Here is a 72,089-nt window from a genome sequence, read left to right on the forward strand (position 1 = left end):
AAACCAACCACTGATGAGAAGTTGAACATTGCTGGTGCACTCAAACAACCTGAATCTGAAGTGTTGACTGTACATATTGGTTTCAATCACATGTACTGTAAGATCTAACTTGATCTTCCCTTGATTTGTGAGTGTTTTATGGTTTGTAGGCCTACTGGGGAAACTCGCCATGTAAAATAATGAGTAACGCATCAAGCTTGGTACCTCTGTGGTGATGTGGAAACACAAGCATTAGTAATAAAGAAATTAATTCTGTGTTTGTCTGTTTCTTTTGTTTTTTATCTTGTTACCTATAGCTCCCAAATTTAATTGAAATACCCAGGTAATAATTTCAACATAAATTGTACTATATGCATAGCTGTTTCTCGTGGCTTTGCTTATTTTTCATGAGTAAAGTATGAATATTCACCAGTCCTCGAGTATTCATGTTTATTAGTCAGTTGTGGCAAAAGAAATCACTGACACAAAGCAAAATTTCGTTGGTTGACACAATTGCAAATTGCCTTTTCAGATGTAATTTTACTTTTTTTAGATTGTAGTAATTGCTGGCCATAATTTTCTATATTTAACATGTTGACTGTCTTGGTTAGTGAGAGATGTACTCTGCCAGGCTGGGCACACCAAGTCAGGTGTGTGGTTCTGTCATTGAGGGTGGCAGCAGGATGGCAGTCAGTGTGTTAACCAGGCCCCTGGTAATCTGGAGCATGAAGTATATGCATCTATAATACCATCAGAGGGATTGCCCTTTACACAGTCAGGTATCCTGTGTTGAAATATGTATCTAAAACTGAATTTGTGGACACCTTTCTAATCGTTTAATCATTTGATTTTGTAAGATATTGAAATAAAAATAATGCAGACCCAAAAGTCGTGTGGAATTGATAAGGAATTTCAGATACAAATATTTTTGTTCAATACAATTAAAGGGTAAAAATGCTGATAACTAATACTACCAGTAGCAGCAGAGCTATCCGCTGTGACCACCAGCACCTTGTGCCAGTCAACCAGTTATTACACAGAACTTGGTCTCTAGTTCTCTGTGGTTGAAGAAAATAAAATGTTAACACTGAAGTAGCATTGACAAGTGCATAATATATTTTGCAGCTGAGAATAGATACTTAAAAACTGATGTGGGAATACATTTTATGAAACCCTCCAGAATTAAACATGACAATTGTATTGATACACAAGCAAACCCATCCGAGTGGCACACTAGGTTATGCACTCATTGGCTGTAGGTACAGGTACAGAATATTCAGAGAATTCTTCATACAAATTTTATTGCAAAGCATACTATAGTTAAGGAAAAGATGCAGTGCATAGATGAGATAAACTTGGGCATGCGAGAATTGCTTTTGCTCAAATATTTAGAAAATGAACTGTGGAATTATATTTACACATTTGGTGCAGCTGCCTGTGTTCCCAACACATCTGTGGTGCGAATTTCTGGGAGAGGATAGCTGACATTTAACCTGTCATATGTATGGTGTACTTTTTGTTCCACTGCTGGAATGGTGACACAGTCCAGATTTTAAAATTAGGGGCCTAAGAATGAAACTCTTCTTAGTTTTGATATTTCAAAATGAACATAACTGAAAAGGAAGCTGAATTGGGACTTCCCAATAAATTGCAACTTTTTTGACCTCTCTCTCCACAGTTCACTGCAGGTGACACTTGAAAGCAGAGGGTTGGTGGTTCATGTTGACCACAGTGAACTTGGTGAAGATTTTAAAGTAACAAAGTAGTTGTTGACATTCTGCTATTAATGGATAATAGTATGAACCATAACAATGAAATAATGTAAATTACTTAAACCAGGAATTAAATCTACATAGCTTTGAACAGCCATTGGAGACACTTCCTAGCCACCGCGTATTTGTGTGCTATAACTAATACACCAACCTTTTCTTTTCCCCATCTGTGATGTAGAACGCATGCCACCTCTTACATGTTTTGCTAGATCAACTCTAGGTTTACAAGATCCACATTTCAGAATACTGGTAATCGGTAGTTCTACCTCCTGTGGAAAGTGCAGGTTGATAGCTGTCTCTTCAGATATGGTCTGATCAACTGCCATTATAGGGACTTTAAGTAAAAATGTGACTCAATTTTCTGTCAATCATGAATACATCACTAATGTATTTACTACAAAGATATTCATGATGGTATAGAACTGTGTGAGGCCACCTTCTGGAATACCTGCTGGTAGAGTAAATTGTGCACTTCACACCTAGTGCATTGATTTCTTCTTAGGTAATATCACAGTTCTGTCATCTCAGGCTTGCTTGTTGCTATGATCAACGAAGCAGCATTATGCCTTTAAGACACAAAACTAACAGCATTCTTAGATATTACTTAATATCTCCTACAACAAATAAGTTTTAAGTTCAGCTGTCAGGAACTGCTTTGAAATCTCATAATAATAAGGATGACAATAATAATAATTATTATTATTGTCGTCACCATTGTCTTTTTACATGTGTGGTCCCTCTGTGGCCTCTTACCAGTTCGTCAAGTACATCTGCTTTGCTTAATGAGGATACTCATGGCTTCAAACAAAGAAAAGAAAAAAGGTAGTGACAATGCAGCCTGTAAACTCAGTTAATACACAGTTCGGATTTAAATATGGAGATATGATCCAAAAATCCAAATACAGTTTCAAGATTATCAATCAAAATTTTACAATCCTTGAAGTAAGCACAATGATTAGGACATCATAACATATGTTAATAAATGAGATGTTTCATTTACTACTGAGCACTGGTATTCCAAAGAAGAACCTTATTATGCATCCATTAATAAATAATCTCTCCCCATCTTTCAGTAGGAAGCTCAGGCCTTATGATTATGTTTCAAAGTTTGCAAAAAGGTGGAAGAATAACTGCCCCATATTGTAAGTTCTTTACCGGTTGAATATGTCATTGGAATTTCTGTGATGAACTATAGATGGAAAAAGATACACATAATTGTATGTATGGACAGTCCTCCATCTGCAAGTATAGGTATTTTTCTAGTAAATCTGCATTATATGCTTGTAGAGACAGATGGTAAATACTATGAGAAAATGTCTGGATAAATAGGCTGATAATTGTTCATGGTCTTATACAATCTTATCTAACAGGAATCAATTTTTACTGTAAAAAATGGTGCGTGACACACACAGATCTAACATTACTGATATGTAATACAGGGTAGCCAGGGCTCTGTAATGGGATGCCTTCTTAACTTGTTATAGGTAAATGATGTAAAATACTGCTCCCCAAATTCCAAGATAGTTCTGTATACAAGTGCTACATCTATTGTGCACAAACATAGAGATCAGGAGCAGCTACAAATACTGTGAAACTGTATTACAAATGAAATAATTCATAACTTCAGCAAAAGAAGATAACAGCAGTCAAGGATTTTAACCGCACAAGACAGATTTTGAGATTCAGTTGTGCACTGGAACTGATATTGTCGTCAAGAAAAACTACCGGTTTGTTATAATTAAACTTTCTGTATTTAACATGCTATAACACCGAAACTAATTAATGTACAGGAACATAACTTGGCAGCATTCATGCCAAGGACATGGGGAAGCGAAATAATGCAGAATCAATTCAATTGAAACACTTTTAATGTGCTGGTACAGTACATCATACCATTACATACTGGTACCATTACTGGTGATGGTTATGAAGGCTGTTATGAAAATCTTGCTATTTTATAAAAAATTGATATGGCGAGTTAACAGACCTTTTTATCCATGTGAGTAAAATTATTGTGCAAAATCAATAGCTCACCCTCTTAGAGAAGTATCTTCAGGGTCCTTGGGAGTCTTTCACTTACATATCAACATATTTGCTCCCTAATAGTAGTTGTTGTTCATAATAGGGGTAATTTTACTCTGTGCAGTGAAATAAACTAACAAAATACTGGAAGTAAAGATAATGTCCATGTAGACTATGCATTCCTGCCTACAATTCAGAATAGAATTTTACATTCTGATACAAAAGTCTGTAACAGGCTGCTGATAGACATCAGGCAGAAAACTGGAAATCCTAAGATATTAAAAAAACACAAAGAAAAAAATTACTTTATTAGCCTCTCCTCCTATAATTAATTATAATTAAGCATAACGTTTCAACTCAAGGATGCATTTTCTGGTTAATTCTACGGTTCATATTAAACAGGATTGTAATGTTACTGTTATATGAAGGCCGACAGTACGCATTGTAAAATTACGAGATTCTTTGTATGAACTATGAGTAAAAAACAGCACTTGAAAAAAAAACTATTTCTAGCTTTCAGGATCATTAGTTCCTTCCTCTCTGAAGATGGATATGTTTTTCAAGATAGGTACTGAGTGGAAGATCGCTTGGACCACCATGTAGAACACTTGTGTGACCCATTCATGAGCACTGCTCCAGTGTTTGAGATACCCAGCAGGTCAGATTAAGCCAACACATTGAAGTGGCTCAGAGGCGGGCTGTTAGATAGGTTACCAGTAGGTTCAAACTATGGGTGAGTGTTATGAAGATGCTTGGCAAACTCTTGTGAGTATCTCTGGAGGGAAGACAATGTTCTATTTGTAGAACATTACTGAAAAAATTTAGAAGGTATGAGAAATCAGGGCTCGTATGGGGGCACATAGACAACCTTTCTGCCCTCTCTCTATTTGGAAGTGGGATGTCAAAGAAAATGATTTGTAGTGGTACAAGGTACCCTCCGAAATGCACCATTTGGTTGCTTATTTAGTATGTATATGTATTAAAATATGGAAGAAAATTGTTACTGCGTACTACATTCAAAAATATAGTTGAAACTAACCTAAAACACTTTGATTTATTTCAAATGTTTTGTTCCACGTTCAACTGTACCTGATACACACTGATAATTACTGACTTGCATCTATAGCAAGTGTTACAATTTGGAGATCCCAGTATTTCTTAGCTCATTCATCTCTTTTTATCAAAAGATCACATAAAAATAAACTGGATTTTGAGAAACTACATAGATGTCATGGGTGTATAGCTGTTTGTTTACAGAACAACAAGGATCAGAATTTAAGTATATCGGCAACACACATTGGGCAAGAGCGCATATCTAGGCTAGAGTACTATACTGGATTTCGCCCCCTCCGCCCTTTTCCCTAGAAATCTTGGCTGGAGTAACAAGTTTATTTGTAACAGTCTGAGGTCTACAATAGGTTGAAAAGTGATAATTTTGTTGACAGTTGTGGAACACAGCGAATGAGAAATAATGGTTGTCGTAACAGACAGACGTATGACTTTGCCTAATATTTTGTTTGCGGCATATTTAAATACACTTCTACATAATTAACGTATTTTTCGTAATACAAAACTACTAGGTCATCCCCAAAAACATATATTAGAAAATGAAGAAGTATCCGACGTGTTTCGATGCATATTACGTACAGATATCGTGCACAAACTGGAAAAATGCAATGAGCGTTCCATTATGTATCCTGTATCATATCTGATCCGTTTTTCCTCATTTGCTACTGCTCGTATAACCGCAAAGACAAATTCGTGCTGCAAACGTCTGAATGGTAGTTACATTAGTAAACTGCAGTTAATGCGTTAAAAACCATTTAGACACTTGTCCTGAATTCGTAATAGGTGTTATGCTATAAATCACTCTGCCCTTCAACTAGAAATTTGTAATCAGTTGGCTTCAATCAATCACGTAAGACTCCAGTCTGTAACTCTGACTACGCTGCGGATTATTATGTCACCTTAATCGAGATTATTCACATTCTAACGTTGTTTCTACATTTAATTCTCTTAACAGAAGCTTCATTCAAACAATTTGGATTGACGACGTCCTAAGCAACAGCTGAAGGCAACTCTGTATAATAGCTGTGGCCAACACGTGACGTCACATACGTCAACAGAGCTGCTTAGAGGTCTAGGCACCAGGCAGCGCAGTGACGCTTTCGGCCTTTCTGATGATGTCATGAAGCGATTCCTCGGGGCCCGCGAGACGCACTTGGCGTTATGAGTATGTTTAAGGTGGTCACTAAAGTCTACACAGTCCCTCGTTTCCTCATCCGTTAGTACTCCGTATTCGCGACAAAATGTCAAATGATTTTCTACGCTGGATACGCATGGAATTAAATTTTTCTATGTGAGAGAATCCGCCAAAGAACCGTCAATATTATCAGACATCCCACTCACTTCCGATATGACTCCTCTGGGTTTCCCTTGCAACTAACAAATAATTCGCAGAGGTATGTAATTTAGAGCACCTGTGAGAACGACGAAAAACAGATAAAAACGACGATCACAAATAATTGATCATAACACCTGCCACCAGAGTTGCATGATCGATTTAGGCTCGCATGTTCGATATGTATCGTTTGGATTCCGCGACTCCGATAAGCCGGGTGCACACACGCAACGAAAGTATGCCACAAGTCAAGTCCTTCTGGAGTGGCGCTGTGAGCTACCGTTCACACAGGACGCCACAAATTCTTCGTAATTGCGCAGTTTGCAAAATGGCGTCACCTGTCACAGCTGATTAAACGGCTGTACATATTACTAAAAAGATGTTTTGGAAACATAATAAATGTAAAATATTACTTACCAAAGTGTTTCTCGTCTCTCTTGTCTCGACTACATGCTCTAAGAACCGGTCTGCACTTTCAAACCAAGCAAGGCTGGGTTTATGAATACCATCTGTAGATGCACCACTCACAAGTGATTTCAGTTCTTTTTTATGTTCATTTATGAAAGCATTTCGAATGCTTCGAATTTTTAATTTTGTTGTTGCTTCATCAGTTCCAGGTACATATTCACGCTTTCTCTGTACTATTTCAATTAATGCAGCATCTCTCAAATTACTGTCTTTTTATGATTCGCTTTTGTGGTTCCAAAGGCATTCTCGTTCTTGATACACCTCCAAGAATCTCATAATTTTTCGACATATTAATAGCAAACGCACAAAGAAAAGCTCTATTTGCAAACAAATACGCACTAGAAAAGTTTGAATCCAGCGGCGAGGTAGTAATCGAATGACATTATTCGATTGTGGAAAATGCAAAATGGCGCAACAAAGTAGAACCAAGTTCAACTTTCTGTGGCGTGACAAAAGTTGCCTTTCTTAAATGGCGCCACCGAAAACTAGGAGTTCACACATGCAACTACAAAGCAACTGCAATTTGCCATTAGTAGTGGGGATACTTTTGTTGCCTGTGTGAAACCGACTATAGACAATCATTCTTGGACATTACCAACTTTTTCAACTTTTGTATTCACTTAACGGTTATTTCAAGGATCAAAGAGGAAGGAATAAGGAAAAGGGGCAACAAGAAATAACATTTACAGATAGCAAGAGAATTAGTAGTATCGCAGGGATAGCTATCGCTATATCGCTGGTTTGCAATAAAATTTGCAGTATGACTTTGGTTGCTACATTCGGAATTATCGTAATAAGAAATGGTTTATTAAATCTGACTGAACGAGGGCGTACGAAATTGAGATTTACGGTAAGTAAGTGAAACGTTAGTCACGGGAAATATTTATTACGCGTTTTTATGAGATTTTGTTTTACAGTCATGAGTGAAAGGTCTTTGCTCAGTAAACTATACCGATCGTTAGCATGAATAACGTAAATAACCAGGGATAGCTACAGTTATTTCGTGCTGTAAAGTTGTTTGATGTCAGTAAAAGACTTTAATCATTTAAATAATTACTAATAACGTCATGATAGGTGCAAGTTATGAATTACAACATACGCAATTTTACTGAGAATTGTTAAACTTGTTGACAATAGCAACTCACGTTACAGCTCATTGAACGAGCGTCTTTAAGTTTAAACTAATGTACAGTGTGCAAAAAATTTAATCAAATCTTAGTTATTGTAACAATAAGTACCGATATTAAAGTGTGTACACTCTTCCGCACTTTACTGCATTGCAATGCTACTGATGAGTGTAGTATTGACAAAGTGTGTACGATGTAATAGGGGCATGTAACCTGTGTATTTCTGTTCCATATGGATGTGTAGTTTGTACGCAGTTCCTATTATATTCATTCAATTAGACATCTTGGACTAAAAATTTAACAATTTATATTAGTACTAGGACGGGGGGGGGGGGGGGGGGGTCTAGTGAAGCAGGGGATACAACCTGTCGGCTTTGACCAATGACGTCAGAATTAACCAGAGAGCATTTATTGCATTTATTACACTGATGAAAGAGCTGACAAGACTGTTCAGAAGCAAAGGAATACGACAGACAACAAGTATAGTTGATATATATCAAGGCAAGTAGTATTTTCACGTCAAAGATATCGCGTGTTTGTATCGTATTATTTCCGTGGAAAATGAGGGGGAAAAATGGATGGAAATATTGGTCGCATAGAATACGCAACTCACAATACATATATATGGACTGTATCTCGAACCTCATTTGAAATGTATTGGTTAACTGCACTACAAGATACAAGTTAAGCGTACATCGATTTCTTAGTTTTCGTTAGCATTAATTATGTTGTTCAGTTGAACTATATAGGTCAACTGAAGCATGGGATACAAATTTGTGTTGTTTCTTTCGCCTCTAATACCACTAATAGTCTGTTCTTACGCAGATAGTAGTATTATCGATGACAGAAGGAGCTACATACATAAATTTGTACCCCATACTTCCGTTGACCTATATATATGTACACTGCTAACGAAAGCGTGGAAATGGACCTACGTTACATTGACAACCTGTACCTCAATTGAACTACACAAAGAGGCTATAAGACGACACATACACAATTTGTATCCCGTACTTCACTATGGGGTACAGTTTTTTTTCGCCTTTGATGCTAGTAGTATCGACTGAAAGTTATAGTTTTGATCACAGCAGTGTCAATAGTGTTCCATTCTTTAGCTGGGCTGTGTAGTTATAGCTGTATCCTGCTCTTACTGTTGACATCTATAGGTAAACCTCATCAATGTTACGTATGTCGTTCTTTTCGAGCAGGTAGTGTCAGTGTAAAGGTCAACTGAAGGACGGGATATAAATTTTAATTGCGTCGGGCGTTTCGCGTTTAATATTGCTAGTCTAGATCAAGAAAAATCGTACTGATACTAGTGCTGGTAAACGAAAGAAGAACGATAGCTGCGAAATTTCAGTTACGTATTGAAGTACACGAAAACATACATAATGGCGTAAAATAAAAATGAAATCTGTCGAAATAGTCAAATGCAGTAAAAGAAAAAAATTGGAAAACTGAACTTACCACATGGGAACTTCTTAAAAGAACCGAAGCTCAGCTCGCCTAGTAAGACGTCAACAAAAATCACATACCCACATACGCAACAAGCAAAATGTTACAAAGAAACACACACACACACACACACACATTCACTCCACCCCCATCCCAATGATGTGAAATTAGCTAACATATTTTGAGTAGTGCATTTGCCCATCAAGCTTAACAAAACATTTAAATGGGCAATATCTTTGGGGAATACTACACCTCCATGAATATTCGTCTAAGTGACTTTGAAGTGTGGAAATCCGGCGTTTCCCTTGCCTACAAAAGATTTCACAGCGGACCAATAACCCTCTATGCTATTTGTGCAAGTCCCTGTAGATAATGATCTGACCTCAATATTGTGATTAACTACGAGATGCGTTCCCCTAAATCCCTGTATGAAGAAAAACCATCTGAAATTACCGTGGGACCCTCTGCAACGTGATCTAAAATTAAGCTGACCAAAACTTCCTTCCTTCAATTGGGTGCTACTTTAAACACTGCATCGTCACAGTCTTGACCTGAAACTACAGTCCCCAAAAACCCATAATCCCACCAGAGGTTCCCCCCTGTTGTACTCCCTTTTGCCAAAATGCGACTCGTCGTTTTCCACCATAACACACGCCCCCCCCCCCCCCCCCCAACGGCCCCCTATACCTCGCGTATTCCCTGCAAAATTAGTATCTAACATTCTGCGTGGTGTCTGTTGTTCTATGTCTTGTCTCTCTACCACTTTCGCGCAACGATGCTCTGAGCTTGTTTTTTAGGGAATTGACTAGTTTGAAACTGGGACCTGTTGCTGGTAAGGAGACGCCAGACTACACATGCCATGTAGAGTTCAGAAGAGTTCAGTGAGACTAGCGATGATACTTAATGATTTCAGCGTGAGCTCCACTGCACTCCCTGTAAAAGATTCTTAATACTAACTAAATTTAGTGGAAGGGGTTCAAGGTTTTCCTATTTTCAGTTAGGTGGTAAAATAACGTCGAGAAAGCAGTTAAGTTTACCTTTGGAAATTTTATTCTACTCACAAAACATTTTTTATAAGTTGCACTATTGATAAAGGGAAATGTTTTAATACAGGATGATAAAAACCAACTGTGTTCTACAAAAATATGAACGAATATTCCCTGAATGGGTTTCCAAGTTCTACAATGGATCGAAGGATGACCTATGCCACATCCCATCTATAATCTAGCTTTAAATTAAGTTTCACAAAAGAGAAAACTGTCAAAATGGTCTACAGTGACCCTCAATTATCTTTAATTACTTATCTAACTCGTCGTAAATTACAGTGGCTGATAATTATATAACAGAAAAATCATCGCGTTTCAGATTTTAACTTATGTAGCAAATGTGAATACCATGAGCTTCAATTGATGATCGACACTAGTATTACGTAAAAAGGGGATGTAACAGATGTGACTTCTGCAGTTCTGAGTGAAGCCTTATGCGCTCAAAAATGTGGCATCGCGTGCGTTCATTACCTTGTCGGTATTCGTCAGGGGACGGCGGTCGGCGCAGCTCCATGCATCTCGCCGTCTCGGAAGCAACTCCTTTTCTAACTTCTCCTTACTACAATTTACTGAAGTTAGTTAAAAAAAAACTATCTGGTTGTGTTTTCTTCTGACCAATCGGGGTCTCAATGTTAACCTTAAGCTCCAGCTACAAAAATTCTGTCTATCGAATGAGAAACGTTATACTTTTCGTGGTGGGACAACGTTTTTAAAGTTTGCAACGTAACAGAGACGCGAGAAAGTCTCACGCTAAGACTTGCGGCTGGTTTGGCCCTTTTTGTGTTATCGTAAGATCTATACTGTTCTTCTGGAGGGCTCTAGCTTTGAACATGGGCTGGGGGGTGGTCCTAGCCGTTACTTTTGGTGGTGGGGCAATGTTTTTTAGGTTTGCAACATAACAGAGATGCGAAAAAGTATCACGCTAAAACTTGCGGCTGGTGTGGCCCTTTTAATGTTATTGTAAGATCTATACTGGGCTGGGGGTGGTCCTGGTGGTTATCTGGCGACGTGGGTGTCCGTCCATTATCGTAGGGCCTTCTAGCTTAACACGGTTCTGCTCTCGGCTTCTGTTCTCGTTTCTCCCCTCGGAACTGCGTCTGTCTCGCGGTGGGAAGGTATAACATGCATTTAGGCATTCTTGTGTTAGTCTGTGATATTCCATTTGCTCACTCGTTACTCGTATTACTTTGGTTAATTTAATGTCACAATTTATTCGGAGCTATGTGACATACTACTGGATTTGCTTATCATGTCAGGGTTTTCATGGAAGGTGCTGGATTTGCCTGACACCTTACAAGTAGCAATCCACAATTGTACACTTATTCACAGGACATTCATGGACACACAGCCACACAGGATAACTCAAACACCATCAGTACGTGATTTTCATAATGCCTGTCAAGGCAAGCTTAGATTTTTCTGACTGTGTCCCTCTTCTAATGGACCGCCACAACCGATCTTTCCTGTAGCGCCATACGAATAAGTCATGAGTACGGTGACGAGATACACTTGTGAGGCACATACGTTCGCCACACTCACGACATCGAACATACTCCATAACGAGACCACACATTTGTAAAAGACAAATAGTGGCCAACACGTCTATGCCTATAGCCTCTCTCAAATCATCTATGTTCATCGGAACAGATACATCAATACCTACAAACAAAAAAGGGTCCTAGAATAAGAAACTACTATTCCAAATTACCTCGATATCACAAAGAATGAAATTAAGTATGGAATGAATTGCAAACAGCAAATTATTTAAATAAATGCACACAAAGAATATTTTGAGCAATATGTAGCGATCTCTTTTAAAATCACATTCAATTATTTTAATGTACAGTGATAGCACTTATCCGGAACACAGAACTGTTTTATTATCTATGGCTGAAAGTGAAGACATTATTATCTATGAGTAATGTATGACGTAATTGGTCAAAGCAGACAGGTTGTATCCCCTGCTTTACCAGACCCGGATGAGGTGTGTCTAATCTTGAAGGCTGGGCTATTGACAATATTCAGATTATAGTCACATCTCGCCTCGTCACCCCACAAAGATAAAAGTGGCATAGCCCATTACAATATACCCGACCTAGAGACTGTAGCTGCGGAATGCGAGAACAAAATATTCACAGCGTCTCTCATTTCTCATAAACGGTCCGAATTATCGAAACGTGATTTTGGCAAATTATAGCATGGAAGAGTATTTTTCTACATGATAAGCATGGGGATTTTTCTTATCTACAGCGTTATATATGTAATGGAATGATGTAACTTTTTAAATCTTCTGTAGTTGCTGAAATTAGAATTAGTGTGGCTTTGCAGCAATATAAGTTAAGAAATTACACGTTTGTTTTTATACTGAAAATGTGATTTTTGATAAACTTTTAACCTAAACTGACCACATTTCCTCATTTAATAAATCATTGACCACATTTCCTTATTTAATAAATCACTGGCCACATTTCCTCATTTAATAAATCATTGTTTCATGATTGTGTCACAACTACAAGTGCATTAGGATGTTACGTAAGTGACATTGCGCAAATTCCTATTTTGTTTTGCCAAAGGACGTAAATATTAACAAGAAACAAGATAAATGTAGCTGTTACTCGAAATTCACCACTTCTGAGTGAGTTGTTTTCAAGAGACAGCAAGTTTTAGTTGCTACAAATATAGAGAAGGAGCTGAACCAATGACCATATCGAAAAGCATACAGTTGTACTGTGAAATACCGTGGTTACGAAAACTGATACACGAACATTACATATATGAATGCAGTCCAAAATATTTGTTCCAATTCCCATTGCACTGTGATGGTATACGCCACACCACTCACCCTCAGTGCAGGCTTACTAACCATCAAGTGAACCCACCACTTGTGCTCTGTCCTCCATAGTGAAGGGTTGATCATCACCACCAGTATAGGTGACAAAATTTTAGTCAGGTCTTTCACGTGTCTATGGAAGCCACCACGAACATTGGCTGCTTGTACTCATGGGCCAATACATGAAGCATGATAGGCAAAATCCCAAGCAGCTAATGTGTAAACTCTCTTACACTGTCATTCTGTAATCGAACTTTCTGCTATAGTTAGTTGTGAACCTATTGTAATATGAATTCATCATGGGGTCTAGTGTTTGAATCTATTGAATCTTCTATTACAAATGCTAGTGTGGTACTATACCAATTCAGCCAAAGCAATCCACATGTCTGTATGAACTATTATAGCACATTTTCCTCTACTAACACCCTTACAATTCATCAGAAATGCGAGGTGTGATATGTGGTTTCAGGTTTGTGCTGAGTGTGTTGTTAAATAGTTGATGGTTTCTTGCACCAACATGTTTTTGATGGATAGTAAGCCTGCATACAAAACATTGTGGAGAATATCTTATATCATTACTTGTTGGCCCCTTTTTTATTTCAATTGCATATGGAGCAATGGGAGACGGATATGTGACTCTGACAGATAACTTCAAGAGCTTAATTGTGGTGAACCTGTGGGACTTGTATTCTTCAATATAAATTGCTATGGAGAAACTGTCTGTGGTGGACATATCTCAGCTGCTCTTCAGTTCCGTTGTCATATGAACTATTGTAACACATTTTCCTGTACAGTGCCAGTATTCCAGAACCTAGATTCTGATGTCATAGAACTTGTTCCAGTATCTAAAGTTTGAGCCAGTTTGCCAGAATTCTACAATGTTATAAGTAGCTCGACAGGTCTGATGTGACATTATAAAGCTGGTGCCAAGGTCAGCATCCCAAGTCTTGGGTTATAGGTGCTACTCAGTCCCTTTAGCTATTCCATCTGCATACATAGCAAGTGGAGAACCATTATGTGCATCTGCCAAGTAACTTTAAGCGTTCAGCTGTGGTGAACCTGAGCAACGTGTACTCTGCAGTATGGATAACAACGAAGAGACATGTCTTAAAACGACTCTTCGATAATGTTGTCAAGTATTTGTTGGAACACAAAGTTAGCATTCCTAGCCTCTGGTAAGTGTTAAATACATGTTGTGCAGTGGTCTGTTTGTTGCATAGTAAAGCGCTTTGATCGTGCACTGGTTTTTGTTGAAATGTCATGGATAAGAAGATCACAGACTATTACTCTCATAATATGTCACCATTTGTCACATATGTTTAGCATAGCTGACGATCACACCACAATTATCGAACTGCAATCGAAAACGAATTTCTGAAGCAGCTGCTGTTAACACCTTCAGTAACCTACAAATTGGTTGTGTCAGAAAGAGTCAATGTATTTGGTGTCCAAGATCGCAATTTCACCTTCTTAAAGTTTATGACTGTAATATATGGAACTTTCTAGCTGTATGTTTTAAGGCCTGTTGAATGGCGTTAAATCAATATCATTATTCTCGAATTGTGTGCATTCCGTCCTCCCACCTTATGTACATACACCCGATTCTAAAGAATGACAAAAAAAAATGTTCTAATGATTAAGAAATTGCATTGGTTCCAGCATGTGGTGGTTTCAGGTTTGCAGTAAAAATGTAAATGCATTAACGTGGTAAGTCAATGTTTAGTACTATTAAATGTGAGAACTGCATCTGTCCTGTGAGTCTGAAACTATAGTGGAAATATAACATGTGCTGTGAAGTATCATCGAGTTGATTCATACAGCTAAAGGTCTATATCGCGAGCACTAGTCAGTTGTTCAGTTTTGAACGTCTTATGCTCTTTCTGGAGACAGTATACAGCAACATTTACTATCCAGTCCCTTTCAACCTATCATGAGCTTATTTAATCCATGTAATACAGAATTGTGACACTGAAAAGAGGTGGGCCAACACAGCAAAATTCAATGTTGAGTTCCAAGATGTGAGAAAAATATGCAATGTTTGTGCAGGAATTGTGAATGAATCGACGAGTTCCTAGCAAATACTATGTCGTTCTTAAAGGTGGGGCGAGAGGGCTCATTCCGTTCGTTCACAGCACTGGATAGCATAACTTTCTATACATTATTCGTTGTCTTCAGCGCAATGTAAGTTATTGCAGATGAGTAAGACAAACAAGTGGGGACCACATATGGAACGCTAGTGCACATATTTTTGAGTGCCCCTCGAGTATTTGGGACCCACACCAGGTCCATCGAAGCAATTCAGAGGCAGGCTGCTAGATTTTTTGACAGTGGGTTTGAACAGCAAGCAATTGTTATGGAGATGCTTTGGGAACTCAAATGGGAATTCCTTGAGTGAAGGCAATGTACTACTGAGAAAATGTAGAGAATTGACATCTGAAGCTGACTGAACATAAGTTAGGAGAAATTAGGGCTCACACGAAGACATATAGACGGTCGTTTTTCCCCTCACTCTGTTTGTAAGCGGAATAAGAAAGGAAAAGACTAGTAGTGATGCAGGGTACTCTTCACCACACACCATATGGTGGCATCCTGTCGGTTGTGGACCACAAACACGATGGATGGAGGCGACGCCCTTCCAGACATCATGGAGAAACTGTTATGAAGGATCTGGTATCTATTTGGTTCACTCGTTTTGAATGCCCCTTGTTCATCACCAGAGACTAAGGCATACAGTTTGAATCTTCCTTATTCCTCGAACTCTGCAACTTGTGTGGAATCACTCACTACACAACAACCGCATATCGTCCGCAAAGCAACAGGCTTGTTCCGAGTTGGCACCATACCCTAAAGGTGGCTCTAATTTTTCATGGAGGTGATTGGACTGACTCCCTCCCCAGGATGGTTTTTGGTGTGGGTAAGAGTGTTGAGTTATTCTGTTGAAAACACACACATACAAACAAACTTTATTAAACACAAAATAATACGTATGAGAATGCACAACCGTACTCGCTGATCAGTGACATTACTGTTCCCACTTACGTTTCACGTAATTTTCAAATGAGGTTTGTAATATTACGAAAAGATAACTGTTTCAGGAACACTTTAATGATTTGTGAAGCGAAATACCATAATATGTTTTCTAAAATCACCGAAGTCTTAAATGAAATTCTAGAAGTTTGATTGAAGTAGTGTTTAATGTAACTTTGCAATTGTTGATATCGATGCAAAAATCAATCGTAGTATCCGTGATATGCCAGTCGTACTTCACATTTTAGGAACAAAACCCATGTGAGTTTAATCTGTGCTGTGATGCAATATACTTATTTTAAACGTATTTTTACTGTTTTTCTACGTATTTATTTGATGAACTCGACAAAAATGGCCTAACGTGCGGAAATTGGATCCAGATGTTAATTCAGGCAGGTGCAGGAATCGCTACAAAGCTGAGATACACTTCCCAGTCAAGATCACCGATAATCAACAAGTTACGTAATTGAAATCTAGCCAAAAAAGCTAATAATGATTTAATGTGGTATTTGGAGCGAGGGTAGGCTACGTCTAAAACTAAATTAAAAGTTTTCGAAATGGTTTGCACTGACATTATTATTGACAAAAAATGAAACACACCGATCAACAAGTAATTAAATGAATGGAATTATTTACAAGGGGCACCATCGTCGAAAACATTGAAAAAGAAAAATACCTCGAAAATTTTTTCTCTTCCGTGTTGTACTGAAAGGCAGTGTTTTAGGTTGTGTGAAAAACGGGATTGTATTTAGGCAATAATTAGACATGGGAAATCAGGAACTGTTCCTAATCGCAATATAGTAATTATCTTACCGAAGCAGAGATAATTGTAAATAATAATGATGAGCTCAAAGTCATGACGAGGTAGCAGTATCCGGAAATGTTAGAAGCAAGTGCAGCCCATCCCACAAGTACAGATTTTCTCGACCAGAAATACATTCCGTTACAAAGCTGAATCTGGACAGTGTAGTCAACCAATGGGAACCAAGTCCTCATCAGTCAATGAAAACTTGCGGCTGGAATCGATTAGAAATTAACTTCAGACTTTTACAAAACATTTGTGTGTCGGTAAATGATTGGAGAAACGAAGGAAGTATTCGCCACGAAACGCCTGGGAGTTGGTTTGGGTGGTTGGTTGATTTGGGGGAGGGCACCAAATAGCGAGGTCGTCGGTTCAAACGAATTAGGGAAGAATGGGGATGGAAATCGGCCGTGCCCTCTGAAAGGAACCATCGCGGCATTTGCCTAAAGCGATGTAGGGAAATGACTGAAAACTAAATCAGGACGGCCAAATAAAGAAGTAGACAACCATACTTCTTATCAGTAGCAGGGCTCAGGTATACTAGGTGGTTGTTGTGGTTCTTTTATTAAAAACATTAGGAGGTATGATTGTTGCTAAACAGTGACTATGATGTTCCTATCGAGATACAGACTAAACAATTTAGGACTGCCAAATGGAATATTGTTGATGATGTCATATGGCTCTATTAGATATGAAACAAACAAAATAAAAGTGTTATAACCTGCACATTATATGTACCTACTTTACTTTAAATCCCATATCCCATGTGTATTTTTCACAGGACTGCATATTGCATAAAAGTTCCTTTTCTTGATACCAATAAAATTTTTCGTTCCACACATTCAGCCGTCACTCTGTTTGTCTCCTCTCAACACAAGTGTTATGGGCTATTACTTCAAAGAAAAAAATGCAGTTTTAATTAATTCACTGAACTGTTCTTCACTACTAGATGACTCAGCATACTTGCACCACTTCTTCTGGTGTGGTCAAGATTTTCCATCATAAGAAGGCATGATTTCTTTTTCAAATTTGAAAACTGATCAAAACACTTTTCATCCTAAATTCCAATATTTTTATCAAGGATTTGATGGAGTCCTCCACAATAGTCCATGATGATGTAATTCAGATTCTGAAGTAAAAAGAATATAAATTGTTGATGAGATCTGAGGAAAACCAAGATCAAAAGATCCTAATTCCCAAAACTAAAAAAATATGGACTTTTGCAAAAAACAGAAAAAATATATGTGAACACTACATTAAGTGTCAATAATGTGTAAATGTCCACATAAATGCAGACGAATGCCAACATCTGATTTAGCAACACATTTATATAGAAATGATGTAGCACTATGGACAACAATGGAATTACTTATGTAGTGCTGATTTCCTTGCCAAAGTTGTGGGACATTTCAGTGGCAGCAACTATCATTGGTATAACCAAGTGTTGCATTTCAGTTTTGTGTATTTTCCACACTATTTGCTAATTGTCCATACAAACTAACATACACACATAAAAGCCTAGAAGATTCATTTCATTTACAATTGATAAAAAAATACATACTGATTTAAATGTTATATAATGTGTTGGGAAGTTAATACCTCTACTTGAAGAAACATACACTTATATGAAATAACACTATCTTCAGAAGTCTTACCTAACAATTCACAAATATCAGTCGCAAACCTGATGTAGTTGACAGATGCTTGAGTGCATTACCCAGCACCTATGATCTCTTGTAAGCTGACTGATCCAGCAGGGTACAGCTACACAGCAGTGTGGGGAGTGGATCCACTCACATCTTTCTGTTTCCTCCTTAGCGTTCTCATCACATGCTCCAACAGATAAGTAACTTTCTGTTTAGTATTCACATCAAATCGTGAAACATTGTTATGTGTACTATATACACTGTTCAATATCTTCACATCACACAAGATATTCTCTCTATATTCATTCAGCAAAGTGAATCGTATGGGATTTATGTCAGCTGAATTTAAAAAGGGTACACATATGAAACATTAATAATCAAAGTTAAATGCAATGTTAAGAAAATGAACTAACTAGGCGATACACACAGATATATGATACTATTCCTAATTTTTACAGTATGAATTGTCAACATCGTCCCATTTCAAAATTGCAAAGCAATCTACTCATTATATCTCATGGCATATATGTATCAAATTCTAAAAGACATATCTATTACAGAACATAACTAGTGTATCACACATGTTAACTCAGTCAATAGATAAGATACAACTTCAGAAATTACATGATCTTTAATGCTACATTCGTGTCAATCAAATCACGATAACACAGTCTTATAAATCTATGGACCTAGTGTATAGTTTCCTCTAGACTAGTGATCATTATGCATTCATGTTCATAGCTCTAGTCCTCTTTACTAAAAGTTAACAGAACTTGACATTTTACATACTTTCTTTGCTTACCAGTAACTCCTCTTATCTTTACACATACAGCGGACATTTCTACAATATTCTTGTTGGATTTTGCCTCTAAATTGTTCAGATATGATACAAACTGGGCTACCTGTACCAATCAAACAGTTCCCTTCCCATTGGTCAATCTTAGTTTTAATGTAAGGGCATCCAAAATGTGAATCATCATCTATGTTATTAGATACTTCATGTAAAAGATCACTTTCTATTTCATCAAATGTTACATCCATACTGTCTTATCAACTTTACTGGTGTCATAGCATTACCTTGGCTGCTCATGTTGTCAGGTAAAGATTGAATACATTGAATAGATTCCATAGCACAACTGACATCACATGTTACAGAAGAAACACAAAATATATCATTGTCAAAATTACACTTTCTGCTTAGATCTTCTTTGACTTCAGTCCAACAATTTGGATTCAAATTTTGACTAACCACAGCTAACTTAATCTAGAATGCACATTTATCTATGTATTATCAATCTGGTCCCAAACAAACTTCAAAAAGTTTTCACCTTTATTCTCTAGACTTACAGATAATTCACCATTAATGTTTGGATTATCACTCTGCATGACATTAATGAAAAACTGCTTTGACTGAACTGTTATTCCATGACTCTCAGTTATATTATCACATCATATCTGTATTCGCAAACACCTGTTTAACTTCATTATTCTTAAACTCCACAAATACCTGATACTCATCATCATAGTCATTATCATTATCATCATTTTCTTCCAAAATTACCTCACCAACAACATCATTAATAACATAAGTCTCATCTCCACTAAAGTCACACACTTCACCTACATTCATTTGCAATAAGCTACCAGTCTCAGACTTACCAACCTCAGCCATTTCAAAGCTCTCTTTCATATTTATATCAATAATACCACCTAATTCAGATCCAATGCAGTCATCACCTGTTTTACATACATCAATAACACTGTTTTTTGACCAGGAGAAGAAATTATAAGGAGACACTACATCAAAATTCTCATTACTCTCACGTTATGGTTTGTGACTGGCACCTAAATTACTATAATTAAAAAATATTATCCCAAAACGTCTGATGAAAATGTAAATGAGAAATTGATATTCCTTCTGTTCAACTTCAGATACCTGTGCTACATTATTAAAACTGATATTATTCCAGAATGAGATATTATTGTCTAACTGCAAGTGTGAATTGGGGGTTCTTTACCTGTTGTGTTTCTTTGCCCCAAAACTGTGGACCTTCATTGAGGCAGACTGCCATTTCCCAAGAAGTTACCTCTATGATTGTTTCTCCTATTAAAGTGCCCATGGTTATCCCTATTATTTGTATTCTGATGATGTTCAAAATTTCTGTCTCTATTATCATTTTGACCCCGTAGAAATAACCATTATCTCAGTTTCTGTAGTTATTACCATTGTGATCTCTATCATTTTGATTATGATGGTACATACTTCTTTCTACTGCCCTATCCAGCCTGTCAACATATCGTAAAAATTGTGCAAGACAGCATCAGGTCTGTGTCCAAAATCATACTGCAACCTTTCTGGCAATCTCTTTTTAAGTGCATCAGTCAATGTCATTTCATCAAATGGTTTCACAAGATGTGTTAGTTTCTTAAGTTGATTCTTACAAAACTCTGTCAGAGTACTGTCCCTATTCCTATAATTGGGACTGTTAAAAATTCACTTTTAGTTCTCCCGTGTTCAGCTTCTGACCAAATTTATTTAAAAACATTTTTGTGACTTTGATATGTCTCCCATTGACTTAAATTTAGAATTACTCAAGACAGAGCATTTCCTTCAAGATATCTTTTAACAAATTTGATTTTTTAATCATCACTCACTTATGCCTGGATGTAAAATGTCTGATGGAAAACGTTTTGTTGGAATGTTGGACCATGCAGTACCATTGTTTGAGTAAAGATTATTGTGTATACAATTTTCCTGAACTGTATATACAGAGTAAATAGATATCAGTTGTATAAAATTAAATTCGTTTTATCCATTTTAACCTGATATATAATACGTTGTATACAAAATCTTTTGAAATTCATTTAGTGAAACAGCTGAGATAAAATAACCTATTCAAGATTGGAAAATATTCCTGGTATTAGCTGTTTCTATAAAGAAATGTTATATTAGAGGAGGGTGTTGCAGAACAGGAGGCAGGAGTCATTCCCACTACTTTAATCCCTCAAGTGTTGGACCTTCTCAGTTGCAAGCATTGCGGTATGTCATGGATGAACGCCCTTGCCAAGTGACATGTCTACTGGCCAGGACTGTACAAGGACATGGAGGATATGGTGTGCTGCTGTTCAGCATGGTATCACCATCAGGTTGCTCCACCTCAATCTTTCACCCCCAGGCCTACTCCCCATCACCCTTGGGTTTGCATTCAAGTCAACTTTCCTGCCCCCTTCATCAGCTCTTTGTGGGCAATTGTCATGGATGCTTATTCAAACTGCCTCTAATTGGTCAGGATGGTGTCCACCGCCACAGCTGTCACACTCAATGCCCTTGGGTTTGCATTCAAGTCAACTTTACTGGCCCCTTCCTCAGCTCTTTGTGGGCAATTGTCATGGATGCTTATTCAAACTGCCTCTAATTGGACAGGATGGTATCCACCACCACAGCTGCCACACTCAATGCCCTTCCTCAGATTCTCACCATGGAAGGGCTTCCTGCACCATCGTAACTGACATTGGGCCCCAATCCACAGCTATGGCCTCTGAACAGTTCACCAGTGGCACCAAATGTTATATTATATTTCACCCTTCTTCCAGTGGCAAAGCAGAGCAGATAACTTGCACATTTAAGCAATAAATATTGGCTTTGAGTGCATCCACCTTAAAAGCAGCATTGTCGATGTTTCTGAGCACCTACTGGCCCACCCCTGCCCATGATCACATCCCAGCAGAACTTCTCCAGGGGCAACAATTAAGTACCATTCTCCATCTCTTGGCACCCCAATCCAAGGAACCCCAGATCCAACATTCTGGATGATGCCTTCCATATTTGGCTTTTTGGACATGTTCCTATGTGACAAAACCCTCATGGGATGCTGGCTACAGTAGTAGCCACTCATGGTCGGCACCTTACAACAGTCGATACACTAACAGATATGAAGCATTGGCACACGAACCAATTCCATCCTTGCCTCCAGCGTACACCTCTTGTGGTGGATTCCTCTGAGTTCGAGTCCCCCACCCCGCACATGTCTGTCCGCCTCACAAGTGCCATTTTCTGCAGGACACCGTCGGCAGCTCCTGTGGGTACGGGTATGGAGGTTGAGATATCAACCCAGATTCTGTCTGTTCCACAGCCATCCTCCACATTGCTAGTCCCCATTGCAGTGCCCATCCCATCTACCATCTGGTGGCCTCCATCGAGAGGACACCACCTATTCACCTCTCAAAATGTCATCCAGAGCTCTTCGGACCCTATGGACCATTTCGAGAGGGGGGGGGGGGGGGTACTGGTATCTCGGTCCAACAATTTTGACAGCCCGCCAGAAGGGATGGACACAGATTACAGCCACTAGGCATTGCCCCTATGGAAGCACTACTGTCACCACCACAGTGCTACGTGCAGGCAGTGCACATTGCGCTAGCGTATCAGCACTAACGATGGTCCTATAAATATGGCATCTCAGGGGCTCAGACCGCAATCATGTTCTGAAAGCGTTCATGATTGTTCAATTTTTATCATGGCTCTGCTTGCTGATAGTTACTGTGTCGTGGCATCGGATATAGTTTCGTTCTCTGGTCTCAGTACTTCGCCGTGTGGACTGTGTTGTCGATCATCCTTGTTGTGTGTGCCTGCATTGTACTGGTGGTTCCCCATTGAATACTTTGGCCCGTACACTCTGGCCTCGCTCAATTTTGGTTACTAGAACTGGTGATGAGTTAAAAGGTTAACAGTGCATTATGGACATAAAGCTTGTACAGCTCCTGAAACAGCAACAGCAACAGCTGCTCTTGCAGCAGCAGTTGCACCAGCAGTACAGCAGCAAATGGACCTTTTGCATTCGGAAATTCAGCTTCTGTCAGAATGATTGCAGGTAGAAGGTTCACAACCCACCCAGACTGTTGTCATCTCCCAGACAGAATCCTGTCCACCTGAATTTTTGCTGTTTAACAATATCAAGGAGGATTGAGACACTTATTTGCAGTGGCCGAAATGGTACTTTCCCACTTTTTGGGTTTCTGATGATTCATCTAATGGTCGCTCTTCCTTTCTTAGGCTTCCCCATAAACATTTTTCTTACTTAAGAATTTGGTTCCCCTTTCAATTTCAGTTGCATTCCCTTTTGAGATGTGTTCGTTTTTGAATTATTATTCACAACATTTCCACGTGGTCACATTGCACGTTGAGTTCCACCAGGACGTTAAGCAATTGGGCCAATCTTACAGCTCCTGAGCGACGGGTTTGTAATGTTTAAGTCGTCGATGTGATTTCCTCTGTGCCAGCTCACCTTGCAACACTCCATATGCCGATTTCCTGATTTGTGATGTAGTGGTCAAATTGTTTCCCAATGCAGAAGTTCACACTGCAGCCTGCAAGCTAGGCAATACTTCCTTGAACAACATACCGGAAATTGTGCACTCCTTAGAAATCGCACAGGCAGCAAATGAACATCTTATGGCCTGCCTCTCAGTTACAGTGGTCCAACCACCGCCATGGGGATGGAATTCTCGCAAGCCTTTTTATTGACAGCACCGTCATGATTCATCACCTTCGGATATGTCAGAGACGTTTGAGCAGCCAGACCAGCTGCGTCAATGCAACATTGAGTTCACTCAAACCCCACCCCTAACTCGCATCACAGGACCATGCGTGAACTTTAGACCATCATTCCCCAGGGAAATCCTTGCATCCCCAAGTTGTTTATGACCTCACGATTGCTTGTCAGGATGTTATTTTCCAAGTCGATACAAGAGCAGCTGTTTCCCTGGTCAGTCTCTTGATATATACTTGTCTGGGTTACCTGGCATTGGGCCCACCCTCTTGCAAGTTGGTTGCATGTGGTGACCGTTCTATTCCCCTCAGAGGTCAGTTCACCACTACGGCAACATACAAGATGGTTATGCGGCCACCAGTGCTATATGTTGTCAACAGTTATTCAGCTGGCAACATTTTCACCCTAATGCTTTCTCGCTGTTTGGGTTCTCCATCATGGATGAAATTCAGGAACACACATTCCCCTTCCAGGGGAATTGCACACATTCCCCTTCCAGGAACTTGATGCCCTTTGTGCCTCTTTTGCATCTCTGTTGGAGCCTGGCTTTAGGTGTGCCACCGATTTTGAGGCACATATTTCTTTATGTCCAGATGTGATGCCCCATTTCTGTTGAGCACATCCTCTTCCAGTCTCTTTATGGACAGCCGTAAGCTTGAGCTCGATTGCCTTCACGAGGTTAGGCTCATAGGAACAGTGAAAATGAGTGCCTGGGCCACACCCCTGGGTGTGGTCCAGAATCGAAATGGCTCCCTCTGCCTTTGTGAAGATTTTAAGCCTACGATCAGTGCCCAAGTTCTGGTGGAAACCTACCCAATACCACATCAAGAGGACCTCCTCTTGAAGTGTGTTGGAGGTGAGTGCTTTTTTGAAGTAAACCTTGCTGATACTTATTCACATATTCCACTAGATGATGAATTGCAATGCATTGCTGTCATCAATATGCCTTTTGGGTTATGCAAATGCAAACATTTGCCTTTTGGGAACTCTTCTGGAGCAGCGATCTTCCAGAGGTACCCGAACAGTTAACCATGTCTATCTCAGCTTATACCAATTATCTTGATCATTTAATTGTTATGGGTACTAGGTACCAAGACCATTGTGTGATGAAGGACTCAAGTGTCTTCTACACAAAAATGCCAATTTTTTGAGGAACAAGTGGATTACCTTGGCCCCTTGCTCACCTCAGACAGGATTCAGCCCACTGACTGTATTGTTTCCACTACTGCCTCTTCCCACGTCCCCAAAAGCTCCAAGAGTTACAGGCTTTTTTCAGAAAAGTTGTAACGGGACACCCTCCTCTAGCATTGCTTTCTTTCTTTCTTTCTTTCTTTTTTTTTTAAGTATAAATGATCAGTACCAGGCATACTATCAATTCTTGTATAGGTGATTGTTATCTCAGCTGTTTAACTAAATGAATTTCATATGGTTTTGTATCATATTTCAGGCTAAAATGCATAAAAAGAAATTAATTTGTTTCAATTGATATATTTTAACAACAGCTAAAATTACTCTTCTTTCAGAAATATTTAAAGTTATGAAATACCTGGCACACTTAAAATTCCTATTTTTAATTGCACAGTCTGATGATATTTATTAAATTTATTTCTGGATTCATTCACAAAATAATGATATAACTTGGCGAAGATTCTTTTTTTGGTAAGAAAGCTTGTATACTCTTTTGTTTTGTAAACTCTTTGGAATATTGTTAGTATCATAGTATGACAGAATGAGTTGGCAGTGGTGTGCCTATAATGGTATCGAACGTGTTTTTTAGTTTTGGTAATAACAATGTGTTTTGTAGTGTTATAGAAAGGGAAGTTGTAAAGACAGTGTGATGTTGAAAAAATGTGACAAAAAATAAAATTTGAGAGAAAGACAGACAAATCTTCAAACAGTATTATGTCGGCTGGAACCCACAAAGTTAAAGAATTTCATCCTGAGAAATCTACCCCTAGACGTGACTGCAGCCAACAATGAGAAAATGATGATAAGTAAGAAAAATTATTGTATATCTTATGCCTCTTGAAGCTTTGGAAACTAATGAAGAGATGGAAAATTGTGGTCACCATCTGGGATCAGTTGACTGATAAAGAAGTCTTGTCTGTTGCAGAAGAAGAAAGGACAGTAATTTGTGTCATTTGCAGTTTTTTATATGTATACGGATTCCTGATCACGGGAAGAAAAAAGACCAACAGCTGCCCAGCAAAGTCATATCAACAGTGATGAAATACTATCAGCAATTACGGACTGGATGAATTGGAAGAGGAATTCACAACTACGACACGGGACATCAATAAGAAAAAATATAAGTATAAACTATTTGTGAATTATTTTTCTTTTTTTTGTGGACTCTTCTGATTGCTAGGAAAATCAATAGAGATGAGGGTAGTAATGATGAAGTGAAAGCTGTAGGACCCAGCCAAGACATGTGTGAACCAAGAGAAAGTGTAATTAATGGTTGTTAACTGAAATAAAATCAGATAATAATAGCAAATTTCATGCAGTTAATGATCAGTTTTCCGAAAAATTTGTTTCACTACAAGGCAATTAAATGACCTGAAAACTGAAAGCAATGACAAAATGGATGTCTTAGAAAATAAATTTACTGTTTTGGAAAATGAGCTAGTAAGTGAATCTGCACAACAGATGAAGAATGTTAATCATGTCAGGGATGAATAGAAGACCGTAGCAGAAAAAATGGAACAGAACTTCAGTAGTTTAGGTCAAAAAATTTCTAATGTTGAAAACAGTATGCTAACTGATGTAAATGTTTTGGATCAAAAAATTTCAGCAGTTCAGGAAAAATGTACCCACAAAAATCTTTATTCAAAGAATGGTATTGCGTGGTCCAACACTCCAATCAAAAGTTTTAAATCAGAAAATGTACATCCAGTGCATTTTCTGCACCACTATAGAGGTAGTGTTGAGACAGGCTTGAGCGATGACCAAAAACTAAAATTTGTTAAAAAATCTCTTGAAGGGGAAGCTCTGTCATGGGTAAATCTAAATTTAAGTCGGTGGGAAACATGTCAAAGTTTCGAAAAATAAAAAGCTGAACAAGGGAGAATAAAAAGTGAATTTCTGAATGGTCCTAATTATAGCAATAGGGACGGTACTCTGCCAAGGAGATTACCAGGAATGTTGCATGGGATTTAGTACACGGACCTGATGATTGTCTTGAACAATTTTTAGAATATGTTGACAGGCAGGATAGGGCAGTAGAAAGAAGTTTGTACCATAACAACCAAAATGATAGAGATCACAATGGTAACAACTACAGAAGCAGTGATAATGATAACTTCTATAAGGATCAAAATGGTAATAGGGACAGAAATTTTGGACATCACCACAATAGGAATAATCAGCATAACCCATTTATTAGAGAAACAATTGTAGAGGTAACTACTTGGGAAATGGCAGTTCGCCTCAATGAAGGTCCACAGTTTTTGGGCAAGGAAACACAGCAGGTAAACAACCCCCAATTTACACTTGCAATTAGACAATAATATAAGTGTTAATAATGTGGCACAGGTATCTGAGTTGAACAGAAGGAATATCAATTTCTCATTTACATTTTGATCAGACATTTTGGGATAATATGTTTAATTGTAGTGAGGTAGGTGCCAATCACAATCCAGAATGTGAGAGTAATTAGAATTTTGGTGTGGTGTGTACTAATGATTTATTCTCTTGGTAAGAAACCAGTGTTATTGATGTATGTAAAATAGGTGATGACTGTATTGGATCTGAATTAGGTGGTATTTCTAGTGCCTCCCGCCGCGGAAGTTGAACACGCACCAGAACAAATGGATGTGGCCAGCCCATAGAGGGCTCCGCGTCCTTGGTGGCTCTTCTGCGCAGCGGCTCTCGCGCAACAAGGGTGCCACCGCTACACCTTCCGCAGTCCAGTCAGTCTGGTACTCGCTCTGGATTGCGTCTCTATCTCGGCGGTACTGCATTCTGGTCGTTGCGCGTTGTTGACATTTGCCTGGCTCTGGTTCTGAGTGGATTTACTGATGGTGTTTGGTATTGTGGTTTCTACAAGCCTCCATTGTTTATCTCTTCCTTGTTGTGTCGGTCATAGTCAGTCATTGTCGGTTGTTGTCGTCGGTTGTCGTTGGTCTGTCATCCGACTCGTTCTTGTGTTTACCAGGTGGTGCTTGCTCCACCGCTGGTGGCTTCCCCACCTGGCGGCTCCGATCCCGCAGCCCAAGGCAGTTGGTTTTGGCTACTACAGTATTTTTGATGTAAATCTGAATGAGAGCTGTGAAATGGCTGAGGGTGGTAAGTCTGAGACTGGTAACTTATTTATGTAGGTGAAGTGTGTGACTTTAGTAAAGATGAGACTTGTGTTGTTAATGATGTTGTTGATGAGGTAATTCTAGAAGAAAATGATGATAATGATAATGACTATGATGATAATGAGTATCAGGTATTTGTGGAGTTTAAGAATAATGAAGTTAATGAGGTACTTGCAAACACAGATATGGTAAATGATGATTGTGATGATATATGTGAGAGTCATGGAATAACAATCGATTCAAAGCAGTTTTTCATTAATGTCGTGCAGAGTGATGATCAAACAGTAGTGGTGAGTTATCTGTGAGTCTAGAGAATAAAGGTGAAAACTTTTTGAAGTTTGTTTGGGACCAGATTGATGATAACGTAGATAAATGTTCATTCTGGAATAAGTTAGCTGTGGTTAGTCAAAATTTGTATCCAAATTGTTGGAATGTAGTCAAAGAAGATCTAAGCAGGAAGTGTAATTTTGACAGTGATATGTTTTATTTTTCTTCTGTAATATGCGATGTTAGTTGTGCTATGGAATCTATTCAGTATATTCAATCTTTACCTGACAACATGAGTAGCCAAGGTAATGCTATGATACCTGTAAAGTTGATGAGACATTATGGATGTAACATTTGATGAAATGGAAAGTGATCTTTCACATTAATTATCTAATAACAGAGATGATGATTCAGATTTAGGATGTCCTTACATTAAGACTAACATTGATCAGTGGGAAGGGAACTGTTTGACTGGTACAGGTAGCCCAGTTTGTATCATATCTGAACAATGTAGAGATAAGATCCAGGATAGTAACAATTTTGTGTAAATGTCCATTGTATGTGTAAAGATGAGGAGCTACTGGTAAGCAAAGCAATCATATCTTGTATGATGTGAAGATATTGAGCAGCGTATTTAGTACACATAACAATGTTTCAGGATTTTATGTGAATGCTTATCCATTGAAGTGTGTGATGAGAACTCTAGTGAGGAAACTGGGACACGTGGGTGGATCCAGTCCCCACACTGCTGTATGGCTGTACCCTGCTGGACCAGTCAACTCACAAGAAATCATAGGCACTGGGTAACATTCTCGAGCATCTGTCAACTACATCTGTATTATGACTGATATTTGTAAATTGTTAGCAAAGACTGCCAAAGACAGTGTTATTTCACATAAATGTATGTTATTTCAAGTAGGTAGATTGACTTTCCATTGCATTATGTAACTTTAAATCAGTGTGTATTTTATTTTTCATCAATTCTAAATGAATCTTCTAGGCTTTTGTGTATGTAGGTTAGTTGTATGGACAATCAGCAAATAATGTCGAAGACATTTACTAGTATAGACGGTATAATAAGATGTATACATGTCTGCTTCCGTACACCGATTTTGGACCTCAAGCTACTGAATTGTGTCATCATTTAATTAGATTAGATTAATACTTGTTCCATAGATCATGAATATGACACTTCGTAATGATGTGGAACGTGTCAGGTTAATAAAAAGATGTCTGTACAAGATATTACATTACACAAAATATTGCATGACACTAATGTTCAAGTTTTTTTTTCTTCTTCTTCTTCTTCCCCCCCCCCCCCCTCCCCTTCACAATGAGTAGAAATTCTTTTAATTTATTTTTATATGTTAGTTGGCTATCTGTCAGGCTTTTGATGCTGTTTGGTAGGTGACCAAAGACTTTTGTGGCAGCGTAATTTACCCCTTTCTGTGCCAAAGTCAGATTTAACCCTGCATAGTGAAGATCATCCTTTCTCCTGGTGTTATAGCTATGCACACTGCTATTACTTTGAACTGGGTGGGATTATTAACAACAAATTTCATTAGTTAATATATATACTGTGAGGATCCCTAGATCCTTAAATAGATGTCTGCAGGATGACCGTGGGTGGGCTCCAGCGATTATTCTGATTACACGTTTTTGAGTAATGAATACTTTTCTACTCAATGATGAATTAACCCAGAATATGATGTCATACAAAAGCAGTGAATGAAGGTAGGCATAGTAAGCTAATTCACTGAGATTCTTATCACCAAAATTTGCAATAACCCTAATAGCATACATAGCTGAACTCAGAAGTTTCAGCAGACCATAATGTATATAATGTATATCAAAGCTAATTATGACTCTCTTCACCTGTATTGATCCTGAATATTGCAATATTGCATCTGATTGGTACTTGAGTTGTGAGCGGATTCATACTTAACTCTGTTTTGGGTACCCCTGGTCATTGTGTGTGTGTGTGTGTGTGTGTGTGTGTGTGTGTGTGTGTGTGTGTGTGTGTGTGTGTGTCTGACTGTACTCAAGGAGAGTATTCAACTATTGAGTGAGGTTAGATGCTTTTTACAATTACACTTTGCAGATAACTGAACTTATTGATATGATTATGCACTTTATTCATTTTGTTGTGTTGAAACACTTTTTGCTGGTCTCTACCTGCTGTGGTTCGGATTCTTTTATCAGTCCCCACATCATAAGCTTAGGCCCTAATATTTTTTCATTATTATGCTTTTTCATTAATCAACACATCCTTAAAGACTCTGGTTTATGTGCCTGATTGATTTTGTATTATATTCCTACTCATGATTGAGTATATTCTTCTGGTCTGTACTCATTGTTGTGAGTTTTTCGAGTTGGCTCACTCGTTGTACACTTACGCTCTGAAATTTTTCTCTTCTCTTTTGAAGATTTTGAAGGTTTGATTTTATGAATGTAAACTTACAATTTGTAATTCTAGTAATTTACATTGTTTCTGTATTTATATGTATAGTTTAGTGGTGTAATGCTGTAGTTATGACTTGTATTATTTGTCTATTGACAGTATGTTCCACAGAACTGAAAATCTGAATGTCACATCCTGAGATATGTATATTTTATGACTTTTGTAATAGATATTTTTCATAAGTTTTCTGTAATATGTTATGTATCAGATACTTCTATACATCCATGTTCTATTTTTTGGCATAATTTTGTACAATGTTTGGCAAACCTTATAGTCTGAACAAAATATTGTAAACACACTGTTTCCAAATTTTGTGAGGGGGATATTGTAATTTATAGTAATAGCTGATACCAGGAACATTTTCGAATCTTGTACAGGTTAAAATTATCTCAGCTGTTTCGCTAAATGAATTTCATATTATTTTGTATACAATGTATTACATTTCAGGCTAAAATGTGTTGTTGTTTGTTGTTGTGGTCTTCAGTCCTGAGACTGGTTTCATGCAACTCTCCATGCTACTCTATCCTGTGCAAGCTTCTTAATCTCCCAGTATCTACTGCAACCTACATCCTTCTGAACCTGCCTAGTGTATTTATCTCTTGGTCTCCCTCTATGACTTTTACGCTCCACACTGCTCTCCAATATTAAATTTGTGATCCATTGATGCCTCAGAACATGTCCTACCAACCGATCCCTTCTTCTGGTCAAGTTGTGCCACAAACTCCTCTTCTCCCCAATTCTAATCAATACCTCCTCATTAGTTATGTGATCTACCCATCTAATCACCAAGATTCTTGTGTAGCACCACATTTTGAAAGCTTCGATTCTCTTCTTGGACAAACTATTTATCGTCCATGTTTCACTTCCATACATGGCTACACTCCATACAAATACTTTCAGAAATGACTTCCTGACACTTAAATTTATAGTTGATGGTAACAAATTTCTCATCTTCAGAAATGCTTTCCTTGCCATTGCAAGTCTACATTTTATATCCTCTCTAGTTCGACCATCATCAGTTATTTTGCTTCCCAAATAGCAAAACTCATCTACTATGGTACTTTAAGTGTCTCAAAAAATAGTTCAAATGGCTCTGAACACTATGCAACTTAACTTCTGAGGTCATTAGTCGCCTAGAATTATAACTAATTAAACCTAACTAACCTAAGGACATCACATCTATCCATGCCTGAGGCAGGATTCGAACCAGCGACCGCAGCAGTCGCTCGGTTCCAGACTGTAGCGCCTAGAACCGCACAGCCACTCCGGCTGGCTAAGTGTCTCATTTCCTAATCTAATTCCCTCAGCATCACCCGACTTAATTTGACTACATTCCATTATTCTCATTTTGCTTTTGTTGATGTTCATTGTATATCCTCCTTTCAAGACACTGTTCATTCCGTTCAACTGCTCCTCCAAGTCCTTTGCTATCTCTGGCAGAATTACAATGTCATCGGCAACCACAAAGTTTTTATTTCTTCTCCAGGATTTTAATACCTACTCTGAATTGGTCTTTTGTTTCCTTTACTGCTTGCTCAATATACAGGTTGAATAACATTGGGGAGAGGCTACAACTCTGTCTCACTTCCTTCCCAACCACTGCTTCCCTCTCATGTCCCTCAACTCATATAACTGCCATCTGCTTTCTGTACAAATTGTAAATAGCCTTTCGCTTCCTGTATTTTACCCCTGCCACCTTCAGAATTTGAAAGAGAGTATTCCAGTCAACATTGTCAAAAGCTTTCTCTTAGTCTACAAATGCTAGAAACATAGGTTTTCCTTTCCTTAATCTAGCTTCCAAGATAAGCCGTAGGGTCAGTGTTGCCTCACGTGTTCCAATATTTCTATGGAATCCAAACTGATCTTCCCCGAAGTTGGCTTCTTCCAGTTTTTCCATTCGTCTGTAAAGAATTCACATTAGTATTTTGCAACCGTGACTTATTAAACTGATAGTTCAGTAATTTTCACATCTGTCAACATCTGCTCTCTTTGGGATTGGAATTATTATATTCTTCTTTAAGTCTGAGGGCATTTCGCCTGTCTCATACCTTTTGTTCACCAGATGGTGAAGTTTTGTCACGACTGTTTCTCCCAAGGCTGTCAGTAGTTCTAATGGAATGTTGTCTACTCCTGGGACCTTGTTTTGATTCAGGTCTTTCAGTGCCCTGTCAAACTCTTCATGTAGTATCATATCTCCCACTTCATCTTCATCTATATCCTCATCCATTTCCATAATATTGTACTCAAGTACCTCCACATTTGTTATGTGATCGATCTACCCATCTAATCTTCAACATTCTTCTGTAGCACCACATTTTAAAAGCTTGTATTCTCTTGTATAGACCCTCTATATACTCCTTCCACCTTCCTGCTTTCCCTTCTTTGCTTAGAACTGAGTTTCCATTTGAGCACTTGATATTCATACAAGTGGTCCTCTTTTCTCCAAAGGTCTCTTTAATTTTCCTCTAGGCAGTACCTATCTTACCCCTAGTGACATATGCCTCTACATCTTTACATTTGTCCTCTAGCCATCCCTGATTAGTCATTTTGCACTTCCTGTCAATCTCATTTTTGAGATGTTTGTATTCCTGAATGAGATTTTCACAGCGGAGTGTGCGCTGATATGAAACTTCCTGGCAGATTAAAACTGTGTGCCCGACCGAGACACGTACTCGGGACCTTTGCCTTTCGCGGGCAAGTGCTCTACCACTGACCTACCAAAGCATGACTCACACCCGGTACTCACAGCTTTACTTCTGCCAGTACCTCGTCTCCTACCTTCCAAACTTTACAGAAGCTCTCCTGCGAACCTTGCAGAACTAGCAGTCCTGAAAGAAAGGATATTGCGGAGACTTGGCTTAGACACAGCCTGGGGGATGTTTCCTGAATGAGATTTTCACTCTGCAGCGGAGTGTGCGCTGATATGAAACTTTCTGGCAGATTAAAACTGTGTGCCTATCCATTGTGGTTGCACCTACGGTACGGCCACCTGTATCGCTGAGGCATGCAAGCCTCCCCACCACCGGCAAGGTCCATGGTTCATGGAGGGGGGGCTAAAATGTATAAAAAGAAATTAACTTTATGCAATAGATATCTATTTACTCTGTATATACAGTTAAAATTACTTTTCTTCTAGAAATATTTGAAATGACGAATTATCTGGCATACTTAAAATTCCTGTTATTATTTACACTGTCTGACAACACTTATTAAATTTATTTCTGGAGTCATGTAGAAAATAATGATATAACTTGGTGAAGATTCTTCTTTTGTCAAGAAAGTTTGTAAACTCTTGTTCTGTAAACTCATTGGAATCTTGTTCGTACTGCAGAATAAGTTATGGAGTAGTGGGCATGCCCCTGGTGGTTTCGGATATGCTTTTAATTTTGGCGAATAACAATGTGAATTTGTGTTCTAAAGTGGAGATTGTAAAGTCAGTGTGATATAGAAGAATGGGATAAAATAATAAAAAATGGTCATAGTAACAAAAAGTACTTCATCAATTATCATGTTAACTGGAACCCACAAAGTCAAAATTTCAGCATGAAGAATCTACCCTAGAAGCGAGAACTGTAGCCAACAATGAGAAATTGAAGATAAGTAAGAGAATTGTCAGTACATCTTAAGCCTCTCGCTTTTGAAACTAATAAAGAGACTGGAAATTTAATGGTGATGTGAGGGAGGGTAAGATTTTAAAGTGAATCATTGTTCTAAGTTCCTGCAGGCAGCACACTTTATGCATCCCCTCACTGTATCAGAAAAAAGGCAATCCATTTCAGCAGTCGGTTGCCAACAGGTTCCAGCATTTGGCGCTTTTACTTAGTTGCTACAATTATACCATCAAGTACGAGCCTACTGCACTAGATGCCAATGCAAATGGCTTCTTGGATTTACCCTCAGGGCCATACCCACATCTGACTTACTAGAGATCTCCTATTTTCACATTGATGTGGAAGAACAACACACTTTGGATGGATTTCCCATTACCGCTACTCATGTTGCAGTGGACATGCACCACCACCCTATTTTTCAGCATGTTATACACTATGTACTCCGTGGGTGGGCCACTTATTTTTCAAAGTCAGCTGATCCTGAGATCTGGCCCTGGACTCACCACTCTCATCACTTGTCCATTGTCTCCAGTGTGCTCCTGCTGGATGCAGAGGCAGGAGTCATCCTGACTACCTTATGTGTTCAAGTCTTGTAACTCCTCCATGATGGGCATTGGGTATATCATGGATGAATGCCCTTGTGAGGCAATGTGTCTACTAGCCAGGACTGAACCAGGAAGTGGAGGATTTGGTGTGCTGCTGTTCAGCATGTGCTCACCATCAGGTTCCTCCACCTCAGACTTTCGCCCCCAGGCCTACTCCTCATCACCCTTGGGATCACACTCTTCTCAAATTTGCTGGCCCCTTCCTTGGCTGTATGCAGCTCATTGTCATGTATGCTTATTCAAACTACCCCTAAGTGGTCAGCATGGCATCCACCATCACAGCTGCCACACTCAGTGCCCTTCTGAATATTCTTGCCATTGAAGGGCTTCCCTGCACCACCGAGACTGATATTGGGCCCCAATTCACTGCTACAGCCTCTGGACAGTTCTGCACCACCAGTGGCAACAAACACATGTGTATACCTCCCATTTCATCCCTCCTCCAATAATGAAGCAGAGCAGATGATGCTCACATTTAAGCAACAAATGTTGACAGCTTTGAGGGATCTACCTCGACAGTGGCACACAAGATGTTCCAGAGAACCTACAGGTCCACCCCTGTCCATGACCGCAGTGCAGCAGAACTTCCCCGCGGTCAACATCTGCGTACCCTCCTCCATCTTCTAGCAGCCCAACACAAGGAACCCAAGATCCAACATGCTGGGTGATACCTTCCAGCTTTGGCAGTTTGGGCATGTTTCAATGTGGCAAGACCCTCATGGGTGCTGGATACAATAGTAACCACTCATGGACAGTTGATACCCAAGAGATTTGGAGTGGTGGCACATGAAAAAACTTCATCCCTGCCTCTAGCTTATGCCTCTAGTGCCTGATCACTCAGTTGGAGTCCCCCACCCCTCACATGTCCATACACCTCACAAGTACTGTTTGTTCTCCAGGACACCATTGGCAGCTCCTGTGAGTACGGGTATGGAGGTTGAGATATCACCTCAGATTCTGCTTGCTCCACAGTCATCCCTAACACTGCCATTCCCTGGTGCAGTGTTCAAAGTCCTGTGTTCTTCCTTCCACCAGCTAGTGGCCTCCGCTGATGGCACACCACCAGTTCAACTCCCAAAATGTCTTCCAGGGCAATTCAGGCCCTAAACACTCATTTCCAGGGGGGCGGGGGGGAACCTGGTATCCCAGTCCAATAATTTTGACAACTTGCCAGTAGGGATGGGCGTATATGACAGTGATTAGGCTATAATCTGCAAGCACTGCTGTCACCTCCACAGCATAATGTGCAGGCTACGCCCACTGTGCTGGCCTATTGGCACTCATGGTGGTCCTATAAATCTGGCAGCTCAGGGGCTCAGACTGCAGTCATGTTCCAAAAGTGCTCATGATTGTTTATTTTTTTATCATGGCTCTGGTTGCTGATAGTTACTTTGTCGTAGTACCTGATTTGGTTTTGCTCTCTAGTCTTGTTATTTTGCTGTGTGGTCTGTGTTGCAGTTGTCCCTGTTGTGTGTGTCTGCATTGTAGTGGCAATTCCCATTGACACCGTTGGTCTTTCGGCTGATGCGCTTCAGTCTTACTTGAGTTTGGTTACCAGAAAAGCAACTAATACATTATTAACAAAGGAATGGGATACACGGTAAGCAAGTTTTTAAAGAAATTACTGTCGTAGATACATGTGCAATGTATATATTGAATATTTTCCTTACCTGTCCTGTGTGTTTTCATGTGTTTTGAGAGCCTTCACAAATCTGACATTGTTTTTTCTGTGGTTTGCTGTTGCTGTGGTAAAAGCCCGTATGTTTCCATAAGTTACGACTGTGGATGAAAGTCTTCCCGCAAACATTGCAGAACACTACACATTTGATCCATGCTTAAATCACACAAACCAAAATAATCTACACAATAGTATCAGAATGTTTTCATTGGCTGATTGTAACCTCTGTCATCATTGGCTGACTGCAAAATGGAGCAGATATTTTTGGAATGGAATTTATTTTAGGCCAGAGAAATAAGAATTCATGTTCATATCAGGGCTTTGATCACAGAGAGCTTTTATGACACAATATTAATATTTTGGAACTGATAATGTCACTTACCAAAGGCCAGTTTAAGAACTGATGTAAAGAAATGGATGAAATAAAAAAGTAATCAAGGTAAAGATCTGGGCAGTAAAACTGAGACAACAAATAATAAAATCGAGGCATGATTTATGTGGTGGAACTTAGCATCAAAAGTGAATTAAATAAAGGCTTGGGCACGAATACCAAGATAAAAGAATCGAGGAATGAAATTTTAAGTAGTAAGGTTCAAGTTGCTAAAATTAGAGAGGACGTCTATAGATATATAAATTGACTGTAAAGTTAGAAAACAAACGAATCTATGCATGGGTTGGTGCTCTAAAAGGTGAAGAAACTGAATTTAAAATTAATTTTAGTCACAAAGTTGAGAGAATAGGTCCATGTTTCGAAATAGTACACAGCGTAATGAAAAAAAGTAGGTAGCAAAATCAGCAATTGGACAAAACAATCAAAATCATCAATGTAAAATTAATAACTTAGAAATCAAAACAGAAGACAACTCTTAGTTATTAATATTAAAGTTGTTGAGGAAGAAATAGTTGTAACAGCGATGTGGATGCATGTAATAGTAAAGTAGGCAATGTTTGTTGAAAACTAGCTGGATAGAAGAAAGTTTTGCTACTAAAAGTTTCAACAGTAACTGTAGTGTGTTGTGAGACAATGCACCAATCAAAAATTTCCCAGAAGATAATAAACTTCGCCCAGTTGGTTTTTCTATAACACCGACATGATAATTTAATTAGTGGTATGATTGGTTTGCTGAAGATAAAAGTTTGTAAAAAACGTTTTCTGTTGGGGAAGCACTATCCTGAGTTAACCAAGATGTAGATATGAATACAGTGATTCAGAGAAAAGCTACCTGAATAAATTTAAAGTAGAAACCAAACAAACCAGGTATAAAAGTGGATTCTTAAGTGGATCTTTTTATAGAGAAGAGAATGGCAGTATGAAAATGTTTGTGAGGAGCAACTGAAACAATTAATCCACTTAGGTAAATCATTTGATGAGCTTACACAAATTGACGCATAAAAGAGGAGATTACCAGGAAAGTGCACGGGGTTTAGTTATGTCCCAGATGATTGTACTGAACAGTTTTAGAAATATGTAGATAAACTAGACAGTGCATTAGAGAGAAACACTGAATGATACAGTTTTAATCATAATGGACACAGAGCGAATTAGCATGGGAGGAGGAATCAAAATTGCAATAACACAAGAACTTATGGAAGAATAGAGGGAGAAAAGTACAGATATGATTATCAGGGAAGAAGTGCAAGAAGAGAACCACAGTAGAATGATAGAAATAGGTACGAGGTTAGAAAACAGGAAAATAGAAATAGACCAAGGGAAGGAAACAACATATCATTTAACCATAGTCAATATGAAAACAGAAGTAATAATCTTTTAAACAGAAGATCATTCCATTAGGAGCCTATCAGTTAGGGTGACGAAAAATAGAAGAAATCAGGCTAAATATCACAACAGAAACTATGAGAGAAGGAGAAAATTTGAACTCTACAGGCAACAAAATAAAAAGAGGAATGGGTATGAAATGAATAGATTATATTTTGTTAATCAAACAATGGAAAATCCAGGATGGATTGCAACAGTGTTATGAAAAGGAAAGTTGCTACTCACCATATAACGGAGATGCTGAGTCACAGATAGACACAACAAAAAGACTGCCACAAATATAGCTTTCAGCCAGTAAGGCCCTTGTCAAAACTAGATGATAAACACACACTCACGTGAATGCAACTCACACACACATAACTGCAGACTCAGGCAACTGAGGCCACACCATATTTTGTTAGGAAGTTTTGGGAGGCAATGGACATAGATACGTGAGCAAAAACATGTTGGTCATCTTCTGCCATAGCTCATTAATGCCAAATTTTGCCACACTGTCCTAACAGATATGTTTGTCATACATCCCACATTGATTCTGCAGTTTTTCTTGTCTGTTAACACTCACAACTTTACACAATCACAGTTGTTCTTAGTTGTGTTAAGTGAAGGCTACTGGCCACTGCAATGTACATGGTGAGAGATAATATCTGGAAATAGGTATTCTCGGCACACTCTTAACGCTTAGGATGTCAGAATATTGAATTTTCTAACAATTTCCAAAATGACATGTCCCATGCATCTAGCTGTGTTTACTGTTCCGTGTTCAAAGTCTGTTAATTCCCATCAAGTAGCCATAATCAGATCAGAAGCCTTTTTACATGAACCACTTGAGTACAAATGACAGCTCCAACAATTGACTGCCTATTCATACCTTGTGTACCTTGTGTATGCGATACTACAGTCATCTGTATATGTGCATACTGCTGTCCCATGACATATGCTACCTCAGCGTAGGATGCCATTTAGAGCTACATGTTCTTTATAGTTTGCTCTCTGGTGGATGAGGTTAAATGTGCTTGCCTTTGTGTGTGTGTGTGTGTGTGTGTGTGTGTGTGTGTGTGTGTGTGTGTGTGTGTAAATGGAGTAATGAAAAATTTGGTGCAGGAATCTGGATTTTTGTATGATAATGTGTGATTGGTCCTACAGTAGTCACACTGCAGGGAGGTCAAAAATTGCTATGGAGATTTTTGTTGGGCGCCACATTTGCCACCTGCCTAACCATAGGTGATGGAGATGAGACAGATCCTGTACTCTCAGGCTACAAGGAGAGACAGAGTTTCCTTTTAGAGGACTTCACATTCAGGCTCCGAGTCGCAAACATCTGCAACATGCTCTTCTAGAAGTTAGCACTTCCATGAAAACTTTATGTTCAAGCACTCCTTTGCAAGATCAAGTTTTCAGTGAGTCATAACTCATCTAGTTTAATGTCACAGTTACCCACTTTTACTGGGAAGAACTGCTGATTTCATCCAGCTGTACTGTTGGAATGCAGAGGTGGATATCATTAGCAAGTGACCTCCATTGTTGCTTGTTGGCTAGCCACGGGTGCAGCTCACAGGTACAGTATGTTGACTGCTGCTGCAGTGGTAAAGGTGCTGTGTGCAATCTTGATCATAGCTTTGGGAGAGATAGTTAAATTTTGGTTTAGTCAATCTTTGATCCAGTGAGCAGTAAAATGTTTGTAATGGAAAAAAATTGAGTCTGTAGCAGGAAACATACTCCTGACTTTCCTAAAACAGTTTGGAATAAAATATTCACTCTTGTCCTGGTCCAGATTAATGTGCTTTTTTACCATGTAATTAGAAGTTATGGCACTTGTTCCCTTGTATGAATTCAACCATAGTCTTGCCTCATGTAGAATTACATGTCACAATTTGTAGTTTTTTTTTCTAAGTTTAATTCTGTTCTAACGCATTCTTATTTTGTTCTGCATGAAAGACCAACAGAGACTAAATCTTTTTCAAGTGTGTAAGCCACTTGTGAAGACCCAAATTTTACATTTGTTCTTAATTAATAGAAACTGTTACTGGGTCATGTATTTATTTTAATAGTTATTCAAGTTATTTTGATGTAAGTATGATCCTGCAACCACAACCTAGTGCAAATTAGATTCCAGGTAACCTCCTAGTTGGAATTTCCCTAATGTATGCAGGTTTAGTGAGCACTTAAGTTAGTAGTAACACCAGCACCACAGGAACAAGCATGTCAGGAATTGCTACGAATATTAAGTTATGTACAACTCGACCAGAAATACTTACAGAAATGGCAAGTCCGTGCCAGTATGTTTTTAATTAAAGTTGTAAGTTCTGTTGAAATATAATTAGAAATTTTATTGGCAGGCAAACCATAGAATCATTATCTAGATTATTTTGCCAGAATTGCAGGTTTTACTGACAGTATTGAGGATTTTATTGGCAAGCAGATAAAAAAATTATCCTTAATGTGGTCTAACAGAACATGTGTTTTCATTGGACTGACATTGCAGTGCTTTTACTAATTTGTGAATTTATTTCAGCTTGTGGGTTTGGTCCTCTTTGATTGCTTTGTTTAGACATAGAAGGGCATTAGTGTTTCACTCACTGTATGGAATTTTGCAGTAGGCAGGTTACACGGGAGATTAAGAATGGAATTAGTATCAGAATTTGCAGTGGATGAAGACTTATAGTCAAAGTAGGAACCAAGTAAGAATGGAAATAGTTGTTGTATTGGTTCATGCAGAGAGAGAGAGACAACAGAGTAGAAGATTTAATAATTGCTGAAGAATTAGGTCAGATTGTAGAGGGAAGAAGCAAAATGTCAGAGAACAGTGGGGAAGAGGTTAGTCAAAATCAGTTAGCAGTGATGAATAATGCAAGTTAAGAGGGTGCTGTCACTGCAGGATTAGGCGTACACAATTCTGAGAGCGAAGAAGTATGTTTGTGGGAAGATGATAGAGTATGTAACCTACTTACCTCAGCTCAGTACAGCCGATAGAAACACAAAAAAACAACCGAAAATTTAAGCTCCTAGCTTTCGGAATAAATGTTCCTTCATCAGGGAGGAGAGAGGGGAAAGAAAGGGAAGAAGGGAAAGTGGATTTAGTTACTCACAACCCAGGTTATGAAGCAACAGGGAAAGGAAAACAGGGAAGGTAGCAAGGATGGAGGCATGGTTGTCAGAGGGAAGCCAAAGATATTCTACTGCAGGTACTGTGCCAGCTTCAAACCAAAGAGGATGCATACAGAGGTAAAGAGGTGTATAGTATAAAGATGTAGGATGGAAAGATGCATGAATGGCTAAAGAGGAAAGGGAAAGAGGAGAAGACTGAAAAGTAAATGGGAGTGAGGTTGTTTAACGTAGGTTTAGTCCAGGGGGATGGCGGGATGAAAGGATGTGCTGGAGTGCAAGTTCCCATCTCCGCAGTTCAGAGGGACTGGTGTTGGGTGGGAGAAGCCAAATGGCACATACAGTGTAGCAGGTTCCTAGGTCCCTAGAATTATGCTGGAGGGCATGCTCCGCTACTGGGTATTGGACATCTCCTAGGCGGACAGTTCGTCTGTGTCCGTTCATGCGCTCAGCCAGTTTAGTTGTTGTCATACCAATGTAAAAGGCTGTGCAGTGCAGGCATGTCAGCTGATAAATGACATGTGTAGTCTCACACGTGGCCCTGCCTTGAATTGCGTATGTTTTCCTAGTAGCGGGGCTGGAGTAGGTGGTTGTGGGGGGATGCATGGGGCAGGTTTTGCAGCGGGGTCGGTTACAGGGGTAGGAACCTCTGGGTAGAGAAGGTAGTCTGGGAATATTGCAGGGTTTAACAAGGATGTTACGGAGGTTAGGGGGACGACGAAAGGCAACTCTGGGTGGTGTGAGAAGAATTTTGTCAAGGGATGATCTCATTTCAGGGGTTGACTTGAGAAAGTCATATCCCTGGCGGAGTAATTTATTGATGTATTCGAGGCCAGGATAATATTGGGTGACAAGGGGGATGCTTCTGTGTGGTCTGAGGGTAGGAATATTGTTGTTGGACGGGGAGGAATGTATTGCTCGGGAGATCTGTTTGTGGACAAGGTCTGCAGGATAGTTGCGGGAGAGGAAAGCACTGGTCAGGTTATTGGTGTAACTGTTGAGGGATTCGTCACTGGAGCAGATACGTTTGCCACGAATACCTAGGCTGTAGGGAAGGGAGCGTTTGATGTGGAATGGATGGCAGCTATCAAAGTGAAGGTACTGTTGTTTGTTGGTGGGTTTGATATGGACAGAGGTGTGGATGTGAGCTTCAACAAGATGAAGGACAACATCCAGAAAGGTGGCTTTGGTTTTGGAGAAGGACCAGGTGAAATTCAGATTCGAAAAGGAGTTGAGGTTATGGAGAAAATTAAGGAGTGTTTCTTCACCATGAGTCCAGACCACAAAGATGTCATCTATAAACCTATACCAGGCCAGGGGAAGCAGCTGTTGGGTCTTCAGGAAAGCCTCCTCCATGCGGCCCATGAAGAGGTTGGCATAGGATGGAGCCATCCTGGTTCCCATGGCAGTTCCCCTGATTTGTTTGTAGGTCTGGCCTTCAAAAGTGAAGTAATTATGGGTGAGGATGAAGTTGGTAAGTGTGATAAGGAACGAGGTTTTTGGAAGATCTTCGGGTGGGCGTTGGGAGAGGTAGTGCTCAAGGGCAGAGAGACCATGGGTGTGTGGGATGTTTGTGTAAAGGGATGTAGCATCTATGGTGACAAGAAAGGTTTCAGGTGGGAGAGGAGTGGGAATGGAATTGAGGCGTTCTAGGAAGTGGTTTGTGTCCTTGATGTAGGATGGGAGTCTGCAGGTGATAGGTTGGAGGTGTTGGTCTACCAGAGCTGAGATACGTTCTGTTGGGGCTTTGAAGCCTGCTACAATGGGACGGCCAGGATGGTTCTCTTTGTGGATTTTGGGTAATAGGTAGAAGGTAGGGGTACGTGGCTCAGGTGGAGTGAGTAAGTCTATGGAAGCCATTGTGAGGCCTTGTGAGGGACCTTGGATTTTTAGGATTTTCTGCAGCTCAGTCTGAATGGAGGGAATGGGATCCTGGGTAACAGCTTTGTAGGTTGAGGTGTCGGAGAGTTGACGCTGTCCTTCTGCCACATACTCCACACGGTCAAGTACCACAGTTGTGGAGCCTTTATCCGCCGGAAGGATTACAATAGAGCGGTCTGTTTTCAGCTGCTTAATGGCACGGGATTCAGCTGGGGTGATGTTGGGGGTTGTCGGAATGTTCTTCAAGAAGGACTGGGAGGCAACACTGGATGTGAGGAATTCCTGAAACGTCTGCAAGGGATGGTTTTGGGGGAGGGGAGGAGGATCCCTTTGAGAAGGCGGTCGGAACTGTTCTAAACAAGGTTCAACACTGGGTCTAGTATTTGGGGGCTGTGTTTGGGTGGTGAAGTGATATTTCCAGTTGAGGTTCCGGGTGAAAGAGAGGAGATCTTTAACCAGGGCAGTGTGGTTGAATTTAGGTGTGGGGCTAAAGGTTAAGCCTTTTGATAGAACAGATGTCTCTTGAGGAGAGAGGGATCTGGATGAGAGGTTTAGAACTGAATTGGAGTTGGTGATATGTGGCATTTGACTGTGGTTATAGTTGAGATTTGGTCTGTGTGGGGTATGTGCTGGGATGGGGAGATTGAGTAGGGTGGCTAGGCTAGGTTTGTTGGCTATGAGGGGGGTTTGTTGACGGTTCTGTTGTGGTTGGTGTTTGTCAGGGATAGGGAGAGGGACCCCACTTCTTAGGTGTTGCACTAGCACTGTGGATAGTTTTTTCAGGTGGTGTGTGGCATGGGACTCAAGTTTGCGGCTGGCTTCTAGGATGATGTTCCTGAGTGTGTTCTCCAAGCAAGGGTTTGAGAGGTGGAGGACTTTGAAGAGAGATAGGAGCTGTTGGGAGTGGTGGTTACATGAAGTAGTGTAGAGGTTCAGGTCAAGTTGGGTAAGGGCTAAGGATTGAAGGTTCTGGAAGTCCAGGAGAGATTGGTGGAAGGAGGAATTGCACCCAGAGATGGGAACTTTTAAGGTAAGTCCTTTAGGGGTAATTCCAAAGGTTAAGCAAGAACGGAGGAAAAGTATGTGTGATTGCAGTTTGGCTACGGTAAATGCATGTTTCCGGAATGAATGTAAATAATGTGGTATAGGATTAGGGTACATAGTGGGTAACTGGTGGGTAGGGAAATTAAATAACTAAAGTTAGAATAGTAATCATAAGAAGGAATAAAACACGGAAGGAAGGGCGAGAAAGAAAGAAATTGTGTTGGTAACGTTAAATACCAAAGAAAGACCACCGAATAAGAAAAATACGGAAAAAGTTGACCAGACCAAGCAAGTATGTCCAGATCAGGGGAAAAAGAACACACGCTGCTCAAAAACAGAGATAGCGAGTAGCGAAAAAAAGATCGCGCGTGACGCAAAAAAGATCGCGCGTGACGCAAAAAAGATCGCGCGTGCCGCAAAAAAGATCGTGCGTGCGCAAAAAAGATCGCGTGTGCCGCAAAAAGGTTCGCGGGTGGCGCAGAAATGTTCCAAAAAATGTTTCCTGTGGCAGAGAAAGATAGACAATGGCACAAAAATATCACCAGCAACACGAAATCGACGGAATTGGATGATACTGATAGGTGTGGAAGAGATTGTTGGCAGTGATTGTTGGCTGGAAAACAGCGAATAACGAACGTTAAAACTATGGAATGTTAAATAATGGAATGTTAAATAAATAAATCAATAAATAGAAAAAGAGAAGTGGACTATAAACCGAACGAGACAATAGGAGGCAAATGAAACTAGCACAGTTGGTGACGAAAATATATATATATATATATATATATATATATATATATATATATATATATATATATATATATATATATATATATATAACACTAGAAGAGAAAGTGTTTAGATGATAGATGTAAGTGATAGCTAACAAAAGGGACAAAACAATGAAGAATGTGGACCATATAGGTGATCTAACTAATTAATGGAAAATCTCATATAAAGATGTGAAACAATTACTAACAAAGAGATAGAGGGGCTGGCTAGTACTTACCTCAGCTCAGTACAGCCGATAGAAACACAAAAAAATTATTCCGAAAGCTACGAGCTTAAATTTTCGTTTTTTTTTTTTTTTTTGTGTTTCTATCGGCTGTACTGAGCTGAGGTAAGTACTAGCCAGCCCCTCTATCTCTTTGTTAGTAATTGTTTCACATCTTTATATGAGATTTTCCATTAATTAGTTAGAGTATGTAACCTGACACATAATGATGCTCTAGAGAGGCAGCCAAGTCATCAGCTGCCTATTGTGAGGGGAGAATGTGAAGAGAGCTGTGAGGGTTTGCCGCAAATTTTGAAAGAAACTAATAAGTACAGTAAGAGGCAAGAAGTGCACAATAAAGAGGTGAAGGCAATGTTATAGGGGCAAGAAACATGGAAAGAAGAGATGAAGGAAATATTAGATAGGCAAGAGATGGGAGTAAATGAAATCAGGTCTGAGTTAGCACAACTTCCAGTCATGCAGTAGCAAATTAATGATCTGGAGTGTATACAAAAGGAGCGAAATATACACGTGGAACAAGTTGAAGAAAGAATAGAGGCAGTAGAAGATATGAAAAAAATACCAAAAGCAATTAAATAATGATAGTGTCAGGCCACGAAGCAGCTGGAGATGAACAATCAGGATCTGGTGACAGAGGCAGTAAGAAATAGGCTTGAAGGTTCAGAAGGTACCACTATCATGCCAGATTTGGAAGCAGTGGACGTACATGAGTTATTAATATTTGAGGGACAGCAGATGTCCAATGACAAAATAGTTATAGAATATAATGAGTGTAGCGGGGCACTGGTTTTTCACACTGCTGGCTTTGCGAGTGCATGTGAGATTATGGATTCAGAAGGCTGCAACAGAGTAGAAAATGTTTCAAGTGAAATTAATGAAGACAGAGTGGTCATTCCTGTAATTGATGTAACATTGCCAGTGAGCAAGCACAGGAAGAGCAAATGACAATAAGTGAGTGTGTGATACTGGTATCGAGGCAGGTCCGAGTGAGTTTGAGCCAACCCCAGGAAGGCAACACTGAAGGTAAAGGAGGTAGCAGCGAAAGTTATGTGCAGCAAATGAATTTGAGAGATGAGGTGGATGCAGTGGTACTAGCATAAGTGGGAGCCCTGATCAAACGCATGGATGAAATTGGCAGAAGTTCTATTGGAATCTGAAATGTGTCAAATCTGTCCATAAGTAAATGTAATGTGCATAATGTGGAAGGTTATACCTTGTAGAAGCCAAATGTACAAGCAAGTGATACGTGCTTGTTTAGTAACACAAAGATAGGTGAGGATGTTCGTACAGATTTTTTGGTCTTTCAAAATGTGCAGAACAAAGTGGGTTGTGAGTACTTACACAGATAGAAGGCACTGTACTCACAGAGGAAATATGGATCTTCTCCATTTAAAACCACCACCATCATGATAATGCGGCATCAGATCAGAGGCTTGATTCGCACGGTATAGGAGATACAAGTTTGATATGAGATACAAGGCCAAGTCACTAAGGCAATGACAAAAGAGTTTGTGAGGAAATGAATTCAGACAGGGTATTATACTGAAGCATTGGAAATGTTTTTGTAAATAAATATCTAGACTCAGATTGTCATGTAAGTAAATGTATTGTGGAGATGGCTGATTATAGTACTAAGAGACCAACCACCACCAGATAGAATAAGAGATTTGGTCGATTTTCCGTCACGTAGGGATTTCCGACACAAGGATGTGGTAAACTTAGCCATCAGTCACAGTAAATTGGCAACAAAAGCCACCACACACAAATGTCATGTGGGACAGAAGGTATTGGTACATGCGCACCGACTATCAAACAAGCAGAAAGGACAATGGCAAAAGTTTTTCTCTTTTTAATATTGAGCCATTGCAAATAAGGAAGTTTGTACATTGGAATGTAGTTGAGTTAGAATCAATAAAAACAATAAAGTTGTATGGTAAGTACTGTACAAAGAAAACTGAACTGCATACTGAGTGACTGTATTGAGAAATTTGAGTTGGGAACAATTGGTTGTGAGACATGTTTATTACTTGGTAAGAGTTTTGGATATTTTAGGAGACTTTATTGACAGTTTAATGTGTCTTTCGTACATGATAAACCTGATGATGTTAGAAGGCAATGATGCGATATATGAGGAAAAAGCTAAGTTTTTTTGTAGTTCGCAAGGGCACTACATTGCTAAGATCATGGAGTCAGAGACAGAAAGATGTGCGAGGATAGGGCTGTGATCATAAGGTTGGAAAGAAGATGAAATTTTGAGAAGTTTAACTGTAGGCAGAATGCCAGAAGAATCATGTCCTATTGAACAGTAATCACACATACATATCCTGTAAACTGACTCGTTCCACATCATTTGGTAAAAGACTCATTCACATGATATATGGAACATATAACCAAGTAACTGCTGTTGTGGTTCCATGAGTTATGAAAATGATCACTAGTGAGGAGCAATCTAATGAAGTGAAACTGACTTTGTGTGTGTATGTGTTTTTTGTGTATATTTGTACTCTGAATTTAAAAAGGATTACCCCAAAACCTTGCAAGTTTTCATTATTTTTATATGTATCTGTCAATGAATCAACACTTCTACTTTTTGGTGAGTGGTCTCCTTTACCCCAAAGTATTTACATTCTACCAGAACTTTCCTACTAAATTATCACAAAAATTGCAATATGCATTAAAACCAAGGCTTTGTGGAATAAAAACCTGCCTTTACATGTGAATATAGCTGCAAGAAGAAGCTGATAGTAAAAAACCACAAGACCATCACAAGATAACACCCTAGAATGGTACTTTAAGAACTTGCTGCAAAACAAATAAGGAAAATGTCCAATCTGAAATCGATATCTGCCTTGAAATTTTTTGTAGAGGAAAACACAATGAAAGAACCACAATGTAAAATTTTAGTTGCTAAGACACACTGCAAGTATTTTTTTTAAATGTTGAAATTTGCCAAATTCATAGCTCTCCGGGCAGCTAGTGAAATGTACACTTTGCCTTAGCTGTAGCAGAAAGCATATGTGCAACACAGTAAGTGCATGTCCTTGGTTAATTTTGTAAAGCGAATTTCAGTTTCTCTGTCACAATCATTCACAATTAATACTCTCTCGAATTTGCTGCTTATTTAATGTCAATAATTAGCAGTTACCTTTGCTGTATTGCTAACTTTTAACAATAGAAATAAAATGTCATTAATTTTTCATGATTTCTTGAGATATGCTTGCTAATAGCATCTGTCTTTGTGTAGCTTCCAGATATTCACAGAATGCTGTCAAAACCATCTACTTATCCTGAAGACCTATATATAAGTTATTTACTATGTAGTTATGAATATAATAGAGGGAAACATTCCACGCGGGAAAAATATATCTAAAAACAAAGATGATGTAACTTAAAAACGAAAGCATTGGTATGTTGATAGACATACAAAAACACACACAAAATTCAAGCTTTCGCAACCAACGGTTGCTTCGTAAGGAAAGAGGGAAGGAGAGGGAAAGACAAAAGGATGTGGGTTTTAAGGGAGAGGGTAAGGACTCATTCCAATCCCGGGAGCGGAAAGACTTACTTTTGGGGAAAAAATTTTGTCTGCTTGTGTCTGTATATGTGCGGATAAATGTGTGTGTGTGTGTGTGTGTGTGTGTGTGTGTGTGTGTGTGTGTGTGTGTGTGTGTATACCTGCCCTTTTTTCCCCCAAAGGTAAGTCTTTCCGCTCCTGCGATTGGAATGACTCCTTACCCTCTCCCTTAAAACCCACATCCTTTCGTCTTTCCCTCTCCTTCCCTCTTTCCTGACGAAGCAACCAGTGGTTGCGAAAGCTTGAATTTTGTGTGTGTGTTTGTGTTTGTTTGTGTGTCTATCAACATGCCAATGCTTTCGTTTGGTAAGTTACATCATTTTTAGATATATTACTATGTAGTTAGATAATTTGAATTTTCTGATTATAATGTATTCAAACAAAAAGATTTTTCATGTATTAATAATATTTATTTTAGGTAAGAAGGTTTTTGTTTGTCTGTTGCAATTTGTGAATTTGAATGTTCAGAAATCATTGATTCACACATCATGATCTATTTATCTCATCATGAATTAGAGCCCATGGAATTGTGAAACAAGTCAAGTCACACATTAGCAAGCTGAAGCAGACATTCTAAGTTACTCCTGTAAAGTGTGCTAACAACCTTTTATGACTAGAGGTAATATAATCTTCACTGATAATGACAATACTTATTTTAAATATGCAAAGTGGGGCTGTGGGGTGGAGGGCTAGAGAGGGCAAGAGGGGGCATTTGCCCCTTTATGGAATCGGAGTACTGCCTTTTTATTCATTACTGAAATCTACCAAATTTCTGGCACCCGTTATCTGCAACCCCACTAAACTGTAGATTTAACATTGCCATTCATGCGTAGAAATTCTGCAGCCTTAGTAGTCACTATATACCTTGGATTTTCTTAGTTATCACTCTGTTCAAAGGAAATTATTCCTGTTCTGGGTGTGGTTGTGATTACGGCAGTGACCTGCAGCCAATATGAGTATGAACTTTTGCTGAACTGTGTGAAAATAATGTCCTCAGCCATTTTTTGTCACTTTCTGATTAAAACCTTACTAAGCTGCAGGAAGGAGCCACTCTTTAACACCCTGGCACTGGATTCCCATTGCCAATTCTCAACTCAAAACGTGGCAGCACTATACATACCAGTCATTCATACCCTATACCCATAAGGGCATCTGCTCCCTGTGACACACAACAACACAACAGAATCATAAAAGTAATTTGCCTTTTGCACATGGGGAGGAGGGGGGGGGGGGGCATAAAGGCTTGCAGATTCTGCATTCTGTATTACATGACAGAGCCACTGTAGTGCTCTCATAAGAGCACAGCCAAGCTGTATTGAAGGTGTATACATCTATACTTACTCCCAAGCAAGTCAGCCAAAAAATGAAATGCAATTTTCTACATTAGAAGAGAGGGTTATATTTCATTTTATTAAATTTTCTATGTTGAAAAAAATGTGCTCTCCAGGCTGGGGACAGTTCTGTATTCCATTTGGCATGCTGCACAATGATATGACAAATTGGAGATACAAGGATTACCTTGGTGTGATCCGAGACTGCTAAAAGTGAATTCTAAAGGCCAATTTGAGAATGGTTTTGGGAGGTTCCCATAACATCTAGTCGTATATAAACCCTGGGCTACACTTTACCTAACCAACCCAAACAAGTGTAGCTTTCAAACCACATTTTCATCAACTTAAGTTATGCCAGTCAAAAGTAAACATAAAACTCCTGAAAGTAATGCAATAAATCCATTGACACAAACAGATGTGAAGTTTTATAAGTAAACAAAGGTTCATAGATAGCATCAAAGTAGAATCCCCTCTTTTAAAGTTTATTCCATCTTTCCACTTCAAGCAGTATCAGTGTGGCATTTATATTGATATCCAGCAGTATTTTCACAAACGTGATATTTTTTCCCCTTTCAAATTTTTAATTTTCACCTCCAACCTTACATGAATAAATGATTTTGGTAATATCATAACTTGTTAAATACAGTGGATTAATGATATGAGGATGTAATTTCACATTGTTGAATCAAAATGGTGCCATCTATTTTTATATTAATAACATAAAAAGAAGTACTTTGTATATAATATAGAAATAGGCTTCTGTTTATGTGCCAAAGTAATCTACCATGAAAATACTAAGTAGATAACTATTGATTGTTTGAGATGCAATAGGTTTTGTATACTTATTGTCAAATTTATTTCCTAGGATGTGACACATTTTCAAACTCACTGAATCATTTGTCTAAAAACTTGAAAGTTTTGAATCTCACTTCTTGTAAAATTTTGTGGATGCCTTTGTAAGTGTGGGAGAAAAACACTAATTTTGAAAAAGCCACCACTACCTCCTCATCACCATTATAATCATCAGCCACCATACCCAACTATTGCATCACATGAAGCCTTAATGTAACCTCATTGTCTGTATACTGGAAACATTAAAAACCTGTGTAGTACAAATATTAATGTTAACCAAAATTAACATCTGCAAATCCAGCTGTTTTTGATATACACTGCATTAAAGAAAAGTATTGCACCAATAAAGTCAGAGCAAATGAAATGAAACTTCTCAGTTTCGGAGGGTATGTGATGTTATTGCAGTGATTACAAAATCAATTCAAATTTGTAGAGAACTTGGCAGTATGATCCAACTTATCAGTATGACACTGCACCATTTCTGGTCTAGATGCATGCACTGATTTGGTTGTAAATGGTGTTGGAAAGCTGTTGTATTCTGTCCTAAGGCAAGCTGGCTCACAACTATTGTAACTGGTCCTTGATATTCTGGATATTGGCACTGGGACAGAGTTGATGACTGAGCCCATACCATACTTGTTCTATTGGCAGCAGATCTGGGGGTCTTACTGGTCACGGGAATACCTCAACATCACGGAGGCAGTTCATAGAGACATGTGGCATGTGTGGACAAGCATCATCCTGCTGAAAAATGGTACTATGATACTGTTACGTGAGAGATAACACGTGAGGGCTCAGGATGTCTGTGATGTACTTTTTGTGGCATCTTGTATCAATATAACCCTACTGGCATCATAAGGTTGGCAACAGAATTGCAAGTTTCCATCAGACGCTGGTAGCAGTCACATCGGATCTGATGGATACAATGTGTGTGACCATGGAGCCGTGCCTCCAGTGGCTCTGGGCTATGAGCACCTTCAACTTCCACAATATAGGATGGCTGGTGCCAGGCACCCAGCCCACTCGTGCACAGAGCCACTTAGCTACATGATGCTATGCAGACACTGCCCAGTTGTGGCTCTGACACCATCATTTGTTTTTAGTTCAGAGAGCTTCATCCTTGTGGCCATTATGTGAGCTGGAGTCTTATTTCTTGCTCCATTATTTCTTGGGAGTCTTCATACATTTGGGGAAACTCAAGTTAAGAAAATCTTCTGTTTACTGTCTTAAATAGTTCAGTAATATTACTGCTCTTGTCCAGTTTTCCTATGAGAACAGCTGCTTAATCACTCTGTAGCCTCCCTCTCCTTACAGTTGTGTAGAAAGTCATACGTCAGAGTTCCCTCAGTCACTGCTAGCCCTTCTTAATTCCATACCTAGTGGCTCCCCACACCTTGACACCAGGAGTAATACAATGAATGGACCTCACATTAGGACACCACCACAGTTGCTGATGATAGTCATCTAGAGTAGTGCAGAACTGTGATTCAGCACTGAACACATCAGAAAGCTATTCATCAGCAGTCCATGCTTTCCAGTTATGGCACCACACAAAATGCAGCTATTTGTATTTTGTTCCTAGCAGCAGTCTATGCACGGGACAGTAATTTCCTAGTCTGGCTTCTGCTATCCTCTGACCAATGATGCGGAATGATGCAGAATGGTGCAGGTAGTTACTTGTTTTGGATGGCAAGTGCAAATGTAAAGGTATTATGAAATGATTGAGGTGCAAAATGGCGATTCTCCTTTGTGGTGATCAGATATGGTCAACTGGAACCTTGGTGACGTATTCCCAGGCAGTTCAGTATTGGGCTGCTGTTGTATCTGAATGCCCCAAAAATCTGGATATTTCGTGTTTCTATCCACCAGCTGAATGAAGACCCACAATGAGGCCTCTTTCAAAACCTGTCAGCGGGTAACAACACAGTCTCACTTGAGTATGTGGCATCTCTGTGACCTCCACAGTGATAACCCAATATTTGAAGCTGTTCATGCACCTAATGTAGGCAACAAGACTAAAAATGAGAAAAACTAATGCTCTCTTGTGGCCATTCTACCCATCACAGAAAATTGAAACTACTGATGTTGTGTACATGAACCAAGTTACACTGACATCCACCCAAGACCTGCGGGTCAGGCAGTGTATTATAGCAGTAGTGGACAATGTCCTATATGGTGTCTACCAGCAAGCTTTTAAAGACTTTGTACTAGAATAGAAAACTATAAAACTCCATTCTGAATCTCAATGTCTGTATGGGTATTGTTAGTACTGTCATTGTAAATTTCAATATTCATCCTAAAATCATTATTGTTGGTAGTCATAAATATCTTTTTGCCTGTAGCTCTATTGCCTCAGGAGTAGGCCATAAGACAGTACTTAGCGACAATACACGTCATGTACTAGTAGTTCTGCCTATTGGTCAGTCTAATGAGAGAGATTTCTAAGTGCAAACCAGACAAAACTGAGTTTCTTAAGTTATACATGTTCTGGTTCCATGTGAGTTTTTGTTAGATTAATTGCTAAGCTGTTTGTCATTGTTGAGTTCCATTGCTCACTTCTGCCATTCCTAGTCACAAAGTCAAAAAATGACTCAAAGAGCACAAGGGCAATTGCAAAAGATGGGAGACTGACAGATCAGCTGTTGTGGAATTTTCTTTCCAGCCAGGAGACCACCACATTCATTTTGATAAGGCTCAACTATTCGCAGCCATAAGTGGATATCACGAAAGGCTGTACAGAGAGGCCATAGAGATTGTGAAAGACCCCAAGAATTTCAATAGGAAGGAGAAGGGCGTGAAATTGAATGAAATTTGGATCCCAGTGCTGAAGATGATGTGTACCAGTCTCCCGCCATGGGATGATAGCAACAGTAGATGATGGCAGTTGACAACGGCCAATTGCACTCAAGTATTCAAAACATGTGACATCACGCCACTGTGTGGAAGCTTGTTGAAGCGGAATTTTGCTGTAATCAGTAGCAAGCCAGGGTGTCAATCACACATTCAACAAAGCTACGCTCCCACTTGAAAATGTCCTCCACAGATGGGGACAAAATGTCAGGTTCTGAGCACAGAATAATAGTCTGGAATATTTATTAACTGTGATTTTTGTTCTTGTAATTGTTTTTGTGGCATCTTGCTGGCACCTTACGATCCAGCCATGCACTACACAACAGAGTGCTGTACATTGCCACTCTGTCAAGATATCCGCAACTCAGTTGCAGCATGTGACAGCCAGTGCAGTGTGTGAGAGCACCACACCTGTAAGATACAATTGATACTATGTCACTTCCATAACCCTCATGATAACAGAGAACTTCCTGGCATTCCTCCACTGGGCAGCCTTTATATCTCACTGTCCAACAGCCTGACAGCGAGTGCAACTTCCATTCTCAATGCTCAACATCTGAAGTCCATGAATATATTCATCAGAGCAGCACACATCTTTCAGAGCCCAAGACTTCATCAGTGCTGTCATATGTACAGACTTTGCCTGTGACAATATATTTTACTGCTAGCACTAGTGTTCTTGGCTCCTACTTTCAAGAACTGTTACTGTGTTATTGACAAACTTTCTTTGGATCAGAATGATGTTTTAGTTGCTTTCATTTTGAAACCATTTCAGTAGCTACCCACAGCCAAACATTATTGTGTACTCTCTCTGTTATTAATAAAGTTCTATTGTTTGTGGTTACTGGGCACATCTCTGTCCTTGTGCAGATCAACCACACAATGGGGTACTAAAGCAGTGATGGGGTAAAAGCTTTCTTCTTTTCTGTACCGCTCTTATCTCAATGACAACAGTTTTGTTTTTGGGACTTCATACTGTATTTACTGCTCAGCCAGGTAATTTACTCTTCTGTGTTCTGTGATTCTCTGTCTTCTTCTCCCTTTTTGCCTTGTTTTTTAGCCTTGTGCTAGTGCAGCTTCCTTCCTTGTTCCAGTTCACTGTACTCATCTGCTTCTCTTGCTTCCTGTAAAAATTGGACCCTCTTTTATGTTTCCATGTTGTTCTCACTTGCCCTTTTGCTATGGATCCTTCTATGTCAGAGCTATTGCTTCTGCAACTTGCCCAGTCATGAGGCCAGCTGTTGCATCATTTGACTCAGCACATCACTTACTAGGCCCAGCACTGTTCGGGGATGACAGCCCCATGTGTTACAGACAGGACAGTACAATTTCTGAAATGTGCACAGCACTTGTTACGAACTGCTGTGCTTCACTGACAGTGCTTCACCTATCCCAATACCACCCATACCGAGAACTTTTTTCTCTGCTGCCTCCACATCCTTTTGAGTTTGATAGTGCCTTGGATTTCTGGCCTGCCTTCCATTCTGCACTGACCTACCCCTTTCAGGTTTCTTCTCTTCTCAGTGTTTCTCTCCTCGCCATTTCTGGCGCCTCCACCTTCATCTTCTTTGCTCCTAACAACTCACTTCCAGTGTTGCTGCACTGACTCAGCCTCACTGTCCCCTGTCCTGATGCTCCGTGCCTGGTGCCCACTGCCCCGACATCATCTCTCAGGCCATGACACCGTTGGCCTCTTGCTGCTGGCCCCAGCTTCTCTGCAGTCTCCAGCACCAACACCTGCAGTGCCACCAGATCCAGTGCCACTAGCTCTGTCCCACTGACTCGTGCACCACTGGCTCCTACATCAGACACTCCAGTGCCAGCAGCTGCAATGCCACTGACTCCAATGCCACCATTTCCAGTGTCACAGGCTCCAGCACCACCAGTTCCAACGTCACCAGCGCAAGGGTCACTGGCTCTAGTGCTCTTGGCTCCTGTGCCACTGGCAGCAGTCCTGGCAGCTCCTGTGCCTCCAGCCCCCACATCCCAGGCACCTATGGTACTAGCTCCAGTGGCACCAGCTCTGGTCCTGTCAGCACCTCAGGTGCCACCAGCTCACCTGGCACCCCCTGCTCTGGTGCTGTTGGTTTCTGAATTTCAGGCTCTCCTTGTGTCTGGGCATCAGGCTCCTCCAGTTTCAGCATCATGGGCTCCACCAGCTCATGTGCTTCAGGTTCCACCAGGCAGCTCCGGAGCCATCTGCTCCAGCACCACCAGCACCAGCATCACCTACTCTGGCACGGCCCTCTCTGGCACTGCTCACAGCAGTGTCGCCCGCACTATACAGCCTGCACAGGCGCCTTCTACTCCAGTGTCTCCCGGTCTGGTACCTGCCCCTACGGCGCCCACCACTCTGGCACCACTGCTCCAGTGCCTCAACCTTCAGCGCCACGCTCTTGGGTGCCTCCTGCTTTGATGACCCCTGCTCTGATACCACTGGGCCTTGTGTCATCGCTTTCAGGTTCAAGCAGCACTTAAATTATTCTTGTTGCTGGAATGCGTGCCACTGGCCCACCCACCAAAGGACTGTATGCTGCTGGTGTATTCAACATTCTCTTCCTTTGGCCCTGCTCTTGTGCATCCCAGTCCTTTGCTCCTGACCTCTTCATGACCTCTCCACTGTCCATTCTTTGTTCCCTCCTGACATGTTGTCAATGGTTCAGATTGCCTGTTACTGACATTCAGCCACTGTTCTTAGAGCCCTGCTGACTCTCCCAGACCTCCTTCCTTCTCAGTGTGGGTGTTGCCCATCTCACGTTCTCATCTTCTTCTCCAACAGGCACTTTTGCCTTCTGCCTTCTGTGCGAACCTGCCCTGCGGTGCCCCCATGGGGATGCCACCTACAGACATCTTTCAACACAGTCATTTCATGTAGCCTCATGGATTTCCCTGCACCTCCTATAGTCCATTAGTGGAACATTTGCTGCAAGGCCTGGCCCCACTGGGTGTTGCCTTCTTTGGTGCCTGGTTGTCCTTTCGTGACAATGGTCCTGCATGTAACTCCTTTTTCCAGATATCCTTCTTCAATCATCCACATCCCTGTCTTTCCAGCGATTGCCTTCTACTAACCACACCTGATGCTGGTTACACCTGCATACACTGGCACCAGCTCATCATGCGGCATAGAGGTTATGAAAGTATCAATGGAGGCCAACTACAAGACTCACTGGAAACGCGCCACTAACGTCCTCTCAGCTGCCAGGATGTAGGATCGCCATGGCAGACTGGAGGGCCAGTTAGCCAGTTAATTTAGCCACTTAGTTTGAGTCTGTATGGCATGGAGTTCTAGCATGTGACCAAGATGGAGTCACAGATGTAGCCTCTAGCACAGAGACAGACAGTACACAGCAACCTTATAGTGAACATAGTGGACTTCTACTTCAACAGCATTGATGCTACGTGGACTACACAGAAGAGAGCTTGTACCACAGCACACAGAAACTTAAGTTAAGTAGCTCTTTGTTTATGAATAAAGAACCCAGTTATTAATTGTAAGCAGTTTGTGTTATAGAACAAGGATATTGGTCACCGACCAACATCCTCTCCTTGTTTCCCATGGTACAGCTCTACTGAGACAATGAGATGTGACATAAACACTAAAGAATACAACAGTGGCGACGAGAAGTGAAGAAGAAATTTGCTTACTTATCTTGTGTTTCAGGTTACAGGAGTTTATAATTACAAATTTCTCCTTTCAGAGGCTTTGCCTGCTTTTTGCTATAATGTATTTTTGTAAACCATGGCTACCCTGCCCACTCCACCCCCTCCCCCCACACCTCAGCTGCAGATAGCCAATGGAATGGATCTAACACAAGCTTTTCAGTTTCAGAACCAACAAATTGCTGCCTTGCTGTCGACGGTACAACAACTTCTGGCTGCACAAGCAATGGCGGTCACACAACAGACTGACTGACACACCCAACTAGTGCTGCAGCCCAGCATACCTATGTTCTGTCAATTTAATGACACGAAAGAGAAATGGCATGAATACCTGACACAGTTCCAAGCTCATTGTGTAGTTCATCACATTCAAGGTACTGTGAAGCAACAATACTTTCTTTCGATTGTAGGGTCCCCAGTGTTTAGGTTAATACAAAAACTATTCCCAACTGCGTATCCTAATGAACTCAGTTATGATGAAGAAATCACTGCATTAACCAAGTACTATGACCAGCAAGTTCAAGTATCTGTAGCCAGATATAAGTTTTTTCTTTTGAAGAAAAAGCCACAACAGACATACCATCAGCAGTATACAGAATTAATTGGAATGACTAGGAAGTGTAAACTTAAGTGTAGTTGTGGCAACTTTTATAGTTGTGCCAGCTTTTACAGTGACTTCATGATTTGAGATGTTATAAAGTTTAATGGCCCCAATAGTAGAATACGGGAACAGATCCTAAAGTACTCTTACCCTTCACTTGCTCAAGTGCTGCAAATCTTAGAGCAAAATGATTTGGGTGCCATAGTGGCAGAAAAGTTTGACCAGGCCTTGATTTGTCAGGTTGAGTTGCCCCTTGCTCGCGACCAGCCCAAGCAGCCACAACAGTGAGTGCATCCAAGCCATGTGAACAGCCTTGGGAACATATAAACAGACCTGCGAACTTAGTGAATTCTTGCCCTAGATGTTTTGCTCATAATAAAAGATAAGATTGCCTATCACATAACGCAATGTGTTACATGTGCAGAAAAACGGCCATGTCCAAGTGGTTTGTTTGCAATGGCACAAAAATGCAAATTTTACCCACTCCCAGTAAAAAGAGGCTCATACCCCCTGTGGTGTCACTGCCAGACACCACACTTGCTAGGTGGTAGCCTTTAAATCGGCCGCGGTCCATTAGTATACATCGGATCCGCGTGTCGCTACTATCAGTGATTGCAGACCGAGAGCCGCCACACGGCAGGTCTAGAGAGACTTCCTAACACTCGCCCCAGTTGTACAGCTGACTTTGCTAGCGATGGTTCACTGACTTCTACGCTCTCATTTGCCGAGACGATATTAGCATTGCCTTCAGCTACGTTATTTGCTATGACCTAGCAAGGCGCCATTATCCGTACTATTGATATTGTGAATCATGTCCCATAAAGAGCGACATTCTCCGTTAATGGATTAAAGTTAAGTATTCCACCAGCTACGTCTGTTTTTCTCAATTCTAATTCCCTTGTCATGTTCCAGACCTCATGCCAGCCTGCGTGAGCTAAAACGCGTGCATTTCGGCCTCCTTTGGTAACACGGTTGGCTCTCCTGCCAACCACAACACCCCCATGCAGTGAACACTGTGGTTTCCAAACCTACAACAGGTTCTGACAGAAGTAAGATTAAGATTGTGCCTCCCTCTCTTCCTAGTGCTGTGCAACGACATTCTAACAAAAGGTTTGTTTCATTATGAATTGCTGGCTGTCATGTGAACTTTCAGTTAGACACAGGTGCATCAGTCACTTTGCGTAATCATGCCATGTATGAACAGTTAGGCTCACCACGCCTTTCTAAATCTAGCAAGCACATCATTGCTTGCAACGGACAGGAAATTCCAGTGCTCGGAGATTGTAGTTTGCCTGCCACATACAAATGTCACTCAGGACAGTGAATTGTACCGTGTTGAAATCAAGACAGTGAGAACATTTTCGGTTTAGAAGCCTTTGATTTATTTGGCCTTAGCATCCAGGACAATTTACTTTCCATATCAGATTATGATCCAAAGGCCAATGTAGCTAGCTTGCTTAAAGAATTTCCTGAACTTTTTTCCAAAGGAATGGGCAAAGCTAGTAACTTTATAGCGCATGTTACGTTGAAAGAGAATACACAGCCTAAGTTTTTTCAGGCCTGCCCCATCCAATTGTTTTAAGAGACAAAGAAGCCAGTGAATTGAAAGAATTGCAAGATCAGGGGGTAATTGCGCTCACATTCAAGTCCACTAGTTTTGTTGCCTAATCCTTCTGGGTGCATTCGCATTTGTGTTGAATTCAAGTCTACAGTCAACCCACAGGCAGTAGTTGACACTTATCCATTACCTCACCCTGAGGAACTCATGGACAGGCTTGGTACAGGATGTTACTTCTCTAAGATAGAGTTCCGTGATGCCTATTTGCCAATTTCACTCGATGAAGAAACTCAAGAAGTGTTTGTCGTAAATACACTCGTAGGACTGTTCAAATATTTGAATTTGCCCTTCGGCAGTGCTTCTGTGCCAGCCATTTTTTAACATTACTTAGAACAGCTGCCTGAAAAAGAAACATTTTGTTCAAACTACCTTGACAGTATTGCTGTCACAGGTCATACATCAGAGGAACACATTGCAAATTTGCGTACTCTTTTTCGAGTGTTGCATGAAGAAGTACTCAAGTGTTGTCTTGAAAAGTGTGACTTTTTTCAAACTAAACTAGAGTACTTAGGTAATGTGATAAACAGTCAGGGAAAGCATCCCCTACAATCTCATTTGCTTGCAATCCATGACCTGCCAGTTCCTTGCAATGTGTTTGAACTGCAGTCAGTACTAGGAAACATGACATACTACATTCGGTTCATACCAACTGCCGCCCAGATCGTGGGCCCCATTGCATTGCTTGCAGCACAAAAATGTGCCCTTTGTGTGGACTAAAGACTGTTAAGACACATTTCAGAAACTCAAAAATGCTTTGCTTAGTGATAGATGCTTAGTGCATTTTGACCCTGCCAAGCTGGTAGTTTTTTAAGTCGACACTTCTTCCTATGAAATCAGCACTGTGCTTTCGCAAAGAAATAGTACACAAGACAGATCTATTGCTTTTGCCTCAAAGTCATTAACTCAAACTGAGTACAATTATTCTAAAATTGAAAATGAAGCTCTCGCTATTGTGTATGGTGTGAAAAAATTCCATCACTATTTGTAAGGTCGGAAGTTCTATTTAGTGACAGATCATAAACCTTTGCAGTCCTTGTTCAATCTATCAAAGCTGGTTCCTACATGCACTGCTCAAAAATTGCAACAGTAGGCTTTGTTGCTTTCACAGTATCAGTATGAAATTGTGTACAGACCATGCACCTCGGGCTTTGTTGTTTTCACAGTATCAGTATGAAATTGTGTACAGACCTAGGGCAAATCGTGCCAATGCAGGCACCCTATCTCACCCTCTGATTGGGCAGTCCCTGATTTTGATGCATCTGCCTCATCTTGTTTCCAAATCAATGTGCAGGACTCTGAATTGCTGGAATCTTTTCCTTGAACTACAGAAATATTGCACAGGCTATGGAAGCAGGCCTAGACCTCAAGATTTTGTTGCATTATATTCACACATCTTGGCCTCATTCATTGAACAGTATCCAGAACTCAGTTGTGCACTGATATTTTGCATGCCGGCATAGCCTTTGAGTTCAACAAGGTGTGATTCTAGTTCAAAATGACAATGGAGAATCCTGTGTGCTTTTTCTCAATGTGTTGCAAAAGGATGTGTTGTGATTGTTCCATCAAGGACATAGGGGAATTGTTCACACTAAACAGTTAGCACGCTGGCACAATACGTGGCAGGGCATGGACATCCACATTGAACAGATGGTGGTACAGTGTCGCACATGTGTGGAGAACCAATCCGCTCCACCACAGACATTTGCGGCATGGCCTAAGACTGAATCGCTATGGCAATGAATGCACATAGACTTTGCAGGACCATTTTGGAACAATCCCATTTGAACTGTCTATGAACTCTACCACGTCACATAGCACCATTCAAGTGTTGTGATCAAAATTTTTCATAATAGGTTCACCAGCAGTACTTGTGTCAGATAATGGACCACAGTTCACTTCACATGACTCTGGACAGTTTTGTGAATGCAATGGCATTCAACATTCCATTTCACCCGCAGTCCAACAGAGAAGCAGAATACTTTGTATGCACTTTCAAGCATCAGATGGCCAAACTTCACACCAGCCACACACAGAAACAGTCACTGTAACTCTCTGTCACATCATATTGCTCCCACCCGTGAGACGGACCATCACCAGCAGAACTTCTGCATGCTGCCGTCATTGGATGCTGCTACACTTTCTACAGCCACTGCAGCATCTGGCGCCACCAGTGGTCCACAAGTATTGCTTTGCATACTTTGCACCACGCGATCTTGTTCTTTTCAGGGTTTATGGCAATCATGAGCACTGGGAAAGAGGCATTATCCAAGAACACATTGGCTCCTGTATGTACTTAATTGCATGTCCCGATAGTTTGCAGCGCCGCCATCAGAACCAAATTTGCGTATGTCATTTGTCCCATGATACTACTGCTTTTCTTCCCCCATATTCATAACTTCACAGGATCACGCAGCCTTTGCAGCTGCCTACTTGTGCCACCAGGGGACTGCAGGAGGTTGTTGTTGTTGTGGTCTTCAGTCCTGAGACTGGTTTGATGCAGCTCTCCATGCTACTCTATCCTGTGCAAGCTTCTTCATCTCCCAGTACCCACTGCAACCCATATCCTTCTGAATCTGCTTAGTATACTCATCTCTCGGTCTCCCTCTACGATTTTTACCCTCTACGCTACCCTCCAACACTAAATTGGTGATCCCTTGATGCCTCAGAACATGTCCTACCAACCGATCCCTTCTTCTGGTCAAGTTGTGCCACAAATTTCTCTTCTCCCCAATCCTATTCAATACCTCCTCATTACTTACGTGATCTACCAACCCAATCTTCAACATTCTTCTGTAGCACCACATTTCGAAAGCTTCTATTCTCTTCTTGTCCAAACTATTTATTGTCCATGTTTCACTTCCATACATGGCTACACTCCATACAAATACTTTCAGGAACGACTTCCTGACACTTAAATCTATACTCGATGTTAACAAATTTCTCTTCTTCAGGAACGCTTTCCTTGCCATTGCCAGTCTACATTTTATATCCTCTCTACTTCGGCCATCATCAGTTATTTTGCTCCCCAAATAGCAATCCTCCTTTACTACTTTCAGTGTCTCATTTCCTAATCTAATTCCCTTGGCATCACCCGACTTAACTCAACTACATTCCATTAGCCTCGTTTTGCTTTTGTTGATGTTCATCTTATATCCTCCTTTCAAGACACTATCCATTCCGTTCAACTGCTCTTCCAAGTCCTTTGCTGTCTCTGACAGAATTACGATGTCATCTGCGAACCTCAAAGTTTTTATTTCTTCTCCACGGATTTTAATACCTACTCCAAATATTTCTTTTGTTTCCTTAACTGCTTGCTCAATATACAGATTGAATAACATTGGGGAGAGGCTACAACCCTGTCTCACTCCCTTCCCAACCACTGCTTCCCTCTCATGTCCCTCGCCTCCTATAACTGCCATCTGGTTTCTGTACAAATTGTAAATAGCCTTTCGCTCCCTGTATTTTACCCCTGCCACCTTCAGAATTTGAAAGAGAGTATTCCGGTCAACATTGTCAAAAGCTTTCTCTAAGTCTACAAATGATAGAAACGTAAGTTTGCTCTTCCTTAATCTAGCTTCTAAGATAAGTCGTAGGGTCAGTATTGCCTCACATGTTCCAATATTTCTACGGAATCCAAACTGATCTTCCCGGAGGTCGGATTCCACTAGTTTTTCCATTCGTCTGTAAAGAATTCGCGTTAGTATTTTGGAGTAGTGACTTATTAAACTGATAGTTCGGTAATTTTCACATCTGTCAACACCTGCTTTCTTTGGGATTGGAATTATTATATTCTTCTTGAAGTCTGAGGGTATTTCGCCTGTCTCATAAATCTTGCTCACTAGATGGTAGAGTTTTGTCAGGACTAGCTCTCCCAAGGCCATCAGTAGTTCTTGATGGAATGTTGTCTACTCTGGGGGCCTTGTTTCGACTCAGGTCTTTCAGTGCTCTGTCAAACTCTACACACAGTATCGTAGCTCCCATTTCATTTTCATCTACATCCTCTTCCATTTCCATAATATTATCCTCAAGTACATCACCCTTGTATAGAACCTCTATACACTCCTTCCACCTTTCTGCTTTCCCTTCTTTGCTTAGAACTGGGTTTCCATCTGAGCTCTTGATGTTCATACAAGTGGTTCTCTTATCTCCAAAGGTCTCTTTAATTTTCCTGTAGGCAGTATCTATCTTACCCCTAGTGAGATAAGCCTCTACATCCTTACATTTGTCCTCTAGCCATCCCTGCTTAGCCATTTTGCACTTCCTGTCGATCTCATTTTTACCTGCTTCATTTACTGCATTTTTATATTTTCTCCTTTCATCAATTAAATTCAATATTTCTTCTGTTAACCAAGGATTTCTACTAGCCCTCTTCTTTTTACCTACTTGATCCTCCGCTGCCTTCACTACTTTATCCCTCAAAGCTAACCATTCTTCTTCTACTGTATTTATTTCCCCCATTCCTGTCAATTGCTCCCTTATGCTCTCCCTGAAACTCTGTACAACCTCTGGTTCTTTTAGTTTATCCATGTCCCATCTCCTTAAATTCCCACCTTTTTGCAGTTTCTTCAGTTTTACTCTACAGGTCATAACCAATAGATTGTGGTCAGAGTCCACATCTGCCCCTGGAAATGTCTTACAATTTAAAACCTGGTTCCTAAATCTCTGTCTTACCATTATATAATCTATCTGATACCTTTTAGTATCTCCAGGGTTCTTCCATGTATACAACCTTCTTTCATGATTCTTAAACCAAGTGTTAGCTATGATTAAGTTGTGCTCTGTGCAAAATTCTACTAGGCGGCTTCCTCTTTCATTTCTTTGCCCCAGCCCATATTCACCTACTATGTTTCCTCCTCTCCCTTTTCCTACTACCGAATTCCAGTCAACCATGACTATTAAATTTTCATCTCCCTTCACTATCTGAATAATTTCTTTTATTTGATCATACATTTCTTCAATTTTTTCGTCATCTGCAGATCTAGGTGGCATATAAACTTCTACTACTGTAGTAGGTGTGGGCTTCGTATCTATCTTAGCCCCAATAATGCGTTCACTATGCTGTTTGTAGTAGCTTACCCGCATTCCTATTTTCCTATTCATTATTAAACCTACTCCTGCATTACCCCTATTTGATTTTGTGTTTATAACCCTGTAGTAACCTGACCAGAAGTCTTGTTCCTCCTGCCACTGAACTTCACTAATTCCCACTATATCTAACTTTAACCTATCCATTTCCCTTTTTAAATTTTCTAACCTACCTGCCCGATTAAGGGATCTGACATTCCAAGCTCCGATCCGTAGAACGCCAGTTTTCTTTCTCCTGATAACGACATCCTCTTGAGTAGTCCCCGCCCAGAGATCCGAATGGGGGATTATTTTACCTCTGGAATATTTTACCCAAGAGGACGCCATCATCATTTAATCATACAGTAAAGCTGCATGCCCTCGGGAAAAATTATGGCCGTAGTTTTCCCTTGCTTTCAGCCGTACGCAGTACCAGCACAGCAAGGCCGTTTTGGTTATTGTTACAAGGCCAGATCAGTCAATCATCCAGACTGTTGCCCCTGTAACTACTGAAAAGGCTGCTGCCCTTCTTCAGGAACAACACGTTTGTCTGGCGTCTCAACAGATACCCCTCCGTTGTGGTTGCACCTACGGTACGGCTATCAGTATCGCTGAGGTACACAAGCCTCCCCACCAACGGCAAGGTCCATGGTTCATGGGGGAGTGGATGGAATATGTGCTCTTGCTCCCCCCACCTCTACTCACTGACCCCATGATCTGGACCCGCCGCCCTCCCAAGCACCACATGCCCTCAGGCCTGGATGTTTGCTCTGGCAGCAGTTTTCTGGAGGATGTTTCTGTTGCCTCACCAGCCAGATGGCGGGGTATGGTAGAAATACACCATCCTCCACAGTAATGGCTCCCAGCCCATCACGACGTGCAGCGTCTTGCCGCCCTCCCCATTGTCATTCAAAGCCTCACTGCATGACAACTGTGCGAAATTTTGGGGGCAGGAATGTGCTGGCGTATGTTGGTGCCAGCACACCATGCAGCATAGAGGTTACGAGAGTATCGATAGAGGCCAACAACAAGACTCGCTGGAAACACGCTGCTAATGCCCTCTCAGCTGCCAGCATTTAGGATTGCCGCTGTGGACCAGAGAGTCAGTTAGCCAGTCAGTTTAGTCCGAGTCTGTATGCCATGGCATTCCAGCGTATCACCAAGATGGAGCCGCAGACTTAGCCTCTAGCTCAGAGACAGGCAGCACATAGCAACCTTATAGTGGACATAGCAGGCTTCTACTTCAAGGGTATTGAGGCTACATGGACTTTACAGAAGAGAGCTTGTACCACAGCACACAGAAATGTAAGTTAAGTAGCTCTTTGTTTATGAATAAAGAACCTAGTTATTAATTGCATTCAGTTTGTGTAATAGAACAAGGGTACCCGCCACCAACCAACATCCTCTCCCTGTTTCCCATGGTACAGCTCTACTAGGATAACAAGATGACATAAAAGCAGCTTAAGAGAATACAATAGCACCTTCTGCCGGAAGCCTGCTATCATGCCCGACCTTCCTTCTGAGATTCGCTCAATGCTATAGGCTCATCTCACCATTGGTGACAAGGTGTCTGACAACCTTCTGGAACAGTCATCTATCCTTTCGTTCTGGACTTAGCTGCCACTGTGTCCTCTCCAACCCATTGCACCCTCATAACCTGGCAGCTGCTGTTGGTTCGAGCACCTATCTCACATTACCTGCTGGCGCCCTGCTGATGTCCTCCTGGCCAGGCTGCATTATAGTCTCCATCCCAGGCACCTCCTGCTCCCTCATCCTGCCACCTTTCTAGACAGTAGCCATACCCTCTCTAAGCCTTTGGTTGGACTTCACTGGTGCTCCTGTTCTATGGTTTTGCTGGAAGTTTCACTGCCAGCCTGCCCTCACAATGCCGCCTTCAGTAGCTCATTCACTTTATCAATAACATCCTTGCGTGATTCCTTTTTCTTTCTTTTTGTCCTCTCAGATCCACTTTTTCCCCAGTGGTACCACTGTCCCCTCCACGGGGAAGAGAGTCGCTATATCTTCAGCTGCTGGCACCACCACAGCCAACATATACGCAGTGAGATGATCCCATCTGCTCCTCCGTAGGCAATAGGAATCTATGTCATCTATGAAACAGCTGCCATCTATGCCACAAGATGGCTCCACCATCTCTGTAGGGAAGAAGAATATGGCATCTGGTTGGCACCTTGTGATCAGATGCATGCCACACAACAGAGTGCTGCAGGTTGCCACCCTGTCAAGGTGCCTCAACTCAACTGCAGCTCATCTTACCTGCAACAGCCACTGCAAAATATGAGGGCCCACGTCCTTTGGATACAGACAGCACCAACTTGCTTCTGCAGCCCACATGATGCTAGATATTTTTCCAGGTGGCATGTAAAGGACACTGCCAAGCAGCTCACCACCCAGTGCAAGTTAATGTCAGTGCTTGACATCAGAAAGCTGCTAGTATATTCATCAAAGTATCTCACATCTGTTGGAACTGAAGACTACATCAGTGCTGCATGTACAGATTTTTCCTGCAACAGTGATTCTTGTGGTAACTGACAACATTCTGAGCTCGTACCTTCAAGAACTGTTATTGTGTTAGTGATAAACTTTCTTTGGGTGAGGACAATCCTTTAGATACCTTCATTTCAAAACCATTTCAGTTGCTATTCAGAGCCAAATGTTATTGTGGTATATATGGATGTTTAAAAAACTGTGAGAAACTAAGCATGTGTGAGTTGAATGTGTTCTCAATTCTAGCTCAATTCAAGTTCACTCCAGATGAGCTCGTTTCCAGTCTAAGTGCTATTCTTTGTTCGAAGGCCTGTTTGGGACTTCAGAAGCAGTATCCTTTATACAAGTGCTCAGAGTTACTTGTTCGCTGATCTTCTTGTTGAACTCCAGACACAAGGACAGCACCAGCCATTGTGTTATGTAAAGTCATCTACTCTTGCCAAAATTTTACCACTGGAGACTGTAGTGCCTAATCGTTTATTATTTTTTTTTTTTATTTACACGTCAACTTCCTAGGACCAAATTGAGGAGCAAATCTTCAAGGTCATGGAACATGTCAGTACATGAATTTACAACATAAAGGTAATAAACAGATAAAAATAAATATTCATGAACCTGAAAAAAAGTCAGTCAATAAGTTTAAGTAAACGCTACCAGCAATACAATAGGAATCAGCTTAATTTTTCAAGGAACTCCTTGACAGAATAGAAGGAGTGACCCATGAGGAAACTCTTGAGTTTCGATTTGAAAGCATGTGGATTATTGCTAAGAATTTTGAATTCGAGTGGCAGATTATTGAAAATGGATGCAGCAGTATTCTGCACACCTTTTTGCACAAGACTTAAGGAAGTACATTCCAAATGGAGGATTGATTTCTGCCGAGTATTAACCAAGTGAAAGCTGCTTATTTTTGGGAATAACTTAATATTGGTAACAAGAAACGACAATAACCGAGTGAAAGTTGCTTATTCTTGGGAATAAACTAATATTGGTTACAAGAAACGACAATAAGGAATATACATATTGAGAGGCCAAAGCCAAAATACCCAGACTTGTGAACAGAGGTCGACAAGAGGTTCATGAACTCACACCACTTATTGCCCAAACCGCCCATTTCTGAGCCAAAAATATCCTTCTAGAATGGGAAGAATTACTTCAAAACATAATACCATATGACATAAGTGAATGAAAATAAGCAAGGTAGACTAATTTATGTGTCGAAGTATCACTCACTTTTGATACTGTTCGAATAGTAAAAATGACAATATTAAGTCTTTGAACGAGATCCTGAACGTGGGCTTTCCACGACAGCTTACTATCTATCTGGACACCTAGAAATTTGAACTGTTCAGTTTCGCTAATCATATGCCGGTTCTGTGAGATTAAAATGTCAGGTTTTGTTGAATTGTGTGTTAGAAACTGTAAAAACTGAGTCTTACTGTGATTTAACGTTAGTTTATTTCCTTAAAGCCATGAACTGAGATCATGTACAGCACTATTTGCAACCGAGTCAATGTTGCACACAACATCCTTTACTACCAAGCTAGTGTCATCAGCAAACAGAAATATTTTAGAGTTACCCATAATACTAGAGGGCATATCATTTATATAAATAAGGAACAGGAGTGGCCCCAAAACTGATACCTGGGGCACCCCCCCCCCCCCCCCCCCCTACTTGACAGTACCCCACTCAGATCCCACATCACAGCCGTTATCAACATTGTGAATAATGACCTTTTGCTGCCTGTTGCTAAAGTAAGAGGTGAACCAATTGTCAGCTACTCCCCTTATTCTGTAATGGTCCAACTTCTGGAGTAATATTTTGTGATCAACACAGTCAAATGCCTTAGTTAAATCAAAAAATACGCCAAGCATTCGAAACTTTTTGTTTAGCCCATCCAGTACCTCACAGAGAAAAGAGAATATAGCATTCTCAGTTGTTAAACGACTTCTAAATCCGAACTGTACATTTAATAGCAAATCGTGTAATATAAAATGATCAATTAACCTTACACACACAGCCTTTTCGATAACTTTTGCAAACGCTGATGGCATAGAAATAGGTCTAAAATTATCTACATTATCCCTTTCTCCCTTTTTATAAAGTGGCTTTACTACTGAGTACTTTAATTGCTCAGAAACTGACCACTCCTAAAGGAAAAATTACAAGTATGGCTAAATACAGGGTTAACATGTGCAGCACAGGACTTTAATATTCTGATAGACACTCCATCATAACCATGAGATTCCTTAGTCTTCAGTGATTTAATTATTGACTCAATCTCCCTCTTGTCTGTATCAAAGAGGAGTATTTAGGACATCAATCTCGGAAAGGCATTTGCTAAGAAATTTATATGATTTCCTGTAGAAACTAAATTTTTATTTAATTCACCAGCAATGCTCAGAAAATGATTGTTAAATACTGTACATACATCTGATTTATCAGTAACAGAAATATTATTACTGCGAACTGACTTTATATCATCGACCTTGTGCTGTTGACCAGACACTTCCTTCACAACTGACCATATGGCTTTAATTTTATCCTGTGAATTAGCTATTTGCATACCACATACTCTTTGCCTTGCTAATAACATTTTTAAGTACCTTACAATACTGTTTGTAATGGGCTACTGTAACTTGATTGTGACTGTTTCTAACATTTTGATATAATTCCCACTTTTTTCTACATGATATCCTTATCCCACTAGTCAGCCAGCCGGGCTGTCCATTACTGCTAGTACCCTGTTTAGGATGTTGTAATGGAAAGCAACTCTCAAAGAGCATGAGAAATGTGTTAAGGAAAGCATTGTATTTATCATCTATATTATTAACACTATAAACATTTTGCCTCTCTTGTTCCTTGACAAGTTTAAAAAAAAACTCTCTATTGCTGTTGGATTAACTTTTCCTATGTGGTTTGTAATTAAATATGACATTGGTTTGAATGCAAAAGCCTTTTAGTGTTAAAATTTGTGCATCATGGTCTGAAAGGCCATTTACCCATTTACTAACAGAATGACCATCTAGTAATGAAGAATGAATAAAATTATTGACTATGACTGTGCTACTGTTCCCCTGCACCCTAGTTGGAAAAAAAACACAGTTTGCATCAGATCATATGAATTTAGGAGATCTACCAACATCCTTTTTCTTGCACAATCATATACAAAATTAATATTGAAGTCACCACATACAATTATTTTCTGGTACTTCCTAGAAAGTGAATCAAGAACCCTCTCTAGCTTAAGCAAAAATGCTCTGAAGTCGGAGTTAGGGGACCTATAAACAACAGCAATTAGAAGTTTGGTTTCACTAAATTCAACAAATGCTGCACAACTTTCAAATATCTGTTCAGTGCAGTGTCATGATACATCTATGAACTCAAATGAAATATTGTTTTTTTTTATGTAAAGAGCCACTTCTCCCCCCCCCCCCCCCCCCTGCAAGGAACTCCTTGAGAAACAGCCAGCTAATCTGTAGCCTGTAAAGGAAGCCTCTGAATTATCAAATTGTTTAAGTGGTGCTCTGATATACCAATAATTTCAGATCACTCTATTAGCAGTTCACTAACTTTATCTCTAACACTTCTTATATTTTGATGAAATATGCTAATTACTTCTCTACTTGTAAACATTACATCCTCTGAGGGTGAGCCCTTAGTTAGAGGGACTTCCTTTAAGCAGGTATACCTATCAGCTGACTTCAATCTAAAAAAGGTGCAGCTCTAACACCAACTACTACAGGAATTTTTCCATGAGTGGCACCACAACCACCACCACCACCCACTACATTGTCACCTATAAGCTTATCCAGCCTCCCCTCCCATACCTATTGAGGTGCAGGCTATGCCTAGTGAAACCCTATCTACTGATAGACCCAACTGGCACCACTGAGATGTGATCCATGCCCTCCGCAATCAGTGCTCTCTCTAGCCCCACATTAACGCGCCTAAGAGCCACATTAAGGTGAGGCCGATCATGATGCTGAAACAGTTGCACAAAATGTACATTAGTGCCACCAGTTTCAGTAGCTATCTTAACCAAGTCACCACTGACATCATATTCCCCGTCCCTATCGAGACTGTTCCCTGCTCCACCCACTATCACTACCTGATCCTCCTTCATAAAATTCTTACATAACTCACCTATGCTTTCAGTCACCT

Source organism: Schistocerca gregaria, chromosome 7, assembly GCF_023897955.1.
Source record: "Schistocerca gregaria isolate iqSchGreg1 chromosome 7, iqSchGreg1.2, whole genome shotgun sequence".
In the NCBI taxonomy this organism is placed as follows: Eukaryota; Metazoa; Arthropoda; class Insecta; order Orthoptera; family Acrididae; genus Schistocerca; species Schistocerca gregaria.